This window comes from Gambusia affinis, linkage group LG13, assembly GCF_019740435.1.
Source record: "Gambusia affinis linkage group LG13, SWU_Gaff_1.0, whole genome shotgun sequence".
In the NCBI taxonomy this organism is placed as follows: Eukaryota; Metazoa; Chordata; class Actinopteri; order Cyprinodontiformes; family Poeciliidae; genus Gambusia; species Gambusia affinis.
Window position 1 is genome coordinate 4,825,684 of NC_057880.1, and position 72,089 is coordinate 4,897,772.

The window sequence follows — 72,089 nt, forward strand, 5'->3', positions numbered from 1 at the left end:
GCTGATTGGTCTGTTATTAGTGTGTACGGCACAGGCTGATGCCAGGGGATACTTCATAACAACACATTTCTTTGAGCAAACAAAAAGAAAAGCTAATCACACTGAGAACTGCCAGGTTTCTCTAAACACTGTGATTTTAGCTTGGAGGCCGTAATCAAAGCTTTTGGATTGGCTTTGATTTTTCACGGGGGCCAAAACGTGAGCACAATCCAAGTTGCTGTGATCACAGAATACTAAGTGAGCAGACTGAAGCCGTCGCACTCAGAAGCCAACGTCTTCAAGCCGAGAGCGCAGTTTTTCTCTTTTCAGATTGCAAAAATGTATGTGACGGAAACATTAGCTTGACTCATAAAAACAGGATTCTGCAACTGTGTCATAAAGGTGGGCAAAACTTCACAGGACTCCTCTAAATTTGTAGTCTGTGTTGTGATCATAACAGATTCTTTTTACTTCAGTATCTCAATATGGATGTTTTAATAAATAAAGCAGTGTGTGCGGTTGTTTGTTTTTTCATGTTTGTTTTTAGCATTGTTCTATGAAATGGCTAAAAACGAAGAACCTGTTAGATTTTTGAGCAGATTCAAGCTACTCTCATTGGACTCTCTTCCAGACCAATCTTTGGAGATTAGTTGACAAATAATATCCCATTAGCCCTGGAGCTGGAGCCTCTGATGCACAAAGACCTCCATTACCGCTCCATACAATTGTAAGGCTGCGTGTTAATTCATTTTTCTTTATACTCTGCTGGTTTATCACAGTAAGCAGCCAGTGGTAAGGGCCTGTCCAAAAGCCTGGTGATTACTTTTGCCCCCTCCTCGGTGACAGAGACAGATCCTGTTGCAGAGGAAGGACTCAGTGCTGCAACTTATTTCAAGGCTTCTGTGCAACTTGTAGCAATTACGGGTGTTAAAACTAGTTTGCTGCCTCGTGTGAATAATACACCTTGGTGTCTGTTAGATTTCAATGCAGGAATGGGAATATAGTGAGAGACAGTAGAAAAAAACATCTACTGGCACTTCTAGTCATGGAAATAATGTATCCATAACTTGTTCAGATATCGTACTGCAGGCTCTACCTGAAGAAAAATATCTTTTTGTATGCGGGAATTCTCAGCTGTTTCTAAGCAGATCACTTTAAAATATTTAACTATTGGAATTTGCCTTGTTTTGTTCTTTTATAGTTGGAATTTTTATCCATTTATTTTTAGTTTTGTTGCGTTTTCTTGTTCAGTACTCATGTTTGACAATGAACCACACTTCTTTTGTTAGATAGCTGTGTTCACTTTATTGCCAGCGTTCCAGTTATCAACGTCTTCACTTCTTTGTTTATTAGAACAATGCAGCCTACACACACGAACTTGCTCTCACTGCCCCCAGTGGACAACAGCAGTACAACATGCACATAAACAGAAAGTGACAGGATGCAGAACTTACAACTGTACCTTTCAACGTAAATTAGAATGCATGAACATATAACACAAAATAACTCAAAGACAAGTTAAGATGAGAACATATTCTAACAGTTTAAAAAGAAAATTCTGGGTTTATGCTGCGGAGACAGAAGATGGGGATAGTTTCAAAGAATGTCAATGTGATACTGATTTATCGTACACTAGAGAATAGTTGTTGCTTTTTTACTTCAGCTAACATTAGCTTTAAGTGTAGTTAGCGCAGCAGGCTAGCTAGCTAGCTTGCTAACATTAGTCATAAGTACACAATGTAATGCTACTAGCATCGTCTGCTGTTAGCTACCGGCTAACTGCGGCTAGCGGCGTCTAATGTTATCTAACAAAAAAGTTTGTATTTGCAAGCTTTCTAACGGTTAGTAACACAGTTACAACTGCACAAGTATTTATGTAAATATTATAGTTGTTTTCTCCAGAATAAACTAAAAGCAAATATTTGATTGAGTTCGTAAGGAACTATTTACATCTTATTTATTTATAATTTAAAAAATTATTTATCCATATTATCTAAAACTTACTTTACTTCAATGGATTTCTCTCTGATCTGCAGGTTTAACGTCACCAGTATCGGCGCCGCAGCTTTCCGTTCTCCTCTCTCCATTTTTTCTCCAAATTGTCCAAAACCATTTGGGTTGAAGTGACCGCTGTCTCAGCCTGACTTGATGTCCAGTTAAAGCCCATAACCAATAGAGCGATTAATAAAAGGTCACATTTAACATCATATATTAGCGCAAATATTGTAAAAACTCCTTACAAATATTTCTAAATTTGCACCACAAAATTTGTGATGTTGATTGCAGAAAACCACAAAAACTATCCTGGATGGACTGATTAGTGCGGAACGATGTTCAATATTATGTTATTTTAAGAAACACTTATTGAATGCTGAAACTCCTATTTATTGATATTGTAACAATTGAATAGTTTTTTATCAATACGTTCTGGAACAACAGGCCCTTTATGAACATTCAGGGTTTTGATTTTGCCCCAAATGGAAATGAGTTTGATGCCCTGATATCTGGGATAAAAATCCTGGACTATTTTGAATGTAAACAAGAATAAAGAGTGAGATATTTGGTGGTGGAATGATGTCACACCGCCAGCGAAGGAAGACTCTGTGATGTCACTGGCGATGCAGGCTGTGATGTCATCAACTGCAGAATTGTATGCAACACAATTCTGCATATTTTTCATTGCTTGCAATAACACTGACCAGATCAGACGTGCGCAAAGCTCTTTCACGAAGTTTACAGATCGACGATTTTACTGATTGTACTTAGGAGAAAATGTCTCATTATACGCAGAGATACCAGAGAGGAACGATGGGACCCCAGGCGAGAAGGGGAGACCAGGAAAACCGCAAAGGCAGGTTCCTTCCTGCACACCTGGATGACTTACATGCAGAAATCCAGAGACTGAGCCGCCTTCTGGACATGGAGAGAGCCAGAAGGTTTGAAGAAAACCAAAGGCTGGCCGACCTGGAGGAGGAGATGGAACAGATGAAGCTCCAGATGGAAAGACAGACGGACGTCAAAGAAGCTCTGATCAGCCAGGCGGAAAATGCAAAGAGGGAACTGGAGAGAATAGAAAGATACAGCGATCCTGAAATTATTAAAGCTGTCATCATTGCTTCAGAGGCTTACAGAGACATTAATGACTTGAATAAGAAGTCCTTCCAGCAAAAATATGTGGACTTAATGGTGGCCCACCTCCTCAGCCAGGAGGCTTTTGTAGCTGAAATACAGGATGAGAGAAAGAAAAGTCAGGCGCTGCAAGAAGAACTGGACCAACTCCAGACTTCCTACGAGGAGCTGAGCTCCGAGTACGAAGCCGACGATGATCTGGGGAGCCAGGAGGCCGAGACGCAAACGGATCATGAAGCGAGGCTCAGTGAAGAACGACAACTACTGGAGAACCTGAGGGCTGAAAAAGATGAAATGTTTAAGGAAATGTCCCAACAGATCACAGTTCTGCAAGACAGTGAGAAACATCTGCGGGAAGAATTGAATCAGCTCAGACATTCATATGATGAGCTGAACAGAAATTATGACAGCGATGTTTCTTTACTTAAGCAAAACGTGGAAAGATATCAGGAGGAGCTGAGGAATGAGAACGAGGCCAATTTAGAGAGAGAGACGGAGAATCTGTCGTTGATCAACCAGCTGAGAGCTGAAAAGGAAGAGCTCTTCCAAAAATTATCAGGAGAGAACACAATCCTGCAAACGAGGGAGAAGGAGATTCTAAATGAACTGAATCAGGTTCACATTTCATATGAGGAGCTAAAACATAGATATGAAAAAGACACTGAGGATTTAAAGAAGCAGGTTGCAACATATCAACAGGAGAGAAAAGCTCAACTGGAGAAAGCAGAGGAGGACAAGGCGATTCTGGAAAAACTGAGAGCTGAGTATGAAGTCCTCCAGGAAAACACAACAGAGATTAAAATCCTGCTAGAGAAGGAAAAGAGCGTCCAGGCAGAACTGGAAGAGGTCAAAGGTTTGTACCAGGAGCTGAACTGTCGGCACAAAACTGAAGTTACTGCAATGAAGAAACAAGCAGAACAATACCAGCAAGAGATCAGATGTGTTAAAAATGATCTGGAAACAGCAAGAAATGATTTCCTGCTGGCCGACAGTCTGAGAGCTCAGGAAGACGATTTACAACAGAAACACAAAACAGTTTCCAAAGAGATGGAGGAAGATTCAAAGAACCAAGAGGACCTGGAAAAAGTCTCAAGTCCAGAGATTTCCACAGAGGAGGAACTCTCAGGAGAGTTATCTGGTTGTTCCTCAGATCCAGGACCCTCAGTAGAGACAGCGACCACTGAAGAAACCGTCCTGGAGCATTTGGACCATCCAGACATTGAACCCATGAAGGATGGTAAAAAGAAAAAATCCAAAATCTCATTTTGGAAAAAAATACGAAACCTGCTAAGATTCAAGAAGCCACAAAAGAAACAGAAGAATGAAGATGATCTGGAACATCCCTGAAGTTCTTGATGTTTACATTTAGAGGAGGAGAAAGACGTGCGAGAGACGAACCGGGGAATCAAACGTGTGGAGGTCTCAGCCTCTGTGAGCGGGGCGCCATGCCGCGCTCCGCTAACATCAAATTTAAAACGGCAAAGTTTTTCCCCGTTGACAAACTAGAAAATAGATCCCTTCCCAACCAATTTGAAAAAACGAGGGCAGCACGGTGGTGCAGCGGTTAGCGCTGCGCCTTCACAGAGACCGTCTGTGTGGAGTTTGCATGTTCTCCCCGTGTTTGCGTGGGTTTTCTCCGGGTGCTCCGGTTTCCCCCCACATCTCCTAAAACATGTCGGTCAGGTCAGTTGGTCGCTGCAAATCGACCCAAAACACTTTCAGAAACTCCAAACCATAAAGTTTGGACACACGCGGAACGGAAGCTTGGTCCATGGTGCTGAAAGTGAACGCGTCTCCTTCTGAGTTTGATATTTATTGAGTCTTCGAGACCATGTCACCACCAAAAAGAAAAGGACGACAGACATTAGAAGTTATTTCGCTACCTCGGCTGTAAGTACAGTGAGTGGACCCATAAGTTAGATATCTATTACGCAACGCATTTGTTGTAAAGTCCAGTGTTTAGTAAGGTCAGCAATGAATGTGAGGTAGAATAGGTTTGTTAATTATGTAATATTAACAGGCATAAATATGGCATTTAAAGTGTTAGTCTTAAATTAGGTTAAGCTAGTGTGAATACAAACCAGGTCAGTAAGTTGTAAGGTCCCACCAAAACTTAGACCAAACCTACGCCTTTGGATTTAAGAATTAAAATGTTTTATTTTAATAATAATAATGATTTCTGTTTATTCTCACTGTACTTGTGCTTTTAATGGTTTTACCTTTAGTTGACCTTTTCTACACACTTTTTATATTAAATTGCACTGAATTGTAGCTCATTAAACTGTTTAAATCTGTATTTTAAAAAGATTATAAAAAGGATCATGCAGTGGCTGTTTTAGTGTGACTGTGGCTCAGCGGGTAGAGTGGTCGTCTTGTGACCAGAAGGTTGCAAGTTCGATTCCAGCTTCCTCAACCACATGTTGCGCTACCCCAGGGCACTTAGTGACAAGTTGCCCTCTGACCTGCATGTGAATGTGACTGTAGTGTGAAGCTCTTTGAGTGTCAACATGACCAGCAAGGATCAACACAAGTTCAGTTCATTCTCCTGTTTTTATTTGATGAATCCTGTTTTTGTTTTTATACCAAACATTAAAAAGCTGATTTAACAGGTTTGGATGTTTTCAGGTTCCAGGATGTTAATTGAAGATTAGAATTTAATCTAATCATAATTTAATACTCTGGACCACAAAGAAGATCAAACTTGTTTTATCTGGTTTGTTTGTTATAAGAAAAAAACAGTTTTATCAAAAATAACAGATACTGTGTGATCTTTCTGTTAGTCTTTATTTATAAATACAGATTCAAGATAATATAAGAAACTTAACAAAAAAGTGCAATTTAACATGAAAAACTGTAGAAAAGTTAAAAAGAAGAATCAATGAAAATATGAAAACAGAGAATTTAATCAGAAATCGTTTCCATCACAGGAAGAAATGGATTCTTATATCAATACTTTGTAATAAATATAAAGCTTTTGTGTTGTTGAGCTTATGTGTTGTCTGATAGTATAAAAGAGAAGGAAAGGGGGCTGAGAAATGTCTAATTCAGTTATTTTTTTAACCAGATTTATAGTAAAACTGTAAATGATGTTTTATTTAGGACGTTACTTCTAGGTTTTGTTTGTCAACCTGGGTTCAATTCCCAGTCCTGGGGAATCAGCTGCATGTCGTTTCCTTCTCTCTCCTCCCAACCTCCTGTTCAACCTGTTAAATAACGGCCTAAAAAACTTTATTAGAGCCTAAAAACTTCATTAGAGCCTAAAAAACTTCATTAGAGCCTAAAAAACTTTATTAGAGCCTAAAAATCTTTAATATAAAATACATTTCACCTCACAACTGTACCAAAGTTCAGAATATGTTTACCATGGGGGGGGGGCTGTACGTTGTGTAAACAAGAGGGCCGGCTCTCCCTCTACCTATGGGTTTGGGTCGGGTTCTGACTGTTTACCCAGTGGCCCCTCCTGGGACTGGACCGTCTTGTTACACTGGAGGGGTTTTCTCTGCAGGGTCTCTGGGCTCCCCAGGGTTTTATAAACCTCCTGACCTCCTTCATGGAGGTGGGAGTCCAGATTAAACCCACCGCTGCTCTGCTGTGCAAATCCATGTAGAACATGGATTAACATGTAGAACATGGATTAACATGTAGAACATGGATTAACATATAGAACATGGATTAACATGTAGAACATGGATTAACATGTAAAACATGGATTAACATGTAGAACATGGATTAACATGTAAAACATGAATTAACATGTAAAACATGAATTAACATGTAAAACATGAATTAACATGTAGAACATGGATTAACATGTAAAACATGGATTAACATGTAGAACATGGATTAACATGTAGAACATGAATTAACATGTAAAACATGGATTAACATGTAGAACATGGATTAACATGTAGAACATGAATTAACATGTAGAACATGAATTAACATGTAAAACATGAATTAACATGTAAAACATGAATTAACATGTAGAATATGAATTAACATGTAAAACATGGATTAACATGTAAAACATGGATTAACATGTAGAACAGGGGTTAACATGTAGAACATGTCGAACATGGATTAACATGTAGAACATGGGTTAACATGTTCTACATGTAGAACATGGATTAACATGTAGAACATGGATTAACATGTAGAACATGGATTAACATGTTCTACATGTAGAACATGGATTAACATGTTCTACATGTAGAACATGGATTAACATGTAAAACATGGATTAACATGTAAAACATGGATTAACATGTAGAACATGGATTAACATGTAGAACATTGATTAACATGTAGAACATGGATTAACATGTAAAACATGGATTAACATGTAGAATTAACATGTAAAACATAGATTAACATGTAAAACATGGATTAACATGTAGAACATGAATTAACATGTAGAACATGGATTAACATGTAAAACATGGATTAACATGTAGAACATGGATTAACATGTAAAACATGGATTAACATGTAGAACATGAATTAACATGTAAAACAGGATTAACATGTAGAAAAGAATTAACATGTAGAACATGGATTAACATGTAAAACACAGATTAACATGTAAAACACGGATTAACATGTAGAACATGGATTAACATGTAAAACACGGATTAACATGTAAAACACGGATTAACATGTAAAACACGGATTAACCTGTAAAACATGGATTAACATGTAGAGCATGGATTAACATGTAGAACATGGATTAACATATAGAACATGGATTAACATGTAAAACATGGATTAACATGTAGAACATGGATTAACATGTAGAACATGGATTAACATGTAAAACATGGATTAACATGTAGAACATGGATTAACATGTAAAACATGGATTAACATGTAGAACATGAATTAACATGTAAAACAGGATTAACATGTAGAAAAGAATTAACATGTAGAACATGGATTAACATGTAAAACACAGATTAACATGTAAAACACGGATTAACATGTAGAACACGGATTAACATGTAAAACACGGATTAACATGTAAAACACGGATTAACATGTAAAACACGGATTAACCTGTAAAACATGGATTAACATGTAGAGCATGGATTAACATGTAGAACATGGATTAACATGTAGTTGTGTTTGAAGAGGAGCGGTGAGAATAATTTATCTTTGTCAACAAAGAATTATGTGACATTTCCATCTGATCACGCTGCCCAGTGGCTCTGTCTGCGCTGTGAAGTTTATGTCTTTATGTTCTTAACAGTGACGTCAGACGTAGGACCACGTTTTTCGTGTTGCTATTTCAAATCCACTACAGCTACTTATCACAATCATTTTACGTTCCTATTTTCTTTTGTGATTTAATTTTATTTCCTCTACCTTCTTGTCGAGTGATCCACGTTTTTATGCGACAGAAATGTAAACAATGGAGGGAAGAGGGAGATGTGCGTATTGTTGGTAGAAAAACAGGAACTACTTTGAGTTTCTGTCGCCAAGTCCGATTATTATAAGCGGCTTTGGGCTTTTTTCTTTTTCTTTTTTTTTAAGTCGCTAGCAGATTTAATGAATCGCTGGTTGCGCCTTTTTGGGCTCGTATTTGAACGTGAAGTTTCTCATTTGTGCTTGGAAATAAGCAGAGATAAACCCCAGAATGTGTCTGACCTCCAATTAGTTTTAGTCAATCTCTCCATGTCCATCATTTCCCGGATGATCCGTCCCGCTGCGTCCTTGTTAATGTCAAGTTAATGTATTAGCTGTCAATGACGTCGATCTATCCAGAACATTGGAAACATTCAGACTAATCTGAACAGCGCAGTCAACGTGAAAACAGCCACGAATGAACGAGTCCGTAAAGTTGTGCAACTAAACGCCATTATAATTATTAATATTAAGATAAGTGTCACAAATCTGTGCAGCCATCTGAGTGGAGCTGCAGGATTAGCTGTGACACCGAGCAGGGCCGTAACGCAGCACCTGGAGGCCGGGGAGTTAAAATCCTTCTAGAGTTTTCCAGACAGTGGATCACACAAAAACATGCACAAATTACTAACTTCTTTTTTTTTTTTTTTTTGTACTGTAACCATTAAAATATCTCCTCTTCAGTTCAACCTTATTAGTGGAAACACATTGTTGATGTTTCCATTATAATTAAATATTGGCAAAGATCAATGTGATTTTCACAGCGTTGTTGTTAGCAGCTGCTGAAAGTAACTAAAAAGTTACTTTTAATGTAACTTAGTTACTTTCCTTATCAAGTAGTCAGTAATCTAACTGAGTTACTTTTTCAAGGAGTAATCAGTAATCTGATTAAAGTTACTTTTTCAAAGTAACCATGCCATCACTGGTCATAAAGGTAAAATAAACAGGCTGCATGTTGAACACTATTGCAGTGTGTGTAATTCTTGCTTGAAAAGCCAGATATTCTCCATTAGTAGGTTAATATTTAATAACTTTTATTACATTTTACAGACTGAAGGATACTTTCAGGGAGTCCTATATTCTCATGTGACTTTATGTACGTAGCTGCACGTGCATTTCAGCCAAAGTATCAGGTAAAAAATATATATATATATATATATATATTCCCCTCTTTGTGGGAATGAAGCTAATTTACAGAGAAGCTGAAAATAAAGGAGGAGAACCCCTGACAAACTTTTAACCTTGTAAGATGGTACATGATGTAGTGTAAATCCCATGTTCCAAAGTAATCATTATCTAGCAGCAGATTCATATTCTCTACTCCCTCTCTACCTCCCCTGTCGTTCACTTCAGATGGGTAAGCAACGCCTCGAATCGTTAAAGCTCTGAAGCATTCTGGCATGGAGCCCTGCACCTAATATCACGCTTCACTATGCGGTCAATACTCGACAACGGTGTGAAAAAGCCCAGAGTGCTCCCAGAAACACCAGAGGACATAGTTTAATTCATGCGGCCACTCACCGAGGTCAAAGTCAACAGGAGCAAATCAGCTCAGGTCTGGCAGACAAGTGGAAGAGCAATCGTTTCAGTCAGTGAGGCTAAAAGACAGTAAGTTTGAAGAAGAGCCAGATAACAAAACTCTGCAGGCAGGTGGTCCAGCTAGCTTGACAGTGTTTGGATTTGGATGTTAAAAGCTGACGTTTTCCAGCACTGTTTACACATTTACAGTCATTATTAGCTTGGAAATTCAGCCGCAGCAAAAGTTGGGCTGAAATGCTAAATCTTCCCTTTAGGGGTTCCTGCAGGTTTCACCAACTCAAGTTTAAGGCCTTTTGAGACCCTTGTGAATGAAATTTAAGACGTGAATCACAATAGAAATGTGAGAAAAATCGTTACATATTTCATAATGAAGTAGTGCAAAGCTTTTCTGCACAGAATAAATGCAGCATCTGATGGGTTGGCGCAAGCAGCGAAGACTAACACCAACCAGCCAATGGGCGAAAGTTTACAGGCAAGGAAAGCTAGGAAGCTAGCAAGGGTACATTAGCAGAATACCGGGTGTGACTTTAAGTTAAAGATTGTAACACTATAAGGGGAAAGGATGTCCTATCCTTTCACAAAAATGTTATAGTGAAGTGGGCTGACAGTGAATACTTATTAATAATTAATTATCAACAGTGTTTATTTGTGAATGATGAAACAGCTCTCCATATTTCCTTCAGTTATGTCACTTTATTCTCCAGAGATAATAAAAAACAACACAGACTTCCTAAGATTCTTTTGAAAGAACTGAATATTTAATGGAGAGTCTTCTTTTTTTTTTACAATATGCACAAACTTGATTTTTAAAGGCTGAGAGCAGCACTATAAATCTCTCCATTTTATCGATCTGGTGTTGAATTATTCATTAGGTTGGTTGTTTTGGAGGTCAGGTGAAAAAGACAGAAAACTATTGTGGTCAATTATAGCAAAAGAAAGAATCAATAGTGAAAATAGAAGTACCTGTGTGAAATGAGCTGCAACAAATGATGGTGGACACACACCACAAAGTCTTTGCGTAGAAGAGCTTTGCTGTTTGTAACATTGTTTAGCAATAAATCAGGCGCAACTCTTCAACTCAAGAATCAAGAGGTTGTGGTTCTCTGTAGGGAAAAGCTCATAAACAGCCAAAACATAATAATGAAATGTAAAACTGCACATAATGAAGGGAATGCTGCAGTTCCACCCAAGGTGACAAAAGGCAGAAACATTACTGTTTTACCTTGGCTACGAACAAATTTGTGTTACTCTTGCACTAGCTTTTCTGTAAAACAGGCATTTTAAAGTGCTTCTCAGTTTGTGGTTGTTTTATGGCTTTCTGGTTTCATTATTCCCACTTTGTTGATACAAGCTGTGATTTTAGAAGCAGTTCCTCTGCCTCTTAGCATCTTTGACGTCAAGTTGTGCTTGTGGTGAGGAAGGTGAAAATGTCCAGAAAGTGAAGAGGCAGAATCATGCCTGTACAAGTATGGCTGAAAGTGGGAGGCTAATAAAAGCAGAAGAAAGGAGATAAAGTGAAAGCAAGAGAAACAACAGACCTGTTGAAAACTTTGCTGAATTGAGTGCTGGATCCGAAAGAAGCAATAAAAAAAAGATAGATGGATACAAAAAATGGTTATTTTCTCCTTTAGTCATCTAATTGCCGAGATGATAGAGTTTCAGATGGGACATTATTGGACGTCTAATGAATTTCTGACTTCCATTATGTCTCAGATTAGAGGATAAAGGGACAGAAATGAACGTTAACAGTTCATAATTGCCTTGTAATACTTTCTCCTAAACTTCTCACATTTTCTCACATTACAGCCTTCAAGGTGTGTTTAAGAGCAGCGAGGAGAAGGAGGAACAACAGGGAACGTCTGGAAGATGATTAACAGAATAAATGGTTGAAGTTCAAGTTCATTTGTGTAACTAGTTACAGGATCAATGCTGACCAAAGAGTGGTACATCATAAAAACATAATGCAGTCAAAGATTTTGAAACAAGCAATAAATATTACGTTTTGTCAAATGCCATCATCTAAATTATCAATACACATCGAGTTGATCAATGTTCACTCAATACTAATCAAATTAATTCTAACCAGGTGGATTTTTAGCCTTGATTTAAATGAAATCAGTGTTTAGGCTTTTTTTCAGGTATTTTTTTTAAAGTTTGTTCCAGATTTGTGGTCCATAAAAGCTGAATGTTGTGTCTTCATGTTCAGTTCTGTTTCTAGGGATGCAGAATCTGAACCAGAACCAGAAGACCTGAGAGGTTCTGGAAGGTTGGTGCAACAAAAGCTGTTTCATTTATGTTGGTGCTAAACTGTTGAGTGATTTCTAAGCCAACAGTATTTCAATCTGGATAGACTCACACAGAGAAAGAGAAGCAGTTAGAGGATTTAATGATCTGAAATTTTTGGCGCTCGAACCCGGCGGAAGACTTGTGAGCTGAGGATCACCAGGCAGGTGATCGGTCCAGGTTTAGCTCAGGGTAGTCTTCCCCCCGGTCCGAATACTGGTGGTGGAACGGAGCCTTGAACGAAGGAGCAGAGAGGGAGCTAGGAAGATGTCCCTGGGATGATGGTGGAGATGGGGAGGAGGTGGGTCGAAGCACGGCTGACGAGCGAGAAGATCCGGGGAAGCTTGTCCTTTGAAGGGATCCGTGAACGACGATTTGCTGAAGCGGTGCGGCGCACCTGTCCCGATTGGCTGCAGCAGGGGCGTGGTGAGTGTCTTATGTGGGACGGCTGTGTTTTGTCTCCCAGCTTGAATTTTCGCCTAGGCTTCATTTTAAAGTTGGTTCTCTGAGCCACAGGGAGCCAGAGTAAGGACTTTAGAACCAGAGTGATGTGCGCCGTCTTCCTGGTTTTAGTGAGATGTTTGGCAACAGCGTTCTTGAGGTGGTTCTAATGAAGTCTGGGAGTCTGGTTGTCCTGTCTGAGTTAGTGATGGAACAACAGCAGCAAGTAATGAAGGGAAAGCAAAAATTTTAGAGATATTTTCCATTTGGGTCTTTACTGCTTCTAGAAACAGTCTGAGTGTAAAAAAAAAAAAAAAAAAAAAAAAAAAAACAGACCCAGCCTTTTTCTGGTAGTAAATAAATGTTTTTTGGTGTCTGGAAAAAAGATATTTCAAAACCTTCCAAAAATTAAATCACAATATTCAAGTATTGGATCTTCTCCAGCAGCAAAATTTATTGTAATAATGAAGAGCCATTTTTTCTTTAATCAAATTTATTGGAGAAACCCAAAGAGACAGAACAGCAGATGTTCATATTTCTGATCTAAATCTAAAGAGCGTAGCAGAAAACAGCATCAGTACTAAGCTGATGACAGATTCAGTTTCCTCTTTCTGTGTTTTGACCAAATGCAAACACTTAGTATAGACCACAGGTTGTGAAGGGAACGCAAAGTGGAGTCGGAAAGCAGAAGTCAACTGGCCCGCCTCATTTGATATGTTGAATAAAATGAGTTATAAAGGAGACCCAGCAGGGGGCGCTGCAATGTTGCTCAGATCCAGCAGCAACACTAATTCAACACAAGCTGAATTTAGTCAAATATTAACAAAAGTCACCATTTTTGAGGACATATATTTTAGCATAATTTAGATTTAATACCATTTTTTTGTGATGTTTTTAAACAATTTAATTTTATGATATTTAATAAGGCTGGGGTATGTAACTTAGTCAGCATGACCACCGAATGAGTGGTTTTCCAGTACTGCTGAGTTGTTTCTCTGCACATAGCGCAGCAGGTTGACTGACGGCACCGAGACCCGCCTCCTGGCTCTGATTGGTTGCTTCTGACCGGGAACGCTCATTTCTTCAAACGGTATTATCAGCACTGGGACGAGGTGGAGGAGGTAGATTTTTTTTTATAGATTATCTATCTCATATTATACTGGTACAACCTGGTGGCAGTTTTAATAAATATGTGAACTTTATCTATTTATAAAAAATAATAAGTTAGCCCAGCAGGGCTGCCGTAAATTCCCATCCTATTGTGAAATGTTAATGTCGCCACTATGTTTTTTATTCTTCTATCGAGTAATATACAATGTTCATAGCCTTGAGGTTTCTCTCATTTTGTGACGCCCCGACTACTTTGCAGAACAAAGTAGTTTTCAGATGGCCTCCAGCTGCTCAGGCTCAAGAGAATGTGTGAACATCAATTTTCAAGTCTTGTCACAGATTCTCAGTTGGATTTAGGTCTTCCGCCACACACAGCATCACTCTGCCTCCACCGAAAGCTGTTTGGCATTAGCAAAGAGGATTTGGCACGTTTCCACTCACATCTGCTGTTTAATACACAAGTTAATTTTATTATAAATGTGGCACCATTTAAGGAGAAATTATTAATAATAATGTGAAACAAGTGTCCAAGAAACTTTGTTACAACAAAGAATGAATCGATCAAGCACAAGCTCATTCGCTCGACCGTCATGTTAACAGAGACGCGTCGCCGAGTTCCTGCAATGGGCATTTATTTATTTAGTCATTAAAGTCTCTTCTTGACAGGAAAGCCCTTGATGTGACGGTGGTGAGTGAACTCCCTTTCTCTGTGCCTCTGCCTCGCACCGTCTCCTCTTTCCCCTCAGTCTGCAGAGAGCAGCCGCGCAGACGGCAGCCTGAGAGGTTTCACCAGGATTTCAGCGAGCGACGAAGAGAGGGAGAGCAGATCAACGCTGCGGCTTCGCCCCACTTCATCATGGACCTGTGGACTAGCCGAAGGCGGGGAACAATCACACGGCTCGTCCTGATGCTGGTCAGCTGGTGTGTGGACATAAATGCAGGTGAGCCCAAACATCTCGGACACTGAGCTGTTGTTTCATTTATTTCAGCCGCATAAAATGGTCTGTTTCAGGCCGTTTTCAAACTTTTTTTTATGTAAATATTGAAAATTGGGTGTGAACAAACCAACAATGAATAAGCTCTTTAGAATTTCTATACGGTAAATGTAAATGTTGAACTTGAATCCTTTGTTTCCTGAAAGGGAAACATGAAAAATGAGTAGATTTTTTTTTAAAGTAGTTAATGCGTATTTAATTTTCAGCCTTTTTTTCCCCCTGCCAAAACATTACAGCAGAATTTGAAAAAATAAATGTACAATATTCACAGAGCCACAGTCGTCAAAAACAACAGGAGCTGACGTGACCTAACTCACTGTATTTCACAACATGTTACGATGATGTGCCATCTAATCTTTGATTCTTGAAAAACAGGAACGTCATAAATAATAAAGACGCAAATAAGAAATTATTTTAGGCACCTCTTCCAGCATACGCAACACTGTAGAAAATATGTCGTTTCCTTCCATCTGAATGTGAAATTGGGTTTAAGATCGAAAAAAATGTCCATATGAGGGCATCTAGTGATGCTTTAATGTGACGGAAGGCTTGTTGGATTTAATCCAATAGGCTGATGTTTGGTTAGGATACATTTGAATAGGAACTAAAGGACAAACGCTGATTTAAAAAAAAAAAATTCTAGGGTAAATATAAAAAAAAAATACTGACTTATCATTAATATCCTTTAAAAATATAAATCATTAAGTTATGCTTTCATATTCAAACAATGTACTGCATATCTTATGTAGATATAGAATAGAAATAAGGTGAATTTACATGAGACAAAAGATAAAAATAGAAAATAAGAGAAGAGAAGGTTGCTCCCTTGTTGCTTCAGGTTAAAGTTGCCCTCTCCTCACAGTTTAACATGACAAATGTTGTGCAATACATACAGTGAGGATTCCCCCACTGCATTAGAACCCTGGCGGGTCACCAGTCTGAGCATTGCTTATTTAAGTTTTTTAAATGTTTGCATTTTATTAAGACTTTATAGTTTGTGATCAGGTGTTAATCTTCCAATAAGACATAATTATTAAGTGATATTTTCAAATTTTTTGTCAACTTTAAACATTTTTAGACTCGAAAACACGACTGCTCTGTGGATAATTTGGTCTCGACAACATGGTTTTCACACAAAGGCAGTTGATAGTTGAGTGGAGAAAGTTCTGCCTTTTAGCTCAGACTAGCCTCATCCAAAGCCCATCTGCTCAGATGAAACAGACCTTGTCATAATTATGAGACAGGACAGTAGCTTCAAAAGACGTTTTGCCTTCTCACACAACTCTCTTGACTTTAACTGTGGTGATGTTATTTTCTTGCCGTCTCTGCAGTCCTTCGCTGAAACGCTGTCCCCTCTCTCAGCTGATACGGAGTCTGTGAAGTGTGTGTTCTAATCACAAGCTAATGACAGATGATATCACAGCTTTTCTAACCTCTGCCTGTGTGTGTGTGTGCGTGTGTGCGTGTGTGTGAGGTGGAGTCTTGACGTCTTCAGATAAGTGAATAGCAGTGTGAGAACATGATAAAAGGTGTTAGCTGTTGTGTTTTTAAGTTGTGGTGTGTGTTCAGATAATGAACCATTCGCAGATCATTAGAGATGTTCATAAAGTAAAAGTGCAGTGCCTTGCCTTGCAAACCTGTACATGGTTCAATATGGTTTTCTATATTTTAACATGTCACAGCTACAAACCTCCGTGTGTATTATCAACATTTTATATGGTTGACCAACATAAAGTATTGACTTGTTTTTAGTCTGCAAACTGTTGTGTTCAGGGATGTCAGATGGACACTAGGTGGTGATAGAGAGCCCGTCCTTTTTCCTCTAATCAAAAAGTAGCCTTCTGAAATCTTCTGCCATGTGTGGCCTGTATTAAATCTCACACTACTAAGGCAGCAGGCGTTTTTATTTTCATACTTGGGGACCTCCCCCCAAAATGTCCGTACAGACGTCTGGTTGTGTTGCGTATTATGAGATATGTGTTTTTCTGATTTTATGTATTCTCGTCTAATGAAAGAGCAGCGCCTCCTATGGCTGTAGTTTCAAGGATCTGTCTACCCATCTGTTATGTTGCTTGTTTGTCTTTGAGCTGCACTAATACAAATTTTGTTGCGCTTCTGTATGATGTCAATAAAGTCTGATTCTGGTTTACATTGGGATTATTTAGATCAACTTTCTTAGATATTTAGATGGTGACTTAAATGTTAAAAGATTAAAAGGTAACTTAATATTAATATCAGCCTAACTGTGTTGGACCTTTGGTTAGGTCCAAGGTAGAGGCTGGTAACATGTCAGAAATGTGCCGCGTCATGATGGGCAGACTTCTTTTGTTGACTGAGGTTGAGTGGTGGGTTTTAGATGGCATTGTGTGCTTCTGTAAGCTCTTTGCAGATAGGAGAGAATTTGAATGTGATGTGAAATTGTCAGATATCACCTCGCAATTGTCCACAAAAGCGCGACAGAACCTTTCAATAAAATTTTACAAAAACAACAAGTATTTTACAGTAAATACCTTCCAAAATTGTCTTTTTTTTCCGCAGAAAAGACAAAACTATGCAAAACAAATCTTGTCTGTAATCAAACTGAAACGTACCACATGGCTTCTTATTATAGCTGGCACACAGGCGGGGGATGACAGGTCCTGCGTTTCTGTCTGCAGAGCCACACAGGCTTCAACGTGAAGATGATGAATGTTTTATGAGACACGGGAGCTTGAGGTGGCACTGGCAGAGATAAAAAGTTGGAAGAAGCCAAAGAGAGGCTCTGACTTTGCTTTTAGTGTCATTTGTAAAGATTTGTGCTCAGACAAGAGAAGCTGATGAAGTCGAGAAAATCCAAACGTAGCCGGGAGGGTAAACTAGCTTCAGTCAGGGAGGAGTCTGGAGTTACTTGCTAAACGTTAATGAGTTGCATTTCAAGAAGAGAAGTCTGGTTCATTTTTTGGACAAACTTTCCCAATGCTTGAAGGTTGCCACAGTCATCATCACTCGGTTCTACATGAGTAAAAACACAACTGGGGTGTCCAGATTTCACACCATTCAGGAAGGAACAAACGGTTCTTTGTATCAAGACGGGTTGAGAGCTCATTCGGCAAGGGAAGAAATTTTTACGTCAAAGCAAAATAAAAGCCAGATTGTATTTTTAAAATAAAGACAAAGATTTTCATTTTTGGAGACAAAGGTGAAGTTTTTGGTCAGAAGACAGTTACTATGTTTGGAGGAAAAACAGTGGAAGTTAGCAAATCTGAGAACATCTTTTCCATTTCTGTAGTAGCACCATGTTGTGAGGGTATTTTGTCACAACAGTGACTGGTGCGTATAGAGGAACAGAGGGATGAACAATACTGTATGTGAACATATTGAAGAAATATCTCAATTTCACTCAGTGTGTGTAAATATCTGTCTTCATAACAACAAGAAAAACATCATGCAGTCCATGAATGGAAATTGATGCGACCCCCCCAAATTATTATTTTTTTATTATTATTATTTTTTTGTTGTAATTTGTGCATCTGTTTTCTCTGATTCTCCGAACTGGAATTAGATCAGGTAATCCCAAGTGCAGTTCAAGTGTCATTAGTCTCCAGGCCTTCAGCTGACACTGAACATCACAGAGCAAAAGCTGAACAAAAGCCAACAATTTGGGGTGCAGCAGAGGTGGTATCTGACAGGCGACTTAATGAGTCTCCCAATGAGTCCGACAGTGTAGCAGCGGTAAACACGAGAGGAAACCTGCAGTGTGAGCAGAGTGTTACTGAAACCTTCCCAACATCAAACTCCTACAAAGGTGTTCAGTTCAAAGCAAATATTGTGAGATGTGCAAAACTTTTGTATTTAAAAACTGGTGTGGAGTTTATAATGTGCACTTTAAGCACAAGTTTAAAGTGAGACTGGAGGAGGCGGAGTCTTGCTGCTAGGTTGAATGTTAAACCAGCAGAATCTCTGGGAACATGCAGCTGGATTAGTGAAGGAAAGTCTGCAAAGCAGGTGAAAGAGCAACGGCTGGAGTCTCATATAAACCTCTGTCTTGCACGGCACTTCACGAGTTGCCAGATAATTTTCGAAACACAAATTAAGTAAAATTTCTGTTTCAGACTATCTGGAGTTTATCCCCTCTAGGTTTTTGCCTTATTAAATCACACTATTGGTGCCTCTGTGACAAAGAAGTCACGCTGTCTATTTTTGCCTCACATCTTCAAAATCCAGTCTATATTTTAAAAATTCTCCACCACACCGAGGGGTCATGACCTTTACTGAAGAAAGTAGGGTGAATGTGCTGTGGCGTACATGAGACGGGGATTCATTTTTTCAAGTTCACAAAGAAACTGGTATGTTCTGATATTTTTGATCCATCAAGGATCGTGCTTTCAACGTCCCAGATCGGTGTCTTCCACTGAACACTGAGCTGAACACTGAGCTGAACACTGAGCTGAACACTGAGCTGAACACTGAGCGTGAGCTCCATCTGCCTGGAGTCAGTTGGAGTCCAGCTGTGATTAATCGAGAAATGGTATTCAAATTTAACGACTATTTATCTCGAATGTCACCAATGAAACTCTGTGATTTTGTAAATCATTTTCTAATGTTTATGGGTTTTTTTTTGTGTGATTCTCAGAAACATGTCAGAGGCCGCTGGTATCGAGTTTATCACCGTCGTCATTCAGAAGCTCCTCGCAGCTGTCCAGCAGTCATGGGCCGGGTTTTGCTAAACTAAATCGGAGAGAAGGTGAGTGACAACACTGCAGCTGTTATACTGTGAATTATGTCACGGTGTGGGTATTAGTTATTAGCGCTTTAGCAGAAGTATGCCCACCACTGATAACTAGTCTGTGAGGTCGTAACACAGAGCCACACTAGACAAAAAACTCTTATACTTTAAGGTTGACCTAATGGTGCGTTCACACCAAATGCGTTTAACACTTCAAGTTCGATGTGTGTGTTCTTTGAATGCAACTGCTTGGCATTCTTCATCCAGCGTTTTGTGCGTCTGGTTTACGTTCAAACTCTACGTGAAGCCGCGTCGAGGGCACGTCAGCTCTAGCCGTTGTTTTGTTGTTGATGCTCTTGACGTGTCAAAGGCTCCGAATGGTTCCGATCTTGCTGCGCTGCGATGTCCCTCGACGCGCCTCCGTATAGACTTTGAATGCGCCTGATGCTCAAGACATGTTTGGTGTGAACACTCCGTAACGTCATTTTGGTCTGTAGAACGATGCCGGAGTACACAGGAAAAACGTAGGTCAGAAAGACAGGGAGCAGCTTTTCCTGCACATAAATGTGCAGCTAACATGATTCCTGGCAGACCTTTGCAGGTTTTTGTGTCTCTTCATTCAATAGTTATTGGTGTAGCGACAGAGGGGAGCAGGTTTTCCAGTTAGTTTGGATCATTTGATGCAGCGCAGTCGGCGTGAAAGCGAACCACACCAAAACCTAACAAATGTTGCAATTTTGGTCCCTAATTGAACCGAGTCTAGGGTGTCTAGGTAGGGTGCCTTCACACCTGACAGTCATGTGACTGTCAGGTGTGAAGGCACCCTAAAATGTATGTTCCAAGTGTCAACAAAAGCAGAAACTTTGAATGTACTTTTGGATCAGTTCAAATACTAACTTCAGGAAAGTCCAAGTACTTGTAATCCAAGCAGTGACTCCTTTCCAAATTGACTTTTCAATACCTTCACAGATGCAGCAAAAGGATAAAATTTTCCCAGGAGTTTAGAAGCGACGTATCAATAATGCTACACAAACTGAGGATGTAAATCACTGTACATCTTTCACTTGTGCTGTTCAAAGCCGTGCATGTAGGTTACTGACGCAACTCAGTGGGTTGCTGTCCTCAAGCCAACCTTATACTCCTCCGCTCTGCAGGATGCTGACATCTCGCACTGTGCCGAAAGGGAACCTGCTGAGATCAAACATAGTTTAGGCTTAGTTGGACATCAAAATACCAAAATGATCACAGAGAATTTTTTTTTTCTCTGTTTAAGGGAGAACAGACAAACCCTCAGATATGTGCTGAGCAAAATAAGCCTCGCACCCTCTTGTAGTCCTGTTGTCACATGTAACATTTAGGAGTTTTATATCAATAAATAATTGCTGCCTATTGCATCCTTCACTACACAAGCTCTTTTAAATTCCCAGTGTGTTTGCAGTGAATCTCCCTGCTGTTTCTGCTCCACTGACCATGACACCTCACACCGTGTGATGAGCTTCACTTGGATTCAAATTAGCCAACTCCTCATGATTTGATTGTCAGGAGGGAAGATGGCGGTGTAAGGGTCCTCATTTGTGCTGCGGTTTATGTTTGGAAAACTGATAAATACTAAAGTCGACATGGTTTTGCTGATTCAATTTAGAACACCTACAGAAGCGTTCTGAAGTTAAAATATACTTTATCATTGGGAGTAGGCTATATATGTGTTACAAAGAAATAAACTAGTTGGTGTTGTTGGGGTTATTTATGTATTGCCTGGTGATTTACCAGTTAATCTGGAAACAAAATAAACCAAAATTGCAATACCTAGTATTGCAGAATATTCAAATAATCACAGACTTAAATCACAGATTTAGACCTTATGAACAAATCACCACCAAAGTTATGCCAACACAAATTAGATCAGTCTAATTTTAGATTTATCTAAGCTCTTACAGAATAAAACACATTAGCATTATGCCGCACTGTGCAGTAAAGAAGAGCTAGCATTGTGCTAGTAAGTTTCTAATGTTCTAAAATAACTCTTGAGATCACTAACATTTTTGTTAGCTTAAAGCTAATCTGCTAAAACACTCATCTAGTACAAAATACACCTTTCTCAATAGTTTATCACATTCAAATTCTATTGATGTTCAAGAACTTAACTTGTTTGCGTCCTTTGATGACTGCATAAACTACTTCCTGTCCACCATCTCCTCGCTTCTGGTTTCCAGACACTTCTACCAATGGAAAAACGGACTGAATAATCTTAAAAATATCCTTAGTGGAAATAGTAGAGTTCATTCTTATTGGATGTTTTCCTGGCATGGACCTGGAGACAATGGAGAGTCTTTGAATTTTAGCAGGGCTGAGGTAAGAACCATGTCAGTAGCCTAATTTTAGCCTGTTTCGTCCCAAATCCAGTTTTTTGTGCAGGGTTAGTATCCTGTTGGATCACTCAACTGTGCCAAAGTCTCAGCTACTGAACTGTGGTATTAAAAGAACTTGGAGGAGTTAACTTTGACATGAAGGAGCTTTTTTTTGCCACATAAGGCAAATTTTGATTTATGAAAGCAACTAGAAGGGTAGGACAATCACGGGGTGAAAACCTTTTACAGAAAACACTTTTTATTTTAAGATTAGTTGACAATAATATGGAAAGCAAAAATTATTTCCCTTCAAAATAGTCATTTTGCGATGTCAGTTTCATTCTATAGCACAACAGGAATTGAGCTGCAGGTAATTTACGTTAGCCTTGGTCTTCCTTGAAACAAGATTGCCCTTGGAGTAATAGCAACCTTTCAAAGAGTCAATATCATTGATCAATGTTGCTGCGTCTGCTTCAGCGCCAACAACCATCAAAACCAAATAGAGGGACCACAAGGATCCACTGGGCAGAGACACACTTACAACCATGAACCAGTCTATCACATAGTGGACCACTGGGCTGAGACAAATGGAAGTAAACAAAGTTACTCTTGAATAAGTGGAAATAGAGAAAGATGTTAACTTTAAGAAGTAATTAAGTAGTAAGACTTGATTACATGTTTGTGTCTAGATGAGTAGACACATCTTACTGTCATGCCAGTAAGTAAAAAGTTTTAAATGTAGTTTAGTGTTATCAGGTTACTAACAGGTATAATTGTCTAGAATTTTCTCTCAATGTCTCAGTATGTCATCTTTTGATTACAAAACAAAGTCATAATCGTTTATATTTGTGTCCTGTTTAACCAGAAACAGAAATAAAGCAGACATAACTTTATAGTTTGTTTTGAATAGTGTTCAATCTCCAACATCGATTAAATAATGGCAGAGTGAAGATTTCATGTTTCCTTACACATTTAAGGCCATTAAAAAAAAATGTATGTACATTTTAAAAAATGTTTTAAATGCGCATTCATACAGAAATATGTAGATTTTGTATCAGGAAGCAAAGTTTCCCCCAGAAAACTTGCTAAGCCTGGTGGTTGGGCACCAGGGGAGACATTCATCCAGCGACCCGCCGTGTTTTTGAGTTGAAAAATGTTTAAAGTTGGCAGGAAATTTTGAAATATCATTTGATAATTATGCGTAATTTAAATATTGGAAGATTAATACCTATAGTACTTGGGTGACCGTATTTTCATTTGGGAAAACTAAGACACCTTTGAGCGACACCTTGGATTAAGAACAGGGCTGCCCGCACTGACGCGGCTCAGGGATTACATCACACGCAGCGCCGTGCGCAGTGCCCGTAAATTTAATGGTCCAATGAAGGTAATTTAAAAAACAGGACATTTCCTCACTTTCTAAAAAAAAACCCAGGACGCCAGGGACAGGACGTGAAATACGGACATGTCCCGGGAAATACGGACGTTTGGTCACCCTAATAGTACACCAACTATAAAAATTAAAAAAATTAAAAAAATACTTAAATAAATAAGCAATGCAAAGCCCTTATAATACACTATATATAATAGACATAATACTATACTGTTATGTCTATAATACATAGACATATATATCAAAAACATAAACTAAGACCTTTTAAGTTTTAACCAGTTATTAAAGGTGCATTATTATGCAAAACTGACTTTTGCATCATGTTATAATGTTATTCCTTCATCAAAAACACACCTGGTGTGTTGCCTTGGTGGTGACATGTGTGTCTGGGATCCTTTAATCTCAGTCATATTTGATATATACAGCATTTTCATAACATGAGGGTAACATAGTTGATTGTGCTATAAGACGGCACCATGTGATTGGAAAACACATGGGACTGCCCCTTTAAAGATAATTGTATTGTTTCATTTTCTGCCTTTCACCTTCGATTAGTAACACACATTATTCAGAATTCAAAAAGTTCACAAACCAGCTGCAGTACAATCTGTAGGAGAATCTCAGCGCTTCATAGATCTGTCCTTCACCGATATGCAACAGACAATGCTCATGTGTTCATGCACAGGAAACAATAGAAAACGTGTCCACATGGGAAGGACAAACGTTTTCAGCTTTTACCACCTCATCTGAATTCGTTGTGTTGAGAAATAACAGATTTTTCTCTCTTGCTTAGATTCTTCCCTCTCTTGTTTATGCTGCAGGTGCTGGAGGCTGGTCTCCTCTGAATTCAGACAAATATCAGTGGTTGGAGGTCGACCTAGGTGGGCGGACGCAAATCACATCTGTTGCTACGCAAGGTCGCTATGGGAGCTCTGACTGGCAAACGGCCTACCAGCTGATGTTCAGCGACACGGGACACAACTGGAGGCAGTACCGATGGGAAGGACGCATAGGAGTGAGTTTCTTGTTATATAAAAGTTTTTCTCAAACCTTTTCAAGCTGAGGACCACTTAACCCATTTAACAAACTCTCATGGACCACCCAACTTAAATAACACAACGAAATAACCCAATATCTTAATATATTCACCTGAAATGAAAATATTATCCTGGTAACACTTCATTTGACGGGTTGTGAATAAGACCGTCATAAACGTGACATAAAACCTGTCATGAACACGAGTAAGTCTTCATGAATCTTTATGACCGTTGTCATAAAGTGTCATTTGGTAAATCATGACACTTTTAAAACAACGCTGACAATATTCAAAATGTCAAAAAGATCCAGTATTCACAGTTCTATCTGTTACAACAAGTCGTCCAAGTCCTGACCAACCAAAGCAGGTGAACACCATCACATCATCTCCATGATTAACTGCCAGTATGGTGCTTTGGCTCCTAAAGCAGTGATAACATTAAAATCTAACGGTACAAAAGGTTCGTATTTGGCTTCCACATTCCTTTATCCCCCCAAAGATTTTTGGGATGACCAAGACATTAGTCGGTAAATGTGACACAAACCCTTGTGTTTACGATCCGTTGTAACAGAAAACAACAAGAAGAGGGAGAAGCCTCGAGTTCGCTAACGGTCGGCCGTGACGTATGTAATGCTCCCGTTTGACGCCATGAAGCTTACTGGAAGTAGCGTGCGCTGTAAACAACAATCCTCCACTGCGAAGAGAGAAGTACAGAGCTGAACGAGGCGGCTGCTAAATGTTATTTCAATATCTGGAAACGTTGACCCACATGGACTGAACAGCTTCGTTCATGTTCTTCACCCCCATAGCTAAAACTACAGGCAAACTACAATTCTGAAACAGCGCAGAAAATTGACTTCATCGTTCACAACTCCACCATCTGGCTAGCCGCCAATCAGGCTGATTGGCCCAGCAGAAATTCAGAGTGAAGTGAGGGCTGTAAACTTTGCTGTGCAGCATTAGCTTTAATAGGTAGCGACGAATATTTATAAGCCACAGTCTTCTTAATTCAGGATCGCTTGGAAATCCATGAAAACTTAAAAGCCCATTATATTAGGAAGACAACAAAGTGCATAGTATTGTTTTATTTGCATCTGAAATACGACTTTGTCTTTTCTAGCTGTCATGGTAACTCAAAACGGAAACAAGAGAGCCGCATTTGTGCATGCTGTTGTGACGTCAGCACAGCAGGTGCAAAGAGCCCATAAAACAGCAAAAACATTAAACCTTTCCAAGTATTGCTGGTCTAGTTTGGAGTGTAAATATCTTATTTAAACATGAAGACTTACTCGTGTTCATGACAGGTGTTATGTCATGTTTTATGATGGAGTCTTGACAGTCTTATTCACAACCCGTCAAGTAAAGTGTTACCATTATCCTTTTAAGACATTTATTGTCATGAACATGTCAATACGGAGCATTTTGAGTTATTTACTGATTTTGAAAGTGTGGATCCAAAGTTTTCCATTTATGTCAAACACATGGAAATAAAAAAAGGAAGTTGTTCTTTACTACCAAGTGTTGTGTGCATTAATAACATTTAGGCATATTTGTAATTTAGAAACAAAATTAAAGAAAAATAGACTTGAGTTGCTGTGGCAGAAACAAAAAAAATATTCTTCTGCACCATTTAACATAAAAGAATAACGACCTACTTATTTATTATTTGTATTTAGGGAATTTAATTAAATCATTTTTAATTTAATAATAACCTCAACAGCTTTTGACATGTGAGCAGAATATCATAAGCAAGCAAAGAGTCATAAAAAAAAACAAAGAGCCATTCAAAAGAATCAAATCACTGGTGAACGACACGTCAACGCTCAGCTGTTATCGCTTGGCTTCCTCTAATATAAGTAGTTTGTTGTTTTCTTTCCACCAGTATCTTCAGTTTTTCTATTGACTAATCTAGTTTTGAGCCATTTATTCATTATTATTTTTAAACACAACCAATATTTAAGCCAACTGCACGCATCGTACTTTGAGCTTCTGTCAGGGCAAATAAGCGGTCGTTTATATGTGTTACCCTGCAGACCACTAGGGGGCGTCCGGGGACCACAGTTTGAGAAAGTTCGTTGATTCTGCACAGGGTTTGGTAGAAGTAAGTGAATGAGCAAACGGGGCAGTTTTCTGTGGGGTCCTTGTTGTTAAACCAGAGGCAGTCCCAGCCTGTGTGGCGCGGTGCCGCCACCCCAACCCCCCTAACAAAGTTGTTGAGGCTGAATTAACTTTGTAGCTTAAAGTCTAAAGGTGAGCTCAATGCTTGCATCTGCTAAAGACTACATGAGAGGAACAGGGACAGTTTTTAGGCTTTCAGATCCTGATGATCTTTCCTGCAGCATATTGATACAAATCCACGGGGCGCCTTAAAACTCCTAATAAGCTTCATATCCAAGTTTATCACGACTTTCCAGGCTTGGAGTTGCCCGCTGAGTCGCTCGTCTGTCATAACTCCTGCAAGACTTCCTTCGGAGCTCAGTAAGGCTGCATTTCTCTGACTCGCTGCTCTTCTCACATCCTTTCCGTTTCCCATTGCCTGTGAAGGAGCATGAGAGCCGAAAACGGGGATTACAGTTGTTCCAAGTGCTTCTGAATTTAAGTTTTCTGGTAGTACGGGAGACATTTCACTGTATGAAGGAGGAACATGCAGACCAGTTTTGTCAGTATAACCACCAGAGAAGAGCAAACGTAATGTGCCAACCAGCTGAATCCTGGTGTGTTTTGTAAGTGATTGAAAGTGTAAAAAGTGGAATTTACTTAATGCTGTTTTTCTTGAAGGTTCGTTGCTGAAAGTACTATGTGGCTGGAGTTTGGGACTGGAGGAATCCTTTTAATGTCCATAGAACAAGGTGTCACACAAGCATGAAATTCAATTTTATGCAAAAACAAATCAATTCTCTCTGATAGGATTGTTTTAGAAGCGTTAATGGGCAGTATGATGTGTTTTCCAAGTAAACAGTGTCATATTATAGCACAATCAACAGCTATGTTACCTCCTGTTATAAAAAAGGCTGTATATCAATGTGGTGGATGTTCCCATCACCACCACATTGTGTTAGTATTTATTTTTCTTTATATTAGTTACAGTTTATAGTCTGTTCAAGTTATTTTATTTAGACATACATTTTCTAGTGGGTGCACACTTTAATATTTGTCTGAATGGTTTTCCTCACACTTGTTCTTTTGTTTGAGGTGCTGCAACTGCAGACCACCTGGAGGAGGAAACTTTTTTTAAAAAACAATTAAGTTGAAACTTTTTCTGTTTTTTTGAACATCTTTTGTCCTTGTTTGAGTCTGGTCCCTCACAGTAAAAATAAAATTATGGTGAATCATATTTAAATAAATAAATTAATTAAAAGCTCAAGTGGAAAGCTAGAACTGCAAGCACTAAAGAAAAGGTTCCAATCTTTTGCAATCAGGTGATAACCTCTTAATATTAATAATACATTTTATTAATAGGGATCTTTCTTAGGATGCAAGGTCACCTTATATCATTTACTAACTACATATTAGCATAATATGTAATTAGTTATTATTTCTTTCTGCTGTGGTGTTGTCGTCTATATGTTGTGAAAAATGAAGATCTTTCTCGTTGTCGTTGTTTTACAGACCTTTCCTGGGAACAGTAATGCAGACAGTGTGGTCCAGCACCACCTCCAGCATCCTGTGATCGCTCGCTTCGTCCGCATCGCTCCTCTCCGCTGGAATCCAAACGGTCGGATTGGACTCCGGCTGGAGGCTTACGGATGTCCTTACAGTCAGTTTCCCCCTCTATTCGACTGTGAAGCATCCATATTGCAATATTCTTCTGTCTTCATTAGTGCTGACAGACGTTTTGTTCATATGTTGACTTTATGTATGTTTTCCTCTGTTTTTAAATTTGTTTGGCCTTTTTTAAGATCAAAAATAGGAACCATTTTTTAAATAGTTACTTGTAGACTTGTGGCTCATTCACAAAATTCTTAATCAGGCTAAAGATGCTATTTTCATTCTAATTTACTTGCTATACTTTGCCTTATTTGCATTTAATACAGTTAATTTATTGGAATTCATTCTGTAACTTTGAACATTTTTAGTATTCATAATTGAGAACAAAATTCTCACTGTGGATTTAAAAATGATATCCAATTTCCCTGTATATAGTGAAGGTGTAGACGATATGAAGACAGTGATGAACTTATGTTAATAAAGATAAAAGGGCAGTTTGTTATTTATTCAGAAATTAAACATTAGTAGGGTTTAATCTCTGTTTATGTTTTTAACAATTATATTTCCAATGGAGTAAATATTAAGCTTGATCAATTTTCAGAATAGTAAATTAACTGTTAGTGTTTTTTGCATGTTGGATTGAATGTTAAAACACATTTTGTTAGATTGGTTAGTGAATATTAAAATGTATACAATAATTAATAAATGTTTATGTTGCAGGGCCTTAGGAAAGTTATTAGAGATTTGAAACTTAACTCAAACTTATAAGGTTTGTTGGTGAAGTCAAAACGTTTTGAGTTCAAGATGAAGAACTCTCCAAAAAATACACAATGCTGTGAATTTGGTTCATGTATTTCTCAAAAAAGACAAAATAAAAAATGCACAAATAACTTTGTCAATATTCCACTAATGTTGAAAGACTCAGTTTTGTGAAATAAACCATTTTCAATATGGCCACAAAAACAAAACAAACAAACAAACAAAAAAACACCTCAGCCTAGAGCCAACTTTTTAATAAAAAAAAGTTCGTTTTTTTTTTTTATTTTTTATTTTTTTTAAGTTTCCCACTTTCATTAAGCTAACTTTTTTCAAAATGTCAAATTGCACATTTAAGTGGTCGATTTAGACGCAGCTGCTGTTGTGGTCGTCCTTTTTCAGATTCTGACGTGGTGAGCTTTGACGGCGACAGCAGCCTTATTTTCAAGCTGAGTCTAAGACCGAGACAGACGTCCACTAACACCATCCGCCTGACGTTTAAAACCGCGAGAAACTCTGGCTTTCTGCTCCACGCCGAGGGACAGAATGAGCTCGGCCTCACTTTGGAGTTACAGGACGGACGACTCCTGCTGCTCCTCAGAAAAGGTACGACTCCGACACCTGGATGGTTAAAACTCGAGCCTTCAACAGCTGTGTGTCCCAGCAGGAACCTTTTCCTTTGCTGTTTTGTTTGGTTCCATTGTCAATCCAATAACAATTACAGCCAGATGAGAGAAATATTCAGAGGTTGTCTTCTAATTTAAAAAAAAGTTGGAGGCTTGGCTGGTTTGTGCTTCATCAATTTCCTCCCTTCTTGCAAATGCAGACACTGCAGGTCTACCTCAGGAAACCTTCTGTGAGCAGTTTTAATTAATCCAATTCATTGACTTTAAAAATCACATCACAGGCAGCAACTGGCTCATTTGCACCTTTGTCTGCATTAGATTAGCATTAGTTAGTGCAGGTTTTGCTTCAGCTAACCCATTAAGGTCACTCATTTAGCCTCAGCAGCTCTTGTAGAAGTCGCTTCGTTCCACTCTGTTTGCCCGGAGCTGTCCAGGGTGCCGGAATAAATATCCAGACTCATTTAGGATGTAAGATACAACCAGTGGATGCAGTAATGCACATTTATCAAAATGCCTCAGCATATATCGGAGGCTCACGGTCACATATTTGGGGTTTTACTGTGGCACTTTGATTAGTGCGGTTGCAGATAAACAAACGTTTGTGTTTTTTGTTGGATTTTCACTTCGCAGCACAAACAAATTGAAACATTTCAAAGCTGCTAAATTAAAATAAAAGCACAATGTAGCTCACAATAATCACATTGTTACATTTAATTAAGCACCTTTGATCATTTATCTTTTATTAGAACCAGAAAATATGAAAAAAAACAACAAAAATCTCTCCAATTGAAGCAAAGGGTTAAAGGTCATGACTCATTCAGGTTGTTGCTGAATGGTAGTCTCAAGGGGGTTATTTTCAGGAAGGTGTCGTGCTGTCGCCACGGAGATGTAAATACGTTACTCTGCTTTTATCTGCACAGCAACATGCTCACGTCGGAAAGACCCACCTGTGTTTGAGTTGATGGTCTACAACCGAGCTGTTTGGCTGTAGAGAGCATGAATTATTTGAGGTCACTCCTGGTCCTGGAGGGCCGGTGTCCTGCAACTTTTAGATGTGTCTCTACTTCAACACAGCTGAGTCAAATAATGAGGTCATTAGCAGGACTCTGGAGAACCTGACTGCACTGAGGAGGAGATTCAGTTGTTGGATTCAGGTGTGTTGGACCAGGGAGACGTCTAAGAGTTACAGGACCCTGACCCTCCAGGACTAGGAGTGCCCAGCCCTGGTGTAAAGTCTCGCTAGGATTTTGATGTAGGCATAGTTTCTTTTTTGGGGGGGCTGAGCAGGAAGTTGAAAACTGATAAAAAGAATTATTTGTCAAGAAATGCAGGTGAGGTGGTGAGGCTAGAGCTGGAGATCCAGGTACAAGTGAAAGATGAATGTTTAATGATGAAAATAATCCAAAAAACAGAATGAGTCCAGCAGCACGGCAGAGCGGAAGCCAGGAGTCAGCGCCAGTAGCAACTGGAGAAACGAATGGACACACTGCGACAGCTAGACAGAATAGCCGCTTTCGACCCAACAAAGACACAGAACGAGACACACCCGGGAACAATCAAGGGCCAGACAGGACAACACGGAGACTCAAGACACACAGAGAACTCAAGACATGGAAAAAACCCAATCCTGACATTATTTTACCAACAATTCAGTATCACTAACATTAGTCCACTGACAAAAGGGAAGTTTGATTTGAGCAAATTATTGCCTAATTTAGTAAATACCAGGTACAAAGTGTGTCAAGTTTTTTGCTTTTCTTAAGTCACCTCAGCTTTTACCCAAATTTGAAAAGGTTTGCTTCCTCCAAAGAGACGCAGGAGTGACTCATCTCAGTAACATGTTTTTTAATTAATCTATTTCTCTTCTTTTATTATTATTATTATTATTATTATTATTATTATTTTTAGATGAATCTCATCAGTGGTGTGATATGAACAGGCAAGACAACATGCATTGTCCATATGAGAAGCCATCATGTCCGTTTAGCACTTTGAGACTTTTGTTAATGAAAAGTGGATTGCAAATTAAGTTCACACTCATTATTCTGCCTCGTCTTCTTGGACGTCCCGTGGATCCTCGGGCTCAGCGCAGGTGAAATTGTTTCCAGTTCACCTCCTGACTTTTTTGCTGCCATAAGCCTCTGAACCTTGTTAGAAATCAAAATTGGATTTCTTATATGTGGTGACCTCTGCAGCAAAGTCTTTCAGCCTCTGGGGGACATGGCAGTGTGAGTGGCTGACGGAAAATAATATGAAAACCAGATTTAAGTGCAGATTTTTGACTTGATAAGGCCGAAATCTCAAAATCTTTAAACACCTGATCTTTTTTTTTTTAAATCCTACTCTTCTTTGTTTTGCATTTTGAAGGTCTGCTTACAACCTGTCTATGATCCGCTGGCACAAAATGAACCTTTTTTTTTTTTTAAGATTTCAGTTCAAGAGAATATTTTGAATGTCTTCTTATAGTTTGTAGTATTGTACAGCTGAGATTGGATTTTAGTCATAAATTCTGATATGTGTATCTCTAACAGAGACTAACAGCGTGGAGGAAATATGTATACGTTTACTGTTTCATATATTCTGTGGTGGAGCATTGTTTTTCACTGAAGATTTCCGTCTGTAAAGTAAAGCAGTTGGAGTTTTATGCAGAAAGATGTACGTAGGTTAAATTCTGCAGGTTCTATAGGTGAGTTACTGTGTGGGATGCACATCTACAGCCTTAGCTCAGCATCCAGTTGCCGCTGGAGCATAAATCCAGCTTTAGGAGGCGAGACAGCACTGGAGAGCACAGATAAGGAGGAAATGGAGAGGCGGAATATTGCACATTTAAAGCAAAACGAGATGCAGTAAAAAAAAAAAAATTAAAAAAGAAAAAAAAGGAGAACCTTTGACTTATTCACTCACACAATGTAGAGAAAGTCAAGTTTCTACTAGAAGTTATTCAAAAAGTCAGTCGAGATCCCAAACTGAACATGAAGTTTCCTCGTTAAACCTGCCATCCTGAGGAATAATGCAAAATTTTAGTATAATGGGAAGTAGAGGACGAGACAAACTGAAAAATCATCCCAGAATTTCTAAATCATAGGAAAAGGACTCAAAAAAATGTGCAATAGCGTTACAGTTTCTGAAGAATTAAGTCGCTCAAAACAGCCAATGAAGGTCATAAAACCTGAGAATCTTTCTCCAGGAGAATTTCATCTGGGACAATTACTGTGAACAATGACGCAGATTTTCTGCGCGGTTTTCGAATTGTAATCTGCCTGTAGTTTTAGCAATGGCAGCAGAGGAAGTGGACAAAGTCCCTGTCAGCCACGCTTCCAAATATTGAGCATTTGAGCAAGAGGAATGTTTGAGACGGTCAAAGATGATGTGCACGTCTCGCACAGCTGACACAATTTCTAGTTAGCTTCATAGCGCTACATGGTCAAACGTTAGCGGTTGAGTAAAATGAAACCGCTAACGTTTGATCGCTAACTTGAACACAGTCTAAGCCCTCAGGGAGCGCAGAGCAGGAAGCTAGTTCTTTTCCAAGCTAGCTAAAACTTTTGTCTTTTAGTTTTGTCTTCTGAAATATTTTCAAGCATTTTCTCACTTTTCTTTTTTTATATGTTTTTAACCAAGATGTTCTTGGTGCCCAGTTGATCTTTTTTTCTTTTTTGGGGGGAATTTTATTGTAATCCATAGGGGGGTCCTGAAAAAAATCTTTGGGAACCATTCCTCTAACATCTGTTGCATCACCTCCTGGCAGCAGGTGATGCAACAGATGCGTCCATTTTCTACACTACACTGCGGCTTTTATCCAGCACTGAGTCATGTCAGTCCCATTGATGTTTGTGATTTTTTCTGTCAGTTGTTTATCTTGGTCGACTTTCATTGCTTCCAAAAAAGACAATATAAACTCACTTAGGGTTAGGGTTAGTCACACAACTATATTCCAAGTGAAACAGAAAAAAACAAGTCCCCAAAATCTTAGCATGAAAATGTCCAAATCATTTGGAAGGAACATGTTTGTCACTCATGGTTAAAGACAACCAGTTTTCATCTCCAGACCTCAGTCTGCTGATCAATAATTAAACATACATCAATCTTATTCTCTGTCTCCCATCACATCTTCAGTCTCTCCCTCCTTCTGTTGTGACAGATCAATATAGATTAATGATTTAATGCTTTTAACTTAGTCACTCTCCATATTTTATTCTTTCTTACCCTATGCAGACAGCGAGTCCCATTTCAAACATTGTCTGATTCATATTTAATGAGTGAGTGCATTTAGCAAGGTCTTCACCTCAGTTTTTCCACACAAGAATCTTTTGCTCTGTTGGCACTTTAGGGAGCACTTTGGGAGTCAGCGGCGCTTCCTTGTTCATTTATTCATGCTCATCTGCCTCTTTTCTCACCTCTTTTAGTGTTAATTACAAGACGTGTTGGCGCCTGCTTTCTCTGAGGCTTTAACAGCAAGCGAAGATGAAGGCCTTGTTCCTGAGACAAGATCCCCTGGAGAAACGCTTCTTTTTAACCCTTCACTTTTACTTAATAAAAAAACCCCCAAATATTCAGAAATTTGTAGTTTGAGAAGTTATGTTATGACACTCAGGCATTTTTTTTCTCACAATGAACACCTTACAAACCAAGAATTAACAATGAGGGTGCATTCACGCCAACCCTGTTTAGTCCGCTTTAATTTAACTCCAGTCCGTTTGGGGAGGTGGAAATGCAGAATCTAACTCTGGTCCGCCTAAAAACCTCGGTCTCAATTTGGGTGAAGTGAACTCTGGTGCAGTTCGAATGCATATGTGAACACAAAGTGGACAGGGCGATGTTCCAAAAGCAGGAAGTGAGCAATAACGCAGGGAATTCTGGGTAAATACAATTAAAACAAATGCTATGGTGTTGTGCTAAGGTCAACAACAAAAGTGAAATCCTACAACCGTTAAAATCTGCCACTACCCCATTTTTGTTTACATACTGCGAAGAAGGAAGTTGGGTTCAGTGTCTTCTTTAGAGGTTGTCATGTCATTTCCTTCAGTATTACAGCGCCTCCACAGGCATGGGAGTGAACAGGTTTTTCAAAGGGTTTGGTTTGTTTCACACAAAGCAGTGAGAGCAAACCACGTCAGTTTAAAATGTAACAAACGTTGCTACTTTGGTCCCCGGTCGAACCGAATCTACCGAACTATCAAGTGTGAAAACAGCCAATTAAACTCTGTGTGTATTTGATCTAATTAATTACATCAGTTTTTGTCGTACAAATACAGTACTTTTATTGCCTCAATCTGTGATCAGCATCATCAATCGTCGTTTTGCTCTCGAATTCAAGGGAAGAGCTCCAGACAGCGTCTTGTGTCTCTGGGCAGCCTGTTGGACGACCAACACTGGCATCGAGTTGCAGTGGAGCAACACAGCAGTCACTTCAACCTCACCGTGGACAAAAACACAAAGTGGGTGGTGATCCCACCATGGTTCACCCACTGGGATTATGACCAGGTGAACTTTCAAAATGTTGATTTATGAGGTGTGCATGCAAAGTATGCGTCTAGTGCAGCTCGTAGTTTCATTCTGACATGTTTTCCTCTCACAGATGAGCGTTGGAGCAGATCAGAACCTCGACTCTCAAAACGCAAATAGAAATTTCCACGGCTGTGTTGAAAACCTTCTCTACGACGGCCAGAACCTGATTGACTTGGCTAAACAGAGGGACCAGAGTGTTACTGCGATGGTAGATATACTTCCAGTGGACTCGTGGAAAAACGCTCAGAGGATAAAGGATATATATTTAATTTGCTTAACAAAATTCAATTCAGTTTTATTCACATAGCGCCAGTTCACAAGGCACTTTACAAAAAAAATATTTGATTTCAATCATACATTTCAATTGGTCCTAGTTATCAAACAATGCCAATAGCTGAATTCATTAGTCTAAGTAGTTTAAAAAGTTTCTATCTAAGGAAACCCAGCAGTATTAAGACATACATCTAGAATACCACAAGAAGTAAAAAAAACTAAAAAAAGTTGACTTTTAGGTCATTCAGAGTTGCTATTTGTAGTACCAGATACCGGTACTTTGCTTTTTTTTTTTTAATAAAGTTAGCAGAAGCACAGATTATGAAGTGCTGCTTCACAGTTAGGATTGTAGTTCTAGGGTTTGGCATTAACTAGTAATGATGAGGTTTGTTTCTAGGCTTTAAGCTACAGAAATGAATGAAAAATGAAAGGCAGTCAATGGAAAGTCCTTGTGAAGCTAGAAAAACACACACTGTGTGTTTGGTTATTGTATTGGTTCAAGTTGATGTGCACTTCAAGCTGCTTTACCAATCCCACACAGAACTTTTGGAAAGAATCAAGTGTTGCATGCTTGACCTAAAAAGGACAGCTGGTATTCCTGCTGGTTGTGAAGCATCACATTTGCTGCTGTAGCACTACCTGTGCTGCAGATATCTAAAAGTCTGCTGATCAAAGGAGGAATGTCTTCCATCTATTTTCTCAGCTCTTCTCCCTTTTGCTGCCTCTGTGGCCTAATAAAACATTTCCCTGGTACTTTTTGTTTGATTTGGTGTTTGTTCCAATAGTATTGAGGCAATTCTAACATCCTTTGTAAGGAAAAACAGCTGATGAGGTTTCAGCACATAGAGATTTGAAACGTCCTCCATGTTTATTGAACGTCATGTCTCTCACTCTGTCTTTTCCTCCTCTGACTCAGGGCAACGTGACGTTTTCCTGCTCTGAGCCGGTCTTCGTTGCCGTGACGTTCACGGGCCCCCGGAGTTTCCTGCGGTTGCCCAAAGACACAGGTCTGCATTCGGCAGGAGTCTCGCTGGGGCTTCAGTTTCGGACGTGGGACACGGAGGGGCTGCTGCTGACCTTTGATCTCCAGAAGCGAGACGGGACGGTATGGCTACACCTGAGAGACGCCAAAGTACATCTTCATATCCACAAGGCAGGAAGGCCCCCCGTAGAGCTAAAAGCAGGTCAGTGGGGCCCCCTACAGGTCACAATCCAAAGCGTTCAGTTCAAGCAAATACTCAAACTAGAATGAAATGGAAGAAAATCTCTAAGTGGTTTAGATGTATGTAGATTTGCTTTGGCGACTCCGCTCGCCGCTTAAACATATTTTTCTGATTTAAAATAAGAATCCAGAACAAAACCAAGATATTTCACGTATTCATGTAAACAGCCTCATCAGCATGCATAGAAAACTTGCACAAAGACTCGCTTAAGGCAAATCATGTAAGGTGAATAGTAGGGGAGCAAGAATTCACCAACATACTGTTTAAGAAGACAACCGTGAATCACAAACGTGAGGAGTTTTATTATTTTATGTAACAGGGAAAGGGGAGAACACACGTTGCTTTTCAGAACTTTTCACATGCATCACAATCATATCAGAGGTTATATGAATTGTTTTTGTGATAGTAAAAAGGTAAATTATTGTGAAAAAACTACATGCAACTGCAGGTTCATGCTTGAATGACGGTCAGTGGCATTCAGTGGACTTGAGATCACGACAACATCTGAGCGTCACAGTGGATGGAACTGAAGTTGCCTCTGCAAGTCCCACATACCCCATCACTCCAGGAGGTCAACTTTTCTATGGTGGTAAGAGGAGCAGTGCTTTCTGAATAATCTTTTAAACTTGGCAGGTTTGACAGGTGCAGCAGTTGGCTTTTTATTACTTCAATAACACAAACGTTTCTGTAAAGAGTTTGCTTGCACTTTATCAAAGTTCTGGGTATTCCTGATTCTTTAGAATTCGCCTTGAATGAACCTTTAAACCTTCAGGCTTCCTTGTATTTTTTTAAAGTGCTCTTGAGCAATAGCTAACTTTTTTTTTTAAACGACTCTGATCATCCGAGCATGAAAACTGGCACAACTCACCAGAGGAACAATCGTTCTGTCTCAACATACCAGGCAACTTTATTTAAACTAGATTTCCAAGGAGTTGCATGGACATTTTTCAACATTTATTTTATTGCATTAATGCAAAAAAAAAAAAAAAAAAAAAAAAGCAAAGATAACATCGCTCTGACGAGATTATTTTCAAAGAACTTGAACGTCTTTCCTCTGTTTCTAAAATACATTACCTTCACATTCTATTCATTTTCCAAAGTTTTTAGGCCTGACATCCACAGGGTAACTTTTCTTATGTGCACAACATGCTGTCAAGGTTAGCTACAAGTACTGAAATGAGTAAGAGAGCTCTCTTCGAGACCTTCAGAGAAGCCAAGAGTACTCTAACAGATTCTTACTTATACTTCCTGAAAATTCAAAACCAAATATAGACGGTTTAAAGTGTTTGTGCTGTACAGCATGAGTGTATTTTGCATTTTGTTTTATTTTAAGGTAATTCTGAGGTGTAGATTTTAAGGTGTCATTGCTAACATCGCCTGTAACAGCTGTGGTCCTGTAGAATAACTTGGATTGTTTAGTTGACAACTGTGGTGTACGACGATGGAGAATCAACCGGATTTTCAGATTTAAACCAAACTTTTGGACAATTTTATGATTTTCTGTGGACTTCACTGGTTGACTCATCTTTTACTCCTAGGTTGCCCGGCTGAAGGGAACGGCCACTCGTGCAGAAATCCCTCCAGTGCTTTCCAAGGATGTATGCGTCTCCTGACGGTGGAAGACGAACTGGTGGATCTCATCAAGGTCCAGCAGAGGCTGATGGGAGATTACAGCGACCTCCAGATCGACATGTGTGGCATTATGGACAGGTGAGGAAAACAAGGCCAACAAATTCTTTGTTTTTTTGTTTTACTCACATTAATTTTGTCAAGTGAACTAATGGTTTACTTTTTCATTTGTTTAATCTTTCAAAAATCAGTTTTCTAATTCAGTTTTAATTTAAGAAAAGAAGCTGGAGTCCACCAGTCACAAACCTTAATTTGTAGAAACATTTTTCACCCTTAATGTTGATGAAAAACTTTCTGGTTCCATTTACAGGTAATTCCACTTATACCAAGACATTTTTCTCATGATATAAGTGAAACAATCTGCCAGTGAAACTAATACTCTTTTAATCAATATCATCTAATTATTGACTTACAACAAGCTACTATATGTTGCTGAAAAGTTATTTCTGAGGCAGTTTTGTCTTGTTTTATGTGTAATAAGACATTTGCACTAGAAATGAGCCAAAAAACACTCGGTAAGATTTTTGCGTTTTTGCAGCGAACTTATGCAACGTAATATAAATCGAATGTTGTAACATTTTTACAGTCTGATTAACTAACAAAACTGTTCACTCGTTTAGTATTTGTTTTACAATTGCAATTACAAAAATCCAACTGCTTTTAAACTTAACTTCCTATGTCCTAATCGGGTTAAGAAAGTCCATTCTCCGGGACAAAGATATGCATTGTGCAGTTAATTGAAGACTGTTTTATATATATATTATCATTGCATAGACTTTTAATTCGGTTATAGTGAAATCACACTTTAGATGTTTTGGGGGGGTTTGAAATAGCTCCCTATTGAAAACTCATATCTTGTATAAATCTGTCATAATTCGGTTTAATGACATTTTTCTCCCACCGGAGGCGACAGACACTTTGGCCCGATCATTTCCTTCTCTCTGCCTGCGCTGCTGAAAATGTCAGGACAAGCTCTCCTGCAGGATTTTGCTGCTTTGTTACACAGAAACCTAACACGACATTTGACCTCTTCTGAATCATTTGGTAAATGTTAGCGATATTATCTTAAAAAAAAATGAGTTCCTTTGCCTTGTGAAAAATAAAAGATGAGCTGGCAGAATTGATTTTCTACATGCGTTTTGCCTTTAAGCTTTGTTCTGGTATTTCTATTACGTACTGATATAATCGACATCTGATTGATCACGTGGATGCTGAATTCATCTGTGGTTTGACATTTTGACTCATGGAAAAGTTTGGAAGTTATGCATTTTGCAGATAAACAAGGCAAGTGTCAAATGGAAAGATATTCATCATGCATGTAGCTAAATTCAAAGGTGGGGAAGAATAAATCGGAAAGACAAGAACATGTTTGCTTGGCTGTTTATAAAACCTTTCTAATTTAAAAGTTGTTCACATCACCTTCCATTTCCCTTACAATTTGTTGCCCTCATTTTCCTCATAAATATTTCACCCAACAGCTTCAGAGCTCCATCAGTCTATCTTTTACTTTCCTTCTCTGGGTTTTTTTCTTCTTCTTCAGTTCCTCTCTCAACCTTAATTTCTTTTCTGTTTTCTAATTTCCAGAACATTTCTTTATGTTTCCTGCTTCGTCGTCTCAGAAATTGCTGGGCTTTACGTTGCCAGGTTCACTCTGATGCAGAGTCAGCAAATCGGCAACAAAATAAGAAATCTTGAAAACGATTGTGAACGGAAAGAAAATGACTGTAACTATCCCCTCACTGAAAAGCTGGAAATGAAGTAAAACTATTCAACTTCTCTGTGTCATTCGGAGCCATAAATGGCTTTGTGCAAACAAGAAAGTCAAGTCAAGTTCATTTGAATTGCATGTCATCAACAGGTCACTTCAAAGTGTTCAAACTGAAACGTAAATTTTCAGAAAGTTGCTCGATTATGACTCATAAAGGTGGCAGTATTATATTTTTAGCATAATCAAGTAACTATGTCACTTCAGTTGTTATGACAATGCTGCATATATCAAATATGAATTCAAAGGAATTTTACTTCCTGATATAAGGCCTCAAAATTGGTCCTCTGTCTCTTTAAAAACTCCTGCTCTGAACTCCGCCTTCAGGATGTCATCACAACAGCTCTTCTCTATTAACTATTTCACAACATTTTTACCTGCATTTTCCTGAGAAGCAGCTCCCATAATGAGCTCAGCTGATGGTCAGTTCCACCAGGTGTTTGCTAATTGCTTCCGGCTAGTCTGAAGGAGTTGAGTTGGGATGTCTGTGAGGCGGGAAGCTTGGATACTGGAGAATAAAGAAACTCTCAGCCATGCATGAAAAAATAACACTCCAGGTATGATTTTGATGAGGGGATAACATTATAACATGATATGAAGCTCAAAAAAGAGGATTTTTACATAATACTGCCCCTTTAAGAAGCTAATGTATATTTAGTCCACTAAAAATAAGTTTTATTTTGTGAATGACATAAGATTTAGTTGCAGAGTAAAAATATTGACATAAAATCGGAGAGTTTTTCTCAGCTGTTCCAACGTCAGTCTTGTGCCACATTTTCGTCACCTAATGATTGTTGCCTATCCCATTTTCCACAATTTATTTAATGTCTTCTAAAGTCTTTAGTGCTTTATTTCTCCCCAATGCCCCCAGCGATCTGTGCTTGCTGTGAGACGAGAATGAGAAAATGTCAGGACAAGCTGACTTGCAACAAGTGGATTTGATTTGGAGTTACTCAGTCAAACTTCAACCGTTGAATTTGATGGTTGAATCCAAATCGAGGGGTATCCAAATCCTGTAATTAAATAATAATTAAATATCTTGTTAATACTTATTTAACAGAAGGCGTGGACACAACTTAAAGAACTAAGAGGTTTTTTTTAAATTTTTATTAATATTATTATGTGATTAAGCCACAGCGACAGAAATAAGGCTAAAACTCTAAGTATGTATAGAACATTGTATTGGAGGATGATAGTATCAGCACATATTTAAGTTTATTAATCAGTCCCGGACCAGATAACCTCTGCTTCATCTCCCCCAGATGTTCCCCAAGTTACTGTGAGCATGGAGGCAGCTGCACTCAGTCGTGGAGCTCGTTTGACTGCAACTGCTCCAGCACTGGCTATGGAGGAGCCACATGTCACAGCTGTAAGGATGTGTGTTGATTACTGCTGCTGTGGACATAATTCACTTTATGTGGGAATGTTTGCACTGCTTCCTCTGAGGATGACGAGCTCTGATGAGCTGTCATTGTCAGAGGATGAACAGTTATATATATATATATATATATATATATATATATATATATATATATATATATATATATATATATATATATATATATATATATATATAGTTCTTTTTCCCCATCAGCAATATACGAGCGGTCCTGTGAGGCCTACAAACACAGAGGCAACACATCGGGATATTATTACATCGATGTTGACGGTAGTGGACCCATCAAACCACAGCTGCTATTCTGCAACATGACAGGTAGCTCTCTCTCTCTCTCTCTCTCTCACACACACACCCATCCAATCACAGCATGTCGTCACTCAGGTGTCCAGTCTCTCTTTCAACAGCCAGCGTTCCTGCCAGTCCTGGATCTTTGAAGGGAATTTCTCACTCAGGCAGAATATAAAAAAATGTATACTTTCTTTGTTTTTTGATACAGAAGACCAGACGTGGACAGTGGTCCAGCACAACAACACAGAACTGACCAAAATCCAGCCGTCCACAGGAAGTAGTCAGCATCTGACTCACTTTGAATACGCTGCGGACGAAGAGCAACTAATGGCAACCATCAACCAATCAGAGCACTGCGAACAGGAACTGGCTTACCACTGCAGGAAGTCCCGCCTTCTCAATGCGCCAGGTGAGGTTTGATGATTAACTACAGCAAGAGTACAAGAGAATCGGATTAACATGAAGGATAATTTCAATTATTTGATTCAGATTTTTGGGATTTAGAAACAATCTAGAGATTCTGTTCAACTTCCCTCAGTTTATATTTAAACAAAATAAGTTTGTGCATAAAATCTTGCAGCTTCAATTATTCTTTGCTGGGTTAGCTTAGCTGCCTAGCTTTTTCATAGATTAAAAACATTTTTTTTTTTAAACTATTCCAGATATAATTTTACAAAAGATTATGCAGACTAAAAATGATTTTTGAGACTTTTGATTCGATTCAGAATTTCCACGACTATCAATTGCAATTCTGTATTTTTTTTTCTTTCTGCACCTCTATTCTATATTGGTCCAAATTTGCACATCACTGCCTCCCTATAAGAAATGATGCAGACACAGAAATGATCACAAATCATTTCCAGTGATTCAAAAAGGTCACAAAAATTCTTCCTCCTTCCTCAGATGTCCAGTATGTGTATCTACACGACTCAGAGAGACTTTCAGAAGTAGAACTGTCAGTCTGACTCCATCTGTCCACCCTGTCTGTGTGTTTCAGAGGGCGGTCCGCTCAGCTGGTGGGTCGGAGGGCCCGGCGCGGGACAAAGGCAGACCTACTGGGGCGGGGCCCTTCCAGGCAGCCAGCAGTGTGCCTGCAGTCTGCAGGAGAACTGCGTGGACCCCAAACGCCACTGCAACTGTGATGCTGACCGCACTGTGTGGTACTTTATTTTTACTTTTTCTGTCGTTTTTTTTTAACACTCATCCAGGGTTTTTCCTTATCAGCTGGTGCATGCTGGGACTTCTGTTGACTCTGTCCTCCTTCTTCCCATCCGCCGACTCTGTTCATCCAGGTCCAGTGACTCTGGTCTGCTGACCCATAAGGAGTCCCTGCCTGTCAGATCGTTGGTACTGGGGGATGTCTGGAGGCCAGGATCAGAGAGCTCCTACCAGGTGGGACCCCTGCGTTGCTATGGAGACAGTAAGTTATTGATATCATATCATAGCACAGCATGTGAAGCACCTTGATTTTTGCATTTCCTGATTTCTCCTTTTGTAACTCGTCTTCGTTTTGTTCTGTCTTTTCTACAGAAAGTGTCTGGAATGCTGCGTTTTTTGCCAAGGAAACGTCGTACCTTCACTTTCCCACCTTCCACGGAGAGCTGAGCGCCGACATCTCGCTCCTGTTTAAGACCACCTCATCCTCCGGCGTCCTCCTGGAAAACCTGGGCATCAGAGACTTCATTCGACTTGAACTCAGCTGTGAGTCAAATCTGAGGAATAAGATGGCAAATCCCGCATTTCCTGCGATACGGGTTCAAATCGAGCAGCGCGGATCATCCGAGTTCCACCGGGATCAAGCTCAGCGGGGCGGGATGGGCTCATATCAGACTCAGGCTTTCTCATCTTTAAAAGACACGCTTGCCTTTTCGCACAGCTTCCTTTTATACCACGTCTGGAAAGATCGCTGAGGGTATAACGTATGGAGACACCAGGGTGTGATGCAAGTCCAAACTTAACCGTGAGAATAATTTGTGAGAAAGTGTAAGATAGTTGTTTTTTTTCTTAAAAAATTGTTGAATGTTAAATTTGATTTTGAAGAAAATCTGTACAATGATTTAAAAACGAAAAGCTAAAAGTATTAGCTTGTCTTTATGATGACATCCTACCATTCTTCCAGAAAAACATTGATAAGGTCAGACTCGTTCTTCCACACTAAATACTCTCATACGGACCGTTGGTTATGTAAGGTCCATTCAGAAATGTCTATAAAACATATCACAGAAGCCCAGCCATGTTTTGAAACAATTTTAAAATAAAAGGAGCTTAGATGATCCATTCTAACACCCTTTGTCCCTAATGGGGTCAGGAGGGTTGCTGGTTCCTCTCCAGCTACGTTCGCCTAGCAAACATAGTCTATATTGTCTTCAAGATAATTTCCCTTAGGAAAGACTTACCTTCAGATCAACATTGGTGCGCAACAATATGACATAAATCGGGGCAATTTTTAAAAATATAACTAGGTGAAAGCTCTCTTTTAGATTAGAAACCAGTGAGAAAAATAGTTTTCCAGATGTTGAATTAAGAAGGAACCATCTTGATTCTGTTCAGCAGGTGTCTTTTCCCGCTCTCTCTCTCTGTGTCACAGCCTCCACGGAGGTCGTCTTTTCCTTTGACGTGGGTAACGGCCCACTGGAGGTAAGCGTGAAGGCCGGCGTCCCGCTGAACGACGACAGGTGGCATCGCATTCAAGCAGAGCGGAACGTGAGAGAGGCGTCGCTTCGCCTTGACGAGCTTCCCGCCGCCACACAGGAAGCCCCTGCTGACGGACACATCCACCTGCAGCTGAACAGCCAATTATTTGTAGGTCTGTGAAACTTGGTTCCTGTCATGAAACTTTAAAACCTAATTTGATGCTAACTTTGTTTCCAAAGAAACTGACACTAGAAGTGAGTTTCTATTACAGCTTTAGTTGTTGTACAGCGTATGTCCATGTTTAGTGATGGGTAAATGAGGCGTCATGAAGCGTTTTGACCCCTAGTAAAACTGTATTGATGCTGCATCACTGAATACTGACACCTGCTGGACATTAAAAATCCCTACAGGCAAAATAGTCGACAGACTGATTTGATGACCTAATCTATACAGAAAGATTTAAGTCGTTGTATTTTATTGTATGTTATATGTTGTATTATGTCATATCTTCAGTTAAATTCAAAATATATTTCATATTCTTAGATACAGTCAATAAATAGTGTGAACATGAACCATAAAGTGAAAATTTAAGTGAATGTTTGGAATGAGAATGCTTTTTAAAATTTTCATAAAAAAAAAAAAGAACTTTGTTCAACATTTTGAAATTTAGTCTGTTATGCTTTTTTGACACAGCTTAACCTGCTGTAGAAAAAATATTATTATATAAACAATACATTTCTATGAAATGGTTTATAAAAAGCAACTGAGTAATTTGTAGAATGGTTGTATACCTGAGTTTATTCTGGGTGTATCTGTGACTTCATTCTGATGCCCCACAATGGCTCAGCATTGGGGAGGTGGATTTATTTAAATGAGACAATTGTGTCATACATATGCGACACTTAATCTGTGGAACGTAATAAGCAATGCCTTATTTTCTGATGTAAAATCAAAATGGTTCCAAATTACGAAATCTTTCGTTTGTCTTGAGGCTCCGTAGTTGACGCTGTACCATAAAAGATCAAGAATTATTTTTGCAAATGCATCCCGTTGAGAGATTTTCTTCCTTATAAACACAGTTTGGCGCGTTAGCGTCATTTTGAAACAGTTCCTGCATCGACACGGGGTTTGGTCTCTGGGCTTGACACCTGCGCCGACTCATCGGTGTTTCTGGACCCTTCACTATCCGTGGCTATCAAACACTTTTGTGATTACTGTCTAGCAACATAATGCGATGTTGTGATTGCCTTAACATGCTCCTCAGGTTTTTGGCAGGAATGTGACGCCTAAATTTAACACAAAATGAAAAAAGTCCTAATCCAGCTTTACTGCAAATGTTCAATCTCTGCCAGTGGATGTTTGTGTTGAGTACTAAGTTGATATTTTTATTTTTTACATTATTGGGTTGAGAATCACTTCGTCACCTTTAAACTGCAAAATGTTCAGATCATGGTAGCATATTAGCTAAAGCTAAAAATACTCTCTAATGTTAGTGCGAAGACCAACATGGCAATTTTCCTATGTTAGCTTACATTGACATTAAAGCTAATTATGACACACAGAAAAAAGTATAACCACACATTATAACTAGGAGTTTAAGCTAATTCTGCTTGTTCGGCACGCATGTTTTCATTCACCTTCCAGTAACTTTTGCTGGAGTAAATAATAACTAATATTGTTGTAACTAAGACCACCTCCCTGAGCTCCGTCTTCAGTGCTATTAAGCTTAAATTTTTACTCCTATAATTTATGTTACTATTATGCTGTTTTTCTTCAACATTTTTTTGAAAGACCTTTTGGTCTTCTAGTTTTTATGCCACTTTTACCCTCCGTGTTTCGGATTCACTTCAGCTTTGTTGGCACTGAACAAAGTTGAGTGCTAACAAAGCTAACACTGTCCACACTTCGTAGAGTCTATACGATCTTTCTCTGTTTTTCATTAAAGTTTAGTTGCTTGTTAACATGTTTTCAGTTTTTGAAATGTTTGTTATAATACTGTGGTCGAGATGTCCTCAATTCACAATTAATTGTCCAGTTTCCTTCTGGACAGTAAGTTGGACTACGAAGCTGGTGTTTTCCTGACAGTTCCTCAGAAAACTGATAGGAACCCCATCAGAAAAAAAAACTGTTTGTCTCATCACAAAAGTTTTGAGCTTGACAGTTTGGCAGTCTGAGACAATTACAACATGCAGAGCCTGAACTCTGCAGGCAGCTGCAGATTGAAGTGGAAAAAAGTCCTGGAACAGTAACTTCCCAGGTTTAAAATGTGTTCAGAAAGCCAGGACAAAACAAACTGTCAGAGAGAGGCTGATGACTCACCAGGATTTCTGATAGCAAATCAGAAAGGTACATGATTATCAGAGACACTTCCTGAGATAATCCACTTGAGGACAATTCAGCTCTGATATATTTTACAATGTAAAGAAAGAGTCGTAAAGCTGCTTAGAGGATTACTGAGACGTTTTTGTAATTCTAGTGAAAACTATTGTGTCTGAAAGACCAGTTTTTACATTTGTGTATCTCCTCAGGAGGGACTGCTTCCAGGCAGAAGGGTTTTCAAGGATGTATCCGCTCCTTGCAGCTGAACGGTGTTACTCTGGACCTGGAGGAAAGAGCGAAGGTCACCCCCGGGGTCCAGGCGGGATGCCCGGGCCACTGCGGCACCTATGGTGGGCTTTGTCAGAACCAAGGCCGCTGTGTGGAGGGAACCAGAAGCTTTTCCTGTAACTGCAGCTCGTCTGCCTTCACTGGAGCCTTCTGTGACCAGGGTATGCAGACTTCGTCCAATCAGATTTGGTTCGGTGGCAAGGCAGAAGGATGTGGGGTTGATAGTTTTAGGTCAATAACCTCCAGCAGGCAGTTTCTGATTGCAGGTAAATGTGTTACTTTCTTTCTAAATACATTTTCTATCCTGATAAAAATTATTTTAGAGTAGTTTTACATTTAAAACTGCAGTATGAAGCTTTGATCAAACTGTCACCTTATGTGACTGATCATCTGTAAAAATATCAAGCTCCTCCACCTCCTCCCTGAGCTACTACTGACATTTAATGATAAAAAAACTACCAATCATAGAGGGTCAAAGGGCAGTCAGTCACCTTTGGGTATCTGGTGCTAAATATGAAATGATGGAGAAATAACTTGGAAAACTGTTTGTCCACAGTGATTAGCTAGTGATCTAGGCCAGGCCAAAATGATGTCTTGCTTTCCCAAATGTCGTGAAAATACCAAAATGTCTTTCTAATAAATATTGCAATATGGTTGGTGGGACTGAATAGAAAAGCATGCCGCACTTTCCAGATTTATAGTTTGCTTTATATTTAAAAAATTTTACAGTGTCCTGAGATTCTGTTCGTTTTTGCTACATAAATAAACTGACTTGAAAGAAAATTGTACATTTAGAATTATGTCTGTTGTAGGTTTTTTTGGTGGGGGAAAAAAAAAACCAAGATTAGTTTAGCTTTTAAACACAGAACAACAAACTTCTTTGGGAATATAATGAAGTGAATGTGTTTCCTAGAAGTGAAGAATATGAAGAATCGTCATTGGTCAATTGTTTACAGTGTAGTTAAGTTTGAAACAGTCTTCTTGTGCATATTTAATCAGTTTAAACCCTAATTTGGCAAAGATTCTCCGGGTTTCGACTCATCTGTTGGGTTTGTGTTATTTAGGAAATAAAAGGCACACTGAGCCATGACAGTGGCGCAGCAGCACAGCCTCATGTGTGTCGGATTAATTAACCAATCCCAGCTGTGCAGCTTGTTGGAGCTCCTGTCACCTGACTGTGATGTAATGAGAGAGCCGGGTTTGGAGAGTTGTTTTTTTTCTGTCGGACGGTTTTCTCAAGCCGCTATTTCACCAGATTGCTAATGAAGTGATGTCAGCGTGACAGAGGCAAAAATATAAATAATGCATAAAGTTTCTCTTGTTGTAGTAGTTTAAAAAAAACAACATTATTCTAAGTCAGAAGCCAGGAATATTTTATTTCATTATGCAAATTGGATGCTAATGAAGTACTGATTAAATAATAATAATTAAAAAGAGTAGATGCAGCATTTGCATGGATCTCCCTACTTGATGTTTCTTGACTTTTATTGTTAAACTTTAACACAAATTCATAAACATGAAAGCTAAATTATTCAATTTAAAACATGATAAAAGTGTTACCTCTTAAATGGCCTTTTGTGAATTTTTCATAGCCTTTCAGAAGATAATAATCAATGTTTAAATAAGTGAAGTTTTAGGAACCTGAACAGCCCGTCTGAAAAAGTTGCAGGTACATTTTTCTTAGAATTATAGAATAGAATAGAAGTACTTTATTCATCCCAGCAGGGAAATTACTTCGCAGTTGCAGCATAAAGACAAGACACAGTAACAACTAGTTGTAGATAAAATAAAAATATAAAATATAAAATGCTATAAATTGTAAAATTATAAAGTGCTGTAAAATATAAAATGCAACTCAAGAGCAGTCCTGGCAGAGATTCATAAAATGCAGATATGTATATGTAAATATATGTACAGCAAGTGTGCCACAGTGCAGTTGTGCAATTAATACTTATAAAAGGTAATAATCAAATGGAAAAATAAAAATCTTATACTTTAATCAAGTGGTATGGAGCAATAGTTCCTAAAGTTAGGATTGAGACTCCACTTGGGGTCATAAAATTAACCTGAATATCAAAAAATTATGATGATAAACATTTGCTTTTTGGGAATGTTGTAAAAGTAAAAGCAACATGTTGGCCAATATGTTATCTGTTGACGCCGACTTTCTTTTCTTTGTTCCACTTTTCAACTGAGTTGTTAAAATTGCTTGTTTGCTCAACACCTGTCTCAATAAGCAACAAATCAATTAACTGATCAATTAAAACAAGCTCAATCATTTCCATTTGGATTATTTTTCTCTCTTTCTACCAAAATGACAGTCAGTCTGGTGCTTCAGTCTCATTTTTTGAAGGACAGTTTTGATTACAGAGACTTGATAATTAATTTTATCTTTTGTTTCTTCATTTTGAGGTGCACTGTTAAAAGTTCATTAGACTTTAATGTTTGCCTCTTAGATGTTGTCTTTAAATCAACACTGACACAAACGGGTAAGTAAAGAATTTGCGTTACTATGAAACAATGTCTTCTCATCAATGATTAAACAATGAAAATATAACAACACTATACAACAAAATACAAATTCTACTTGGTGCTTATTGGGAAAAGGTTAGTGCAACACAAACCATGAAAAATTAAAATCATTCAGAACCAAAAACTGTGTGAACTCTTAGAAGCCAAAGCGAAACAAATCTTAAGCCATTTTTCAGAAGTAAATTCTGGCCTTAACCCACCTCACATGGAAATCAAATTGTTAAAACGGTGAGGACACCCTGTGACAAACTGTTTTATAGAGCTTCTCTTAAAAATTGAATGCAAAAAAAACCCATTTATTACAAGTGAAGGGTGGTCATTGCTCTCACTCAGGTAGGACCAACCCTGAATAATAAACACAAAAAACAGTAAAATTACAAGTTCTTGGTTCTGTTTGCTTGGGAGTCAAAGTGTCCAGGAGAGGATTCGTCAGGATCAGAAGTGGATTCTGATTTTTCAATGCAAAACATTGAAAGAATACAAATTTAAGCTTTATAGCACTGGAGACGGAGCTCAGGGAGGTGGTCTTAGTTACAACAATATTAGTTATTATTTATTCCAGTAAAGGTTACTGGAAGGGGAATGAAAACATGCGTCGTTTTGAGAAACTAACTTACTAAGCTAAGAGTTTATTTCTGCTAACCTAAGATGCACAGTTAAGAAGTCGTACTACAAAATATTAGCAGAAAATATTAGGACTGGTTTTGCAGCGAGGCTTTGTGAACCTTTCCCTGCAGACGTCTCAGTCGCCTTCGAGCCGGAAACATCCGTCAGCTACGGCTCGGAGGACCTGACCTCCAACCTGAACCTGAGAGGAGAAAACATTTCCCTGAGTTTCCGGAGTGGCCAGAGTCCTGCTTTGTTCCTTTACATCAGCTCTCGCCGCAGACAGCACCTGGCTCTGCTGCTCAACAAGCAAGGTGAGAGCTCTGGAAAGTTTTTTATTCAGTGGATGTGGATCTATAAAATGACAAGAAACGCTTGTAAGGTATTGCTTTTTGGCATTGATTACAGGAGTTAGCAGCCGCAGTTTGGACTTCACTGAAATGAACCCATCCAAAACAATCACTTCTTACTGCCTTTCTTCACTAATAGCTTTTGTGGAGAAGGAGGAGAAAAAGGGACATCCCTTCGTAGCCTTTAATGGAGCAGAAAAATGCACTCTAGGTTGTGAACATTTACTAATTTCACATGTTTTTGATGGCTCAGCGACCTCTTCAACTCTCAGAAGCCAAAGCGAAATGTATTTGAAGTCATTTTTCATAAGTACATGAAAAATGTACTTTTTAAAATATATTAACATATATATATGTACGTACATCTTTTTTTTTTTTTCTTTGCAACTGTATCATTGTAATCCATAGTTAAAAAGTGTAAGTCACAAAACATTTTTTTATGGTTTTGTTGGCTCTAGTGGCTTTTATTTGAAAGTAGCTCAACAGGAAACGGGGTAATGAGAGGGGGGGAAGACGTGCGGCAAATGTCACCAGGCCGGGACTCAAACCTGCGACCAGCGGCACGAGGACTAACGCCTCAATATGTGGGTCGTGCTTTGCCCCCTGCGCCACCACAGCACCAACACAGGACACTCTTAAAAGAATCCTGGAAGGCAATGTCCAAGTTGTCACACACTTTATACGAATCTAATTCAAACCTCCATCTTGCAATCTAAAGAAAAACACAAACACGTGGTGAGACGTAACGACGTCTTCAGCCGTCAAAGTTTTTACCAACCGCCAGCCGAGCTGCTGCTGTTTGCTAGTTGTGCCAACGCCTCCTTTGATTTGTTAATTAGTGCGATTGTTCTTTGTGAACGCAGTGAAACAAGACACAAGTAGAGTTGAATTGTTAAAATTAATTAACAGGACTGTAAGTGGTGAATAGCTGACAATATGAGAGTATATAATTTGTTTATTCGCTCATGAGAACACTGCTGACCGCAACATTATTAGTCTCTAAATGAGTCAACGGGAAGTACATTTCCTGTTTTATCAGGAAAAATTAGTAATGTATTCTTTGACACATTTGGGCTAAAATGAGTAATTTCACTAGGATTAACTGATGTAAGGCGGCATCTCCTGAGGCTCAAAGTTAGGATTTAAGATTACAGCCCTTTGCCTTCGTTACCGATGAATTTTCAGCTTTTTGAAATCATTTATCAACTGTGATAATTGTTAATCACAGTTTACCAACAGAGATTGTGCTAGAAGCTCGGTACACACAGGGTGCAAAACGCTGTAGATATTCTGCTAATGTTGAAAAAACACTATTTTGCAATTCCTGCATTTCTATTAAATAGGAAACACAATTAAAATTTTAATTGTGTAAAATTTGCAATTTTGCGAAATGCACTCGTTTTGATACAACTGAAAAAGCACCTTAAATGTGAGCTTCTTGGAAATTTCCATTTCTCCCATTAAGCAAATTTATTTCCATGACTCCATCTTGCACAATGGAAACACAGCTACTGAGATCTTGTTGATTCTTTTCTTTTTCTGTACTGCTTTGGTTAACTATAATCAGTGATATAGTTGATTTTTTTTACTTTCTTGATGGGTTTTAATTGTATCCAAAGTTGAGCTGGTGGACAGATGGATTAATATTTGACAATATGATATTGTCATCTGCAGACGCGTTCGACTGTGGCTGCATAGCAATTCCAAATATACTCTACCACCGTCAGACATGAGACCAGATACGAGACGATTGTTTAGTTGAATTGTTTGGTTTTCAGCAAAATCTGAACAAAATAATAACTGTGGGTGAATCTGGCACCTGCAACTTCTAGGATTTGGCAGGAAAAGCCTGAATGGACCGGCAGAGGATGCTGACATAAAAATCAGCGTTTGTCTAATAGTGAATACAACCATCATCCCTGTTTTTGTCCCAATACTGAATATGCTTAAGTCTCACATTAATGTAGCAACATGTTGTTATGTTTACACTGTGTGAGTGCAGAACAGCTAGAGATGAGGTACAGGCTGGAAAGTAGCAAAGAAGAAGAAATCCTCAGGAGCAAAGTGAGGTCCCTCGCTGACGGACAGCTGCATTCTGTTTCCGTCAGCAGACTGGCCGACTCCGTCACCATGCAGGTAACCATCATCCTCAGTAACTGGTTTTAGCTCGGCCTTTAAACTGACTGGAGAACGACTTTAGCGGCAAACAGACATGACATTAAGCTGCCTGTTTGTGTTTTATAGGCAGCTTCACAGCTTCAGTTCTATGACGTTTTCTCCACCAGAACGTCGCAGAACTCTCAACTCAAAGCTTCATCACAACACCTGAAGTTTAACCTGAAATATTTAGTGTTTAGAAAAAATACATCTAAAACCTTTCAGGGATGAGAATTGGTTTTTTTAGCGTTATTCATAGATTCAATTCTTTAATGTTTACCTACAGTGAAGAAAATTCAGCGCTCGTGTCTCTTGATATTGTTTGTTTGTTCTGAAGTCTGCCATTTTCTTCCAGGTTGACCAACATAGCAAAGAAGATTTCAACCTGACCTCTGGTGTTGAATTTAGTGACATAAGGTCACTGACTCTTGGTAGAGTTCACAGTAAGTGACTCAACTGCACAAACGTACTGTAGATGAGAGGGTTTATTATTATTTAAAGCACTCAAACTATCTTCAGATGCACATTTTAATTTATTTGGTTAAATAAAACTGTTAAGGTAAAGATGCCGATGTTTTCCCTTGTACGGTAATAATGACACTGGAACCCCATTGAAACTCTGAACGAACTGTCTCATTCACTAATCTGACTCGTGGTTTGTAAGTTAAATACTAAAGATTCAATTTATTTTATTTTATTTAATAAAATGCCTCAAAACTCCAACCCTTTTTTAAAAAAAAAAAATCAATTTACTGTCTGGATTCAAAATCATTATCTCCAGCAAAGAACCAACAGTAAGCTGTAAGTTTTACAATAATTTCCTGTTACATTTGATTGCTAAATAAAGTTAACCTAACAGATGAGTTTATATTTTACTGCCATGTAATGTGAAGTTCTATAGTAATAAAACAGGGGCAAGAAAATGTAAGCACTGGAAATTGGTCAAAGCCCTGAATAACATTCAATGTAATTAACAAGCAGGCTGTCATGTTTACAAACTTTGCTGGACGATAAATTCTCCTAATAATTATTGCGACTATTGATAACATTGTTGTCTTGAGACCATTTTCAAGTGGTATATTGACAAGGACATAATAATGTAAGTTCACCCTCTCAAAGACCAAAACAACGTTAATTTTGTGTACAATTGTAATATTGTAAACAATACTGGATCTGGAAGATAACAACAACAGATATCCTTACATATTTTATCATAAAATTGGTAAAAATATAAAAATAATAATAGTAATTGTTCTGCCTCAAATTAGAAGTTTTTTCTTTACCATCTTTTCCTGTTAGGTAGCAGTATCAATTATTGTTGTGTTTCATGTAGAACATAGTTAAAAATATGTTTCTAATACTTTGTGGGGACTGTTTTCCTGACATATACTACGTTGTGTGTGTGCGTGTGTGTGTGTGTGTGTTCTGTTACCGTGTTTTGTCCTTTATCTTATTGCCCCATTGAGCAGGCAAGAAAAAGCCCCGATTGTTTTCAGGAAGTCACATTGCTCTTAACACCAGCCACCTGCAGTGACTGCAGTTGTTCCCAAAGATTTTCTTCTGGGTCCCCCCATGAATTTCAATAAAATCTCCCCCAAAAAAGAAAAATAAAATCAACTGGACACACACATCATTCAACCAGACATAAACCTACACACACATTTTGTTTTCAAACACCACAGAAGTTTGCCCCACACTTTGGGAACCACTGAGTTACTAAAAGGGGTAAATAGTATTCAGGTAACCATGGAAACATCAGGAGGAAAAACTGAGAGAAACCAGAGAAAAAGTGCAAAGACTTGCTCCCAGGTGACAGAGAATTGATGGAGTTTTTAAAATAATAATAAAAAAGAATTTAAGAGGTTTCCTCTCCTGTATTTCAGCACTGCAATTAACAAACAAGAAATAATGCAATCACTAGGCTACACATCCTATCAATCCTATTATTTTCAGACGTATCAAACTAGACTTGTTCAGATCATGCTAACATTTAGATAGGTCTCATTTATTTCTGTTTGAAGAACCTCAAATTAAACCAGACAATAGTTTGTCCTCCGTTTCCCTGCTCGTCTCCACAGACTCTCAGGATTTGGATCCGGCGCTGGCTCGGCTCGGCTCTCTGGGTTTCGCCGGCTGTCTGTCTGCTGTCCTCTTCAACTCCGTCAGCCCTCTGAAAGCCGCCCTCCTCCGACCACGCGCCAGCTCTGTCGTTGTCAGGGGGCCGCTCATCCGGTCCAGTTGTGGCCCCGCTGCAGCCAATCCCCACGCAGCGGAAAACACACCCCACCAGCCAGGTCGGGTCGGGGCGGATCCTTCCTGTTTGTGATTTTTACTGATCATTCTTACTCCAAGCACTTCTGATACTGATGTTCAAGTTATCAAAATTCTGGTTATCATTTCACTTTTAATTTGTAATAAATTGGGCACCGCCAGAAAGCTTCATGTTACCATTTTCATTTGTGTTGGAGGCTGAGGGATTCAGGTTGTAAAAAACAGTAAAGTTTTTAGGGCTCATTATTCTTTCTGTTGATCTCTCTGGGTTTGTGAATTAATGACAAATGTAATGTTTCTGTTTGTCTTTCCTTTGGTTGTTTTAAGGACCAGTTTACTGTGCTGTACCTCAGAGTTTATGTCAAGAATAAGGATTTTCTTAACTTTAAGAAAAGAAAACAACTTCATCTCATAGATATGCACTAGTTTTATTATCTTTCAACTGTATATTTACTGTTCATTGACGTGTTTCTATTTCCTTTTGCTTGTTTTTGTCTCCTCTCTACTGTCTGTTTGCTGCAGACCAATCAGGGTCGGCAGGAGGAGGCCAGCCGTCAGTGAAATCCCTCAGAAGTGACTCGGCTCTCATTGGAGGTATTGTAGCAGAAATCAGTTCCAGAGTTGTGCTCCTGTTATCATCAATCATGAGACGGGACACGTCCCATGGTGAACTTTACAGTTTCTGTCAAGTCTGCAGATCACATTGTGTACTAATCTTTAATCCTGCATTTCTTCCTTAAAGAACAACACCTGCCCTGAGAGAATGCTTCATCTTTGGCCTTTTCTTTTTTGCATTTTAGGCCTGATGGTGGTGATCTTTGGGATTGTTGCTGCATTAGCCATACTGATCCGATTCCTGTACAGAAGAAAGGGAACATGCCAAAACCAGGAGCTGACAAAGACAGAAGATAACACCAGACTGCAGTTTACCAGTCAGACCATCTCGCAGTTCGGTCCGACTGAGAGCCAGAAAGAATATTTTATTTAGACGTAACCTCCCGGATGGCAGATTGAGACACTTTGTAATTCCTCAAGTGCTTTGCACAATAACCCGATATGTGATTGTGATGTATATGCAGTTTGTGAAGTTGAACTGTCAGAAAAGCAAAACAGTGTCACAACAGTCAGCTGTGAATGGATAATGATGTAAATGAATATGATAGATGTTTAACCTTTGCAGGCTGGAAGAAAATATTTGAACTTTGTCCTCTTGCTCTATGAACGGCTGTGAGAAATGTATGTACTTGCAATAATATATTTTTTTCCTCTGTAAATGTTTTTAAGGCAGTATAAATGATTTTCTTATAAAAACACCTTACTTTTGTCATCTCCGCAGCAGGTGTCAATACACATTAAAATAACTGAGTGTTTTTATTCTGGGCAGGCAGAAACCAAGATTATGTTTAAAACTGACACAAATGCAATCTTTTACTCCTGGATATGTTTCTTTAATATGATTTTTTAAATTTTTTTTATTAAATAACATGTTTTTAAATTTTTGACCATTGTTGTTTCTCTTCCTTTGATTTCTCTCAGATGCTTCATCATCTGCCTGAATCATCATTTAATGTGTATTTTCATTCTATAAATCCATAACAGGCATTTATAAGGTCATACATTATTTGTTAAAATGATATTTCGACAGTATGATGTAAGACAGACAATATGTGAAAGAATAGAGCTCCTCTGAATTCTGTTTGTTGCATTATGAATTTCATATTTACATAAAAACAACTTTGCTCTACCGTTTCTATTGCAGCTCTGAAGACCAAACACAAGTTTCCAGTTGGACTCTGTAGCGGTGATGATGCTTTAAAAACCAGACTGACTTCCTCAGTCTTCATCATCATCACAGAACCACATTTGAAGCTTGATCATTTATATTCCTTTTCATTTTATTTGTTCATGACTCAGTCTACCTAAGAATTAAATGATTTAAAAAAAAGATGTTTTCCTTGCATTTATTTTACAAGTCAATAATTGTGGCAATAAATATTTTATTAGAAACAGATATTTCTACACGTGATTTATTTGTCCCGTTCAGTATGAGAGAATGATTGGAAGAAAGAGCTTTGTTCTGCCCTCCTGGCGTGGTGCAGATGTCACGGTCAGACTCTGGGGAAGCGGGGATGTTGTCCTGTCAGACCGTCAGTTTCAGAAATCACACACATACACATAAAAAAATATATAAATGCAAAGCACCTTTGGGGTCAGTGCGACCCTGCTGGACTTTGCACAAGGTAAAAATATTATTAGGCTCAAATAACCTCATTTCTTAAGACTAAGTAATGTGTTGGTAGTTTTTTGTGTCTTTGGGTTGTCGGCCACCGTTTCTCGGAATATAAAACTCACAATCGGTTATCAAAAAGGATCAAAGCTGCAGTTTCATACACCTGTTAATTAATCACAAAACTCTGTTTCGAAGAGACTTTGAACATCTTAATTTAGATTAGTCTCAATCAAGCAGAATGCACCAATTTAAAGCAAATATATGAGTAAAGAAAGAAGAGTTTTGACATTAAATTGAAGGAAATGCAACCTTTAATTTAGTCCTTTTTAGTTCTAATGAAAATGAATTAGTCGTTTCTGTCTTAAAGGGATTGACAGGAAGTATCAAAGGAATTCTGTGTAAATTATTCTCCAAAATCCTACAAATGTCAAATTAAAAGAACTTGTGGCTAGAAAACAATTATTTTCATTAAATAGAAACCAAAATAAAATCTGGTTACACCTGGTCAACAATAAACTAAAAACAACACATTCTAACTAAACAAAAAGTGTTATGATTTTGGTAAAAATCATAATATGTGTGATTATAGATAATGTGTATATCATTATAGAGCTGAACGATGACAACATAAAAAGTGTCTTACATGTTTCCTCTGTTTAAAACAGGACACAATATTTGTTGGGTTTGATGGTTTCTTATTATATTTTATATTCTAGAAATCATTTTTTTCCCAGCAACAAGAACATTGATTGCTCATTCAGAAACTTTAAAAGTTTATATTGTACCTCTCTTTTGCCTTTCGGACATCTCAGTTTACCTGCATCCATCTCAAAACGCCCTCGCTGCATCAATGATGTTTAGAAATGTTTTTCTAAACACTATCTGCATCAAATCTTTGGGCTGATAAACTAAATTTGTGCTATTCTTGAAATGAAAAAACAATAAAATGATGACGTTTAGCAGCTAAGACCTCACAGAGCCACTTTACATATTTTCCTTGTTACATCTGAGAGAGGAGTATTATAAATATAATAGGACTAATTAATAATAGCTCACATTCTTTTGATTAAATGCAGAACTTGTTATATTTCATATAACCAACCACTTTAAAAAAGAAAAAACACTATTTTTTCTTTTACACGACTTGGTTAAAGTGTTTTTTTATTTTTATTTAGGCTTTAAGGGGCTTTTAATAATTTAATTTAAAACTTGTTTCTTTGTATTATTTGAGGTCTGAAAGTACAGTGTCTTTTTTATTGATTTTGACTATTTTTCATTTTCTTCAAATAAATAGAAAGTTTTAGTAATATTCTAGAAGAAGATCAAAATGAGAAGTTGAAGTTTTTCTTTAGCCTCCAGCCAAGAATAGAAACAAACAAAATAAACACAGCTGTACTGAAGATCTGATTTCATTTCAGGCTTTACCACATACTTTAGTCTGTGGTTAATTTGAAACAACATTTTGATTTTCCCGGAAGCCTTTCAATCAGCCATCGCCTTAAAGCTAAGAGCAAAGATCACCTGAGCAAACTGATCATCTTTGTAGCTCAGTTTGAACAGGAAGCTTAGAAAGAACATTTTCTAAGAAACAAGAACAAGACAAATATTTGTAAGATAAATGTATGCAAATATATGAGTAAAGAATACTTTATATTCCTTACTCATATGTTCTTTACTCATACAACAACCAGAGAAATTATAAATAAAAGTCTAGAGTAAGAACGAATGTAGCAAAGCTAGTCCATCAAGTTTCCAAAATCAGCGGCACAAGTCTAAAATCCAGAAACTTCTCGTAAAATATTCTGCAATGAGATAAAACTGGAACTTTTAGTAAGGTGTGTGTGTCCCACTACAACTGCTGTGAAACTAAAATAGATACATGGTGACCCCTGGCGACCCCTGGCAACCCCACTAGGGACAAGCATGTAAGGCATGGATGGATGGATCATAATGCCTCTGATTTGGGCTGGGGGTGGGAGGTTTGGGAGTTGGGGGATGTTTAAGTTGCTTTTAGGCTGGAAACTCTTAGTCAGGTCTGACAACCCCTGTTTGTTTTGTTTTGTGCCAATTTGGTTAAGGCCAAAATGAATAACTTTAGTTTCATTACTATGAAACTAGTAATGAAACTACTAGTTTCATTACTAGTAGTTTCATTACTAGAAGTTTCATTACTAGAAGTAATGAAACTACTCAATTAGTCTTTTAGACTAATTGAGTCTAAATGACTCTAATTGAGTCTTTTAGAGAATGTTCACAGATTCAGGTTGAACTACTTCCTGTTTGTTCATCATATTTTGTCTGAAATAGAGTTTTAACAAATCTACAGGTTATGATGGTCACATTTCAACGTTATTAGAATTTTTTGAGAATTTTAGTTTGAGTCTTTAGTTAATGTTCTTAATTATAATAGAATAAAAGGCAAAGTGGAGATTAAAGGGAACTACATTTCCATACTTTGTTTTGCTTTGTATAAAAAAAAAAACAACTTTGAAAAATGTTCTTCCATGTTACAACTACACACTTGTGTGACTTGGTTTATTGCATAAAATCACACACACAAATAAAAATCACATCAAAAGTATTCACATTGTTAAAACTTTGAGAAGGAAATCTCAACTCATGAAAGGCGGCGTACTAAAACCTTTACTTTCCGTGTCTGGCTCAGCCTCCTTCCCCAACAGAAGCAACTGTCCATGAACAAGGATTACAAGTTATTTATCAAATCCACATTTACATTTTGGATGACCTTAGATGCAAATCTGGGTTACAGATGACTGCAGCTTCTTCAAGCATAAGGCGCTGCATTCAGTGAACATGCAGGCTGCTTCTTTTTGCCACAAATGAAAAAAAAAACCTCATTATCAGTTGACATCTTTACCAAAGCACAACCTGATAGTTGCAAAGGCACATATTTACTTTAGAGACAAAGTGGTGAGGTTGAATGAGGGAGGTGGGGATTTATTGTAAGACTAGATCAGTCCTGAGAAATGAAACCATTTGGAAAGGCTAATGAAACAGAGCACACGTTTATCAGAGGGAGATACTTATAAATGTCTCAGGCTGTTGTTATTCTACCACAGGAAGTAAAAACACGTTTTCAACCATATCTGCTAGATATGTCGTCATATCTAGCAGATTGTTTCTCCCTGTGGAAATTCTCGGCGTAGCGTTTTGTTTGTCCTCTCACCTGTTTTCTGAGCCCTTAAAACTGTATGCAAAGCTTGCTGATGCAAAACAACAAGCTTTGCATGTATTTTTAATCTAACCAGAGGTGACCACATAGACGGTTTACCGCTCTTAGTTTTGTTTTGTTTTTTGGCTTGTTTCTTCCTTTATACTCACATTGTGACAGAGTCTCCTGTAAGACATGATCTTAAACATGTTATTTATAAAGTACCAAACCAGGGGGTTTTCTGTTTCCCACCTGAACAATGCAGAATTACTACGGTTGAAAAGCGAAAGGTTTAAGGGTCAGCATCCTATAGCACAATCAAGTAACTGTCACCTGCATAAATGCTGTATTTATTGGTCATTACTTATCGTGACTTCACAATTTAACGCCTTGCATTTGGGCCTCTGCCCCTTTGAGAAGATCCTCTGCTGAGCATTTTCAAAAGTTTGACTGGGAAATAGTTTTTATAATGAGCTCAGCAAGAGCTGAAGGTCCAGCAGGTGTCTGCTGGGTCAATATTTACCTTGGCAACAAAGTTGTGAAGGGAAAGGATGCAAGGGGATGAACGGTGGGGCAGATTACCAGAAATCTAGGAGCGCATGATGATTCAAATGACTCATCAGGGTGTTCTTCAGTCATAAATTTGCATAAAAAAGCCTCTGAGCAAAAATAAAATAAAATACAATCATGTATTTCCTGTGTGGCTGCTGTCCTTATAACTACCAGGCGGGTGGGAAATCTTTTCCTCGTGGGTCGACTTGCGTAAGGTTTTGCTGAGCATTTTGTGTTTGTGCCCGGCTCTCATACCTGACTTATCAGGTGATTTTATCTCTCCTGTGCGACCAGACCACACCCTGCAAACAAAACAAATGCAGCTCCACATCATCTGTTCTGGTAAAGACACCAAAATGACTCAGCAAACAGCAACTCTTCATGTGGGATTCTGTTTTGCTCGTGCGCTTCCTCTATTAGTTTGCATAATATTGCAGATAATACTGTCTGAGCGCTGTGGTCCTGTGGGCAACTTAAGAAGAACCAACACCAGCAAAATGTTGGATTATGGTTGAAAAGTGAAAAGTTAAGAGACGTGAAGAAGTTTGTTAAGGAGTTTGTTAAGTTTATCAGCTGCGCCTGTCTTTGTTTAGGTTCGATTTGGATGCAATCTGTTGCCTAAAAATAAAGATATTTTTTTTTTAATGCAACCATGCTTTTTGGCCCAAATATAGACTGTTGCCATGACAACATTGTAATTACTGGGGTGACAACAAAACGTCACCCCAGTAATTACAATGGTGAGTGGTGTCTGCACGGCTTTTTTCAAAACTACTTCCTCCTTCTGCTGACATTTGAGGTTTTCCCCTGACATACCAGCCCTCTCTGACTGTCTCTTCTTGCCCCATCCTAACCTCCCACCAGCCCTCTGTTACCGCTGCCGTCCTTCACACACTGAAAAAAACAAACAAGGACACACAGAGGAAGTCAAACCTCTTCCATGAAACCACCAGCAATAAACTGAAACACAATCAGAAACTCCATCCAACTTTACACGTGTAAACTCTTGACAGACGATCAGACAGGCCGATAAGTTATGGCAAACAGCTTGTCTTGCACATTTCACAATTCACAATTTGAGATGAATGATCTCAGAGCTGCATGAGTGGCTGTCATAGTTTGCAAACTGGCCATTTCCTGACAACCAGAGCAGAGATGTAGAAATGTAATTACTGGAAGTGTCACCTTCCAGTAATTACTGGAAGGTGATAAGATCATCAGATAAGATCATTTGATCTTATCTGTCTCAATGGCCAATAAATTACTTTCCCCTCCTTTGTTTCTGACTTCTGCCAGTGAACAGACTTCTGAAGGCACTTTGGGAAAATCCCATTATCATTATCTTCACTGCCAGCTCTCATCCCGTCACGTCCCTCCAACATTCCCAACCACAGTGGAAAGTGTGAAAGAGAAGCAGCAGGCATCGTTTTCTGGTGCATTCTGCTTATCTTATGTCTCTGGTGTCCTGTTTCTCTTGTGGGTATTTGTTGATTAAAGACCTTTTTATTTCTTTCAGAGAAGCAGGGATTACATTAGCATTCAACCTTCAAAATCGATACAACTCATATGTGATGTGATGAGGCATATTTTCGGGAGGATTTTTGGATCATGTGAACATTTCAGTGAGACTTGATACAGCAAAGACACAATCATGTGATGGCGTACAGATAAGACATATTGCAAATAAAACTGGAATCCTGCTCAGTTTTAACGTAATAGTCTGAGTAATAAAGGTTAAATGAAAAGGTCAGATGTGACGATTCCACTGAATTTTTTATCTGAGTTCAGGTTCCTGTATTTTGAGTCTTTCCTCTGTTTTCTATTTCAATTTTTTTTTTAGCTCTACTGTTGTCTTGCTGTTCAAGTTTGTATTCTCAGTCATCTGTGTGTAGTTCCTGAAACATTCATTATTTACTGCATGCAAAACAGAGGCGACACGGTGAAATCAGAAAAACTTTGATCAATTTACATCCTAAATTTGTAAACGTATCTTTCAAAACTCAGGATCCTTTGCATAAATTAAGATCCACGTCGAAGACATGATTCTTCAGATGTTAGCTGCATAAAACGTTACTGCCACTGAAACTGGGACGAGGAATTCTCCGGAAGAGTGAAGAAACACACAGCGGCTTCACACACTTCCACTCTGCGTGAAGAAACACACACATCATTTATTGATATGTGTGTACCGCCTCTTGTTTTTGTATACAAGGGATGATACAAAAACAACTTTCATTGTGTAAAGCATCAGACATTAATCTGTTTGCCAATTCAGTTCAGGCGAGTAACGGGTTAAATAAACAGGTTTGTGAGTCATTTGATCTTATCTGTCTCAATGGCCAATAAATTACTTTCCCCTCCTTTGTTTCTGACTTCTGCCAGTGAACAGACTTCTGAAGGCACTTTGGGAAAATCCCATTATCATTATCTTCACTGCCAGCTCTCATCCCGTCACGTCCCTCCAACATTCCCAACCACAGTGGAAAGTGTTCACTTCACTTTGAAATCCCCCTAAATTCCTTGAGATAAAACTGAAGGCATGTTTGTGGGAAATTGTGGACAAAGAGGTCCGATACCAGGGATGCTAACGGACCGGTCTGGGGCTAATAAAAATCGCAGTGTTGTCTGAGTGAGTCCGATGATGAGTCATGACTCATCAGGCTCGGTTTCATATTACAAACGTTTCTCGGCGTGCCAGAGCTCCTGGCAGGTTTAGCTGAAGTCTTAGCATTTCATAGAAATGTCTTTTGGTCTTTTCCTCTTTTTTTAACCTTTGATATTTTCTTTCACTTTCCGGAAAAAGATTCTGCGGCCCACTGTCACACTGTATGTCACACTGTATGCATGTTTGTTAACCAAATGCCTTAACCTAAACCCTTAGGTAAAGGAAATGCATTATTTCCTTAATAAGATATTAAGGATTTATTTTATTTATCAAAATAAATACTAAATTGATTTTGATACCCCTGAATGCATTCCTTTGAATTAAAATTTGTTCAGAAAAAAATTACGGGTAAAGTTCTCATCCCTAGAAACAAAAAGCTTGAAACAACTTTCAACACGGCTGGACTAGGAGTAACAAAAGAAGAGTCTGCTAACAGCGTCATCAGCTAACTGGGTTAATGACGCAAACCAATAATAACTACAATCAGCTCCAATGGAAAGATGTATAGCTTTGGTTAAAGGGTCCAATGAGACGTTGGGGTCCAAAAAAAAATCACCCAGAGGGCTAGTCCACACCTCGCTGTGAGTGTGGTACTTTATCAATTAAGGAGGTTCAATACATTTGCACACCACACTATTCAGATTTTTATTTGCAAAACACCACTGTTTATGTAAGACATTAGTTTGCTGTAACGTGGCTCGACTCAAAGTTTAACCTGTTAAGAAAAACACTTTAAACAAAGGATAAGCAAAGCAATAAGGAGCAGTGTGCAAGCAGGGAATGATGTAGATTTAAAAATAAGAATAATAATCTGAAAGGTTATAGTAAAATTATGAAACAACAAAAGCACAGACAGGACCGGTAGTTTCTTGACCTGAGTCTTCAAGTGCTGCAGTGCAAAGACAACAAAGGGCCAAGTTTGAGATGTAAAAATAAGCTATGCTTAAAAATCACAGTAATCAAATAATTTCTAAATGTATAGTTGTATAGTCAGACAGCAGAAAACACAATAACACAGAATAAAAAAAACATACAAAACAACTTAACACACGTTTCAATCATTGAGTTATTTGAGCTGGTGATGAAATCATAGATCCATTTCAAGTAGAACTTCATCTTATCTCACTGCTACATGGCTGCTTTTCACTTCCGGAGATCACCAACCTCAAATACGACATGAGAAAACCTGATCTCCACCTAACAGAGTCTGCAGAGGCTGGGACGATGCCTCACATACGTCTTGTGTGAGGTATTCAAATGCCAGGATGTCCCTTTGATAGAAAACAATGAGTTCATGAAGGCACCCGAAGGCGTAGAGTCGTCCCACATCAAGCTGCGACGGTCATTGTCCAAAACCGTTTGATTCATAGAGCTACCTCAGGCTGATTCATGTTGCTTGGCTTCCCTCCAGTGTACCGTTGTTGTTTCCTTCTGCATGTGAACAGGAATGGCATTTTTCTTCAAAACATGCAAAATTGCGGCAGTAAAGGTTAGACTGTAAACGCTTAGAGATGTTGAGGACACCTGCGAACTGCGGCGCTGCAAACGACGAACAGAATCACCAAAATCACCAACAGGAGAGAAACAACGATGAGCCAAACTGGTAGGTTTCCTAGAGGAAAAAAAACCAAACAGACAGAAATAGACATTTGATCTCTAATGCTTAAATAATCATAATAGTAAATGACATTTTATAAAACCTGTCCTGAACTTTGGAAGGCGAAGGTAAACCTCAGCCAATTGCCATAGGTCACACTGGCTTGTATTGTTAGCAAAAAACAACAATAAATGCTACACAATTATCAGAATTTTTTTGCATTTTTTGTTATAAGTAAAAAGAATTAAATAATGTTAGATATTCCCCTTTTAATATTTGTGCATATAAAGGAAATTTCCTTCAAAGTTTTCCAGCCATACGAATCTCATAGCCGACCACGGCTAATCGTGAACAGCTTAAACTTTAGGACATAGCAAAAACAGAGATTTGTTTCATTTTTTTTTTCTGTTTTTGAAAATTAGTTACATAATAGTCAAAAAGTCTAAGAAAAGTGTGAATATAACTCTAAAGAGGCTGGGAAACCAAACGGCAAGACCACTTTAAAAGAGTAGTAAAATGTTAATATCCACAGTGAAAGGAAAGGGAAAGTACTTTTACTACAAAGCTGATTTCTCACTTGCTCATAAGGAATGCAGTGATTCAGTAACCATTACATCATGGGAATAAAGTGTTATCTAATCGCTGTAATGGATCCCACCTACCTGGTGCTGCAGGACGTTCTGGGTTCCCTGTGCAGTTGACTGCATAAACAAGAACGTTCATCATTAAGACCCTCAATTTTTGCTTTTTTTTTTTTTTTTTTTTTAAACAGAGTAACGTTTTCTGACTAAAACACAGTCAAATTGTTTTCTACCTTGCACAAAGAAAAGCTAGCAATCACATATTATGCTGAATTACATATTGGAGGTTAATACTGACAGCTCCTCAATCAGTCCAAATGTGTAAATGATTAAGAAAATCTTTGCGCTGTTATGTTATTTTAATTATAGTAGCTTCTGGGAAAAGACTGATGTGATACTGCACTTCTGGAGGTGGAGCTATAAAATTGATTTTGCAATATTACAAGGGAGAACAAGAAAGACAGGTTATGACAGGTTAGGCGCATGAAATCTACCTATCAATTTGTGAATCTATGTTATTTATAACTGTGATTGTGGAAAGAAGCAGGTAAATACTCACCATGACATGTTGCTGTGGTAGACATCTGTGCAAAAAGAAATATGGAGTAAAATTAGAAGGTTTTAGGAGAAAACTGCAACCACTTGTTTCAAAAATGAGTAGTTTTTCATACCTCTGACATGCAATCCCAGCAGTACACAACTGTCTCGTAGCAGCCATGTGTGTGTAGGTGTGTGCTGTTGGAGCTGATTATGTGCTCAATTTTGCCACCGCCATTAGCCAGAACATGATGCTAAAGTTAATAAAGGGAACATGGAAAAACTCTTAAAAACAGAGTAGTTTACATAGACATGGTGCTGAAGCTTCATAAGGTTTTAACACCAGAGGGCTTTTGGTAAAAATGCCTTCTGAGAAACTTCCAGAAAAAAACAACTGCAGCACAACAAACTTCTATTTCTCCAGAAGATGTGAAAAAGGTGCATTTTTATAACTTACTGAGCTGTTGATCCAAGAAAAATCACAATGAGAGCCTGTGATGCCGTGTACGATGTAAATTGTGCCATTACTGGTTTCCATGGCAGTGCAGCTGGTCTCCTTGGAGAGGCAACCGTAACCAGCCGAGACTGAAACGACAAAAATGAGAGCTAGCAAAAAAAACAAGCTCAACTATTTATTGAGGTACAGCAGATCAGTTATGTCAAAAACCTTTTGAAGATACATAGTGTGATGTCATACAATTGCAATTGTTGTTTTCAGTGATGAGTGCCATTTTTGACCAGGACTAATGAAGAAGAAATGCACTGTAAGCATTTTTCCCCACTTTACTCACTGCAGCAACATAGCTATGTAGAAGCTAGCTTTCCAAAAGCAGCGTTTAGCACGAGCAGATTCAGAGTTAAATTATCAGCTAAGTTAATATTCCCTTTTTATTGTGTTTATCTGATTACCTAAGCACAATAGCAAAGTCAAGAAATCTACTATTTGAAATATTTATTTGTTCTCTGAAAGAAATTAAGAGTTTAGCAGCAGCTGTACAATAGCTACATGTGTTGTTTATGCTAGCAGATTAGCTGAGCGGTGTTGACAGCGATGTGTTGAAGTCGACGAGCTGCCAATAGATGTTTTAGGCAAAAAAAAAAAAATTGCTTTTGGCAAAAAATTAATTAGACCATTATTTTAGGAAGGTGATGATATATGTAGCTGGTTGCTGTCGTTCTTGGCATGTTTGCGCTCAATCAACAATCACAGTGCAGATTTTCATTTTGACTTACAATCATAAAGTCATTAATTTCCTTCACAATGTTCTTTAATCTTGCCATTAACATTTTGAATCAAATAAATCCATCATCTAAGCTAAGCACAATAAAACAACTGCTGGCCCATTCCCATAGTGACAGCTGAAAAGAATCACACTTGGCCCCTTTCAGTTCACACACAACCATAATACCATATATGTTACTGTGACGTGAACACAGAGGGAATTCCTTCCTCCCTCCCTTTTACACTTCGACTACTGGAAAATCCCTTTTGCTCAACATTAGATAATGACATTATGTCACCGCTGTCTTTGTAAAGATACACATAAACAATTTTAACCCATTTAAAGAAGGACTTCAGAAAACAAATGATTCATGGTTTACAATGAAAAGTTCAGTTGCCACATATGTGGCAACTGAATCACATGTGCAACCACATGTGACACATATGTGTCACATGTGGTTGCACATATGACCCCAAATGTGCAAGCACGTACACATGTGCAAAGTCAAATCGTGCTTCTGTCGTGGAAAAAATATTCTTTCCAAGCACTGTTCAGGTAAAATCACTCAGTCAGGTTTATTCTTATACATACTGTGCACAATAAAGAGAGCTTGTAGACCTGCTTCACTAATGAAGCAGGTCTACAAGCTGCTTCAGGTCTGGATGAAAAGCTCGCAAAGCTCTCTTAGCTCTGTCAGCACATGAGTTTTATACCAAAGATAAAGAATTAACAACAAGAGGAGAGACAGTCTGGTTCTGATCCAGCTGTAGAAAACAACTTCCAACCTTCTTCATGTGACCCAAATAGTTCTTTTGGCGAGAGTTCGTAAGCATTTAATATGACATGACTAGCAGATGAGACCTTATAGTAATTTTCCCATGACAGCTTCATAAAAAAAAGAAAAAAAAAGAAAAAAGAAAAGTTCATTCAGTCATGAGTTACAGTAGTCCTCTTACCGACAGCCAGGAACTGAAGCAGGTATCGGATCGTCATCCTTTCTCTCCTTAAATCAAAGTTATCACTTTCTCAGACAGCGGCTGGTTTCAGTAGATCCTTTTATGCGTCTGTTCCTGTGGTGACAGCTGTAGTGACAGCTCTGTGCACAACCAAGAGGAACCACATGCCTCTCTGAAGACCGGTCTGCTTTAACGGGAGGGTGGGGCATGTTTCACATATTTATACACCAAGCTGGCAGGGGGTGGGGGGTTTCCTGCTTTCTCCTCCTCTGACTGGAGTTTTCTTTCTTCTGCTGATAAGGAACGGGTTGTAATACAATCTTGTTATAACAATATCATTGACAATAAAGATTAGGGCTTCATATTCATCCATGAGGGTCACATGGTTTCATTCTTGGCAAGAAGATCAAAACATATGATGGTATTTTCTATCATTTACTAGACAAATAAAATTATGTAGACAGAACTTCTGCTTTAGTAGAATCTCTACTAAACTTCTAAGATTAAAACTTTTGTAAGTTTTAATCTTTAAAAAAAAATGTTTAAAAAATTGCAGCTACTGTTGCATTTCTACCTTTAATGTGGATCTTCCACAAATGTGGCACTTGGCTCAATACTTGCTGTGAAATGCTGAGTCCAAAATAAACATGCCATTAGTAGAAAAACATGTTTCTCTGATTTCAGTCTTCCACCCAAAAGCTTCACATGCCGCCACTCAAGGAAATAATTAGACAGTATCAATGTATTTAAAATGATATTTACTCCACAACTCAGATAATAGAGGAGTAACTTATCTCTAAGTTACTACACACCCTCCTTAACAGGAAGGCGTGTTAAGATAAGGAGCTTTTGACTGATAGTCTGTGTGAAAGCGTGGCTGTGGTTCAAGTTCCTCCTCACTGTGTGTTTCACACAAAGCTGCTAAATATCAGCAGAATCCCAAACCGAGCAGGAAGGATTACATCCAGCACTGAAAACAAACTGTTGAACCAACTTAACTCAATCGCTTCAGTTGGTAACAAGTAGTTCAATGAAGTTTATTCAACTTAACTTATTAAGTTGGATAAACTTCACTTTTTCTCTCTCTTAACTCTTTTAATGGCATTTATTTGAAAGTGGTTAGACAGGAAAACAGGTCTTGAGAGAGGGAGGAGACGTTTAAGTTCAAAATGTTTACGTTCATTTAACACAGAAGAGCAAGTTGTTCAGTTAGATTAATTTAAACATGAAGTAATAACTTACATTAACTTATTTCCTAATAATAACCAAATACACTTTTTACAGTGTAGCTGCAAGTTTTGACTTTTATCACAACACAGGAAGCAGAATAAAGTCCTTATGAGGTAGGACATCACATGTTATACTTCACCTTCCCCTTTGAATACTTTTAAAAACTTGAGATGAGTATATGTTGAAAAATAAAAGCTGTATTGTTCTAACAATATAACTATATTTGTACTGTATATTATCATGTAAGATGTTGTTAAAAAATGAATAGAATTTTGCTGTAATATGATAAATATGAATATTGTAACATCATAATAGTATATTGTTCAAATGTGAAAAGCAAAGCCTCAGTGCTGTTGGAGAAATTTCTTCAAATGCTTCATAAATAATTAATTCATTTCTCAACTTAACTTCCTTTTAAAACCAGCAGTTCTCTGAGCAGCTGAATAAGGAGAAGCTGAACAGCAGAAATATCTGCTAAATACCATCATTAACACAGAAGAAATTACAGATTATTGAAATATCCTCTAGGCTAATGTGTGCAATAGCCTAGAGGATAAACACACGATATGCTAATGTCCTCTAGCATACTCTGTGCATTAGCATACTCTATGTGTTGGCATAGAGTATGCTAATGCACACTCAATGCTAATATGTGCATTAGCATAGAGGATATGACAGATTAATTACGGTGTGTTCACACCAGGAAAGTCCCTTGGTGATCTTATTGTGTCCGGATCAAAAGCAGATGAACTTCTTTTTTCCCCTTTTGGTGCAATTTGCTTTCACATTGTGCTTTGTTGCAAGCCAACTATAATTAGTACACAAAGCTACGCAGGTGATGATCATTGCTCCCATTGGACAGAAAAAAACAAACAAACATGGAGGTCCTGCTTGCTGTTATCAAATGCATGTTTCGCAGTGGGATACTTCTCATTTTGGAACGATGTCGGGGAAATTCGGCTCCGTGCCGAATCACAGAGACGCTCTGGGTGTCCGGACCCACAACATTCTCACAGCATAAAACATAAGGTCAGGAATTAGTAACACTGAAGGACTCACTTTTACCAAAATGCTAAGGACAGTGGCTCATGGAGGCCAAAAAGACGTCTACCTCTTGTAATTGTAATTTATCTTCAATCTGTGGAAGTGGCGATATTAACTTCCTTTTCACTGGTTCTTGACATGTTCCTGTATGTCCTCCCTCTGTAGAAGACATTACTGGCTGCAGAGCTGTGTGGGTGTAGAAGCAGTGAAGGCAGCAATGTTGTTTCAAAGAAGTAAGATCCTGTGGCCCCTGTGGTGTCGTGCCCTCCTGTTGATGTGGTAGACCACTGCTGGAGCTGGTGCAGCAGAGGTTCATGCTCAATACACAGGGCAACAGTAATAGAACGTGGGTGCTGTAACCATTTCTTCTATGAATACTGAGAAGCAATCTAAATGTGTTTAGTTGAGGTTTCTATGGCGGAAAATAACCAGTAAACATTAATCTAGTGATGAGATTAGATCTCCTTCTTGGCCAATGTTTCTGAGAAAACTGACAGGCTTGGTGTGGTTTTGCAGTTTCTTTCCAGTTCAGCAAGGAGAACTTGCTGGGCTTTTTGGGGGGGATTTACTTTAGACTGAGCTCTTCTCTCTTGTTTCAGCCTGTGATGAAACAAAGGTGAAAACTTTTGAGGTTGACATTATTGTTGATCTTAATGCTTTAACTGAATATTGACTGAGAAAGGCATCAAACTTGCTAATATTTTTTGGTACTGTGTAAAATCAGTGTTGCCTTGATTCTTTCATGCATGTTTGAGAAATCATTGAATCTCCCGTGGCAACCATTCAGCTGTGCAAAACATCTGGCTGGATCTAGCTTCTCCTCTGAGTTGCAGTTTTCAAGCTGCCGCCTCACAGAGCACTCCTCCAATCAACTCGGCTCCTTCAGACTAGCCAGCGGCAATTAGCAAAGACGTAGTGGAACTGCGCATCCGCTGAGTTGATGATACAAGCTACTTCACCGATAAAAATGTTGCTGAAGGGTTAATAGAGGAGCGATGTTGCGATTACTTCCTGAAGGCGGAGATTCACAAAGAACAGGAGTTTTTAAAGGAGCGGAGGCCTAATTTCATGGCGCATGATTCCAAAGTCAGATTTCTTTTGACTTATATTTGATATATAAATATACGTTCAACATTTTTATAACAACTGAAGTTGACATGGTTACTTGACTGTGCTATAAATGGCACTATGTGCCTGATGAACACACAGTACTGCCTCTTTAAGTGAAATTAAACTCCAGATTCTCAAACTAACTAGTTTAAAAGTTCACATTCTGATAAGGTCAAGCACCCGCTGCTCTTTACTGAGAGGTCTTTCTTATTTGAAGCTAAATTTAGAAATGCTTTTGGCTGGTTCTTTCAAAATAATATTTGTAATTGAATTGTGCTTACAGATGTTTCTGTCTCTTTAAAAAGGGGTATTCATCCTCACCTGCAGCTATTTCTAGCACTATTTTTTTTCCCCAAAATGTAACTCAAGCAGATGTAACTTAGTAAACATAGTTAGTTACCTCTGGATCCATGTCTGTTTCCTGAGCTGATATATGGAATCCATAATTATTTCTTTTTCATTTTAGCTAATGAATTGTTGGGGATTTAAAAATAAAAAAAGT

The 72,089-nt window shown here is 38.5% G+C and overlaps 1 protein-coding gene across 1 annotated transcript; it reads left to right on the plus strand.

Moving 5' to 3' along the window:
- The first annotated feature begins 14,555 nt into the window (after positions 1-14,555).
- Positions 14,556-56,609, plus strand: LOC122842642 (contactin-associated protein-like 4). Its single transcript, XM_044136702.1, has 24 exons — positions 14,556-14,822; positions 19,489-19,599; positions 24,144-24,337; positions 27,968-28,115; positions 29,225-29,428; positions 34,766-34,932; positions 35,027-35,164; positions 36,146-36,413; positions 36,901-37,041; positions 37,991-38,162; positions 41,109-41,215; positions 41,441-41,560; positions 41,742-41,942; positions 42,531-42,693; positions 42,826-42,953; positions 43,064-43,234; positions 44,121-44,339; positions 46,696-46,935; positions 50,044-50,226; positions 52,265-52,398; positions 52,775-52,862; positions 54,498-54,713; positions 55,213-55,284; positions 55,491-56,609. The coding sequence occupies exons 1-24, from the start codon at positions 14,738-14,740 to the stop codon at positions 55,676-55,678; spliced, it is 3,858 nt and encodes a 1,285-aa protein (XP_043992637.1). The 5' UTR covers positions 14,556-14,737; the 3' UTR covers positions 55,679-56,609.
- Positions 56,610-72,089: the final 15,480 nt, after the last annotated feature.

Coding starts and splice junctions, on each gene's coding strand:
- LOC122842642 (XM_044136702.1), top strand. CDS start 14,738: ATGGACCTGTGGACTAGCCGAAGGCGGGGAACAATCACACGGCTCGTC. Junction 19,600..24,143: donor TAAACTAAATCGGAGAGAAG/GTGAGTGACAAC, acceptor TTTATGCTGCAG/GTGCTGGAGGCTGGTCTCCT. Junction 46,936..50,043: donor TGGAGCCTTCTGTGACCAGG/GTATGCAGACTT, acceptor CTTTCCCTGCAG/ACGTCTCAGTCGCCTTCGAG.